Source organism: Sorex araneus, chromosome 2 (genome assembly GCF_027595985.1).
Source record: "Sorex araneus isolate mSorAra2 chromosome 2, mSorAra2.pri, whole genome shotgun sequence".
NCBI classification, from domain to species: Eukaryota; Metazoa; Chordata; class Mammalia; order Eulipotyphla; family Soricidae; genus Sorex; species Sorex araneus.
In genome coordinates this window covers 52,102,417-52,163,364 of record NC_073303.1, presented here as the reverse complement: position 1 = coordinate 52,163,364, position 60,948 = coordinate 52,102,417, and the positions used below count along the sequence as shown (strand labels likewise).

The 60,948-nt window shown below is 62.7% G+C and overlaps 2 protein-coding genes across 9 annotated transcripts; one reads left to right on the top strand and one right to left on the bottom strand.

Annotated features, from left to right (window-relative positions):
• The first annotated feature begins 402 nt into the window (after positions 1-402).
• MX1 (MX dynamin like GTPase 1) lies at positions 403-19,614 on the top strand. 8 transcript variants are annotated; one of them, XM_055127907.1, is made up of 16 exons: positions 403-781; positions 2,052-2,132; positions 2,415-2,530; positions 3,078-3,226; positions 4,259-4,451; positions 5,310-5,450; positions 7,182-7,336; positions 8,389-8,527; positions 10,558-10,756; positions 11,736-11,814; positions 12,274-12,396; positions 13,111-13,252; positions 15,123-15,281; positions 17,131-17,207; positions 17,930-18,184; positions 18,885-19,614. In XM_055127907.1, the coding sequence occupies exons 4-16, from the start codon at positions 3,116-3,118 to the stop codon at positions 19,113-19,115; spliced, it is 2,004 nt and encodes a 667-aa protein (XP_054983882.1). In that variant the 5' UTR covers positions 403-781; positions 2,052-2,132; positions 2,415-2,530; positions 3,078-3,115; the 3' UTR covers positions 19,116-19,614. The 8 variants fall into 8 exon arrangements, with proteins under 8 accessions (XP_054983882.1, XP_054983878.1, XP_054983880.1 ...); XM_055127903.1 differs by having other exon boundaries at positions 2,032-2,132; XM_055127905.1 differs by having other exon boundaries at positions 2,032-2,132; positions 2,412-2,468.
• Positions 19,615-21,871: 2,257 nt separating this feature from the next.
• Positions 21,872-51,555, bottom strand: TMPRSS2 (transmembrane serine protease 2). The gene is made up of 14 exons (XM_055128192.1): positions 51,497-51,555; positions 43,690-43,731; positions 42,257-42,488; positions 39,424-39,510; positions 38,977-39,096; positions 36,771-36,897; positions 35,941-36,051; positions 27,346-27,389; positions 26,240-26,414; positions 25,408-25,583; positions 23,900-23,995; positions 23,129-23,271; positions 22,662-22,814; positions 21,872-22,306 (listed from the first exon to the last, which is right to left on the bottom strand). The coding sequence occupies exons 2-14, from the start codon at positions 43,702-43,704 to the stop codon at positions 22,295-22,297; spliced, it is 1,491 nt and encodes a 496-aa protein (XP_054984167.1). The 5' UTR covers positions 43,705-43,731; positions 51,497-51,555; the 3' UTR covers positions 21,872-22,294.
• Between the last annotated feature and the right edge of the window lie 9,393 nt (positions 51,556-60,948).

Here is a 60,948-nt window from a genome sequence, read left to right as displayed (position 1 = left end):
CCCAGGACAAGAGCGCGGTCATTCACTGCAGGGGCGCTGTGCTGGGGGCTCCCCGTGTGCCATAGGGAGGGCGGCAGGCAGTGGCCCCGTGTGCAGTCAGCGGGTGGGTGGTCCCCTGGCGCAGGGAGGTTCTGGGAAGGCCCGCAGGTCCCCACAAAGTGCTGGTCTCGTGGAAAAGCAAAGGGACTGAGGGGAGTAGCCCACAGCCCACCCTACCCCCCCCCCCCCACCCCGCATCTACCAGCGCTTCCCAGGCCTCATCGCGCTGCAGACCCGGATCCGGTGGGAATCCTAGCAGCCGGGTCTTCCCCTCCACTCTCTCCCCAGAACCTTCTCCCCTCCTCCGTCCGGGAACCCCTCCTACAGCTGGGTCAGACACCCCGCCCCCACTCCTCCCGCACCCTCCCTTCCTCCGGGGCCGTCCCCTCCGCCCGGCCCCGCCCCTTGACTGCGCCCACCCCCTCGGGAGCCCCCGCGCGCCCCGGCGCCCCCTCCCGCGGGCGGCCGCCCACTCTCATTTCCGAGCCGGAGTCTGGGGAAAGGAAACCGAAACTGACCAGGCCTCCAGCGGGGCAGGAGCGGGGGAGGGCGAGACACTCCCTGGAGGCCCCCAGCCTAGGGACCGGCCACCCCTCACCTGCCCCCCGCCCTCTGTCCCTCGGATCCTTCTAGAAACGGGAGGGGGGTGAGGGTCCAGCTCCAGTGGTCCAGCCTTGGGGACCCGCGGACAGCAGAGACACCCTGGCAGAGGGCCCACACCGGGCGCGCACAGCAGAGTCTGGTGAGGCCCACCCCAGCACGTGTGCGCGGGGGAGAAAGGACCCCCGACCCTGAGGGAGCTGGTGCAGCAACGGGAGCTCCATCCCGAGCGGAGCCGCGACCCCACCTGCAGAGGGGCAGGGGAACGCGGGTCAGGAGCCAGGGTGGGCCCTGCACACAGCTCAGGGGGGCGGGTGGCTGCAGAGGAGGGTGGCCAGGCCGTGCCAGGCTGGGTGCCCCGGGGCCCCCAGGCCGGGATCCCCACTCGCTGTCCACTCAGCGCAGTGGACAGGGCAACTTCTGTAGGTCCGAGGGATGACCACCTGCCGTGACCACTGAGTGCAGAGTCAGGAGGGACCCCAGCACAGTGACTGTGGCCCCAAAGTAGAAAATAAACATTCCTGGGCGCTGGCCCAGCTCAGTGGACCCTCGCAGCGGGCACTCAGGGGAGACCAGTCGCGCCTCCCCCAGCCCCGCGAGGTCGCCCTAAATAACAGGGGGAGAATGGCCCCTGTGCAGGGGGACACGGGGGGGGGGCAGCTCTGCTCCCATGGGAGACGGGAGCCCTTTGGGCGTCAGCGTGCTGTCCTCTCCTGCTGGCCAGGGGTGCGCGCCCCTGTAAGTCCTGCTGCCCCAGAGCTCGGGCTGAGGCGCTCGGGAGAGCGCAGACAGGGCCACCTGACCGGGGCAGCGAGGGGGCTCTGGCTGGCAGACAGGAGAGGGCATGGCTCCCAGGGCCCCCGAAGGTGTTCTCTCTGAGCGAGAGTTCTTGGGGGGCTTCAGTAGACCCTAGAGGAGGCTGGGGGCGGGGCAGGGGTGGGGTCCCAGCGCCTTCCCAGCCTCTATTTATCTGCACCTTCCTAATAGAGGGGTGGCCCTTCTCTGGGTAACAAAGACCCCCAGTTGAGCTCGGCTCCTTCCAGGCTCTTCTGGAGGCTATTCCCAGTCTTTGGGGTGGGGAGGGGCCCTTTCCTCATGGCTGGGTCTGGTCCAGCTGGCACAGAGAAACCGAGGGAGGGCACAAGTCCACCAGCGGACACGCGTCCCAAGTCCCAGAGCAGCCTGTGCCGGGCACCCCCTCGACCTGAGCCTCTCACCTCCCCCTCCCGCCTCCCTGTGCTGAGGAAAGCAGCCCTGGGACCCCACGGAGGGACAGGTGGGGCCAGGGGGAGGGCTCACTGCTGGCCTGGCCTGGCTGGTAAGTCAGCGCCTTCCCCCTCCCCCTCCCTCCCTCCCCTGCACCCCCCCTCGCCTCTGCTTTCTGTTGGACAGTTTCGTTTCCCCGCGGCCAGGCAGGTGGGCGGACCCACAGCCGCCTGCCTCTATATAGGCGCAGCTGGCTGGACCCTTCAGTCACCCAGCTGGACCCACTGGTGAGTGCCGGGCCAGGAGCGGGTGGGAGCCGCGGGGGGGGGGGGGGGCGGGGTCAGGCACCAGCTGGGCTTGCAGGAACCAACTGCAAGTCCCCCAATCCGATCCAGAGTTGTTGGCGGGGGCGGGGGAGTGGGGGGCAGAGAGGATCCTAGGAAGTGGCTCCAAGGGGCCCTCAGGGGTCCTGCGGGATAAAGGGGGCGGGGCCAGCCCAAGGGGTCTCAGTTCCCGAGAGGGGATTCCGTGTCTGTGTGTGCTGTACCTGACCCCCCAACTTTCAGCAGGAGAGGAGAGGCGCCTGGACCCCTCAGGGCAGCCACCCAGAGACCCCAGGCCAGGTGTGAGGACCCCAGGCGAGACCGGGAAATTCCTGCACCCCTCCCCGCCCCCACCCACGCGGGTGAGCAGTGGGAAGCACGTGGGCCAATCAGACTAAAGTGTGTTTGGCTCCCACCCAGTGGGGGGGGGGGTCTCCCTGTGCGTGGTCGCTAGGGCCCCTGGAATGCCCCTTCTGTTGGTTCGCTTCTCTGCAGGGCAGCTGCCTGGTCCCCAGGAACCAGCTGCTGCCCCTCCCACCCGCTCACCTGCTGGACCTCAGAGCCCCCCAGGCCCAGGCACTGCCACCTCCAGGAACCTGGGGGGTGAGGGACCCCGCGAGGGTATTTCAGACCCTTGCAGCAGTCACAGTCTCTGGCGTCGGGTGGGAGGTGCTAGGTGGAGGGTCCTGAGCAGGGCTGAGTGGCGGAGAAGTTGGGATTCCACACCTTCTCCCCCCCCCTGCCTTTGGGGGCAGGGAGATTCCCCCAGGATAGAGCCGTGGGCGTGGGCGCCCTCCCGTCCCACCCACACCCTGAGGGGGGGGGCAAGAATGGGGAGGGGTCGGGGTGTATCTCCCAGATACCTGCTCTGGAAAAGGGGGCTTGGGCTGCTGGTTTTCTTTTTTATAGAAGCAAACAAAAGAAAAAAAAAAGAAAAAAAGAAAAAGATGCCTCAGGCTGAAGAGACAGATACAGAGACCCCTTCCAGCGCTGAGTGTGAAACTCAGGAGAGCGACCCAGAACTCATGGAGGCGAGACTGACTGAGGAGAAGTCACCAGTAAGTGGGGGCAAGCCCCGCCTGCCCGGGATCTTCGTCCCGTCCCCTGGGTGCCCAACGGTCTCTGGAGAGAGGGGTCTTTGGGGGCAGAACTGTAACAGAAGAAGCGGGTCCTCACGCCCAGCCTAGCTGCTCCCTCTCCCTCCTCTCCCTGCCCCAGGCTGCTTCTCTGTTCCACCATCAGACAGGGACATCCAAGCTAGTATTGACAGGAGTGGCCCTATGTCACCTGAGCCCCTGTGGGTGGCCCTGGGTTTCCCTGAGAATCCCAGGGTGGCTCTGATGGTCCACAGCACCGCCTCCTGGGTCCAGAACACTGAGTTCCAGGAGCACCCAGAGCCAGGCTGGACGTCACCAGGAGTGGACCCCGTGCCCCTCGAGCACTGCTTGGGAGAAGTTTTTAATAACGTGGTTTTGTGTATTTATTCTGGGCACTGGTGGTACCCAGGGCTACTCATGGCTCTGTGCTTGGGTTTGTCCTGGTGGTGCTGGGAACCGTCTGAAGGGAAGGCAGCGCCTGACTCTTGCACGGTCCCTCTCACCCTGAGTAGTGGTTCCAAGTAAGATGCATTTGCTGGGTGTGCAATTCTAGGTTGATGGGTTTCCCCTGGGACTTTCATATGCTTCTCCACTGTGTGCTCACGTATGTTGTTCCGGATGGGAAATCTGTGGATCCCACCTATTTCTCTGGCTCTCACTGCCCATTCTCTGCTGCTGAGAACATTCCTGTCCCCCCCACCCCACCCCGCCGCCCCCCACCTGCCTCTGAGCCATCCCACTGTGAGCTCCTTACTCTGTCTGGCTTCTTGCACATGAGGCTCACGGAAACCTTCAGATCTTTAGGTTGGCAGTTTCATGACACTTGGGGGGTGGGGGGAGGTTCTCTATTGTTTAAGTTCTTTCAGATTCCGTTCCTCTCATCTGTTGGCGTTCCGGGGACGCCCAGCACTGCGCATGAGCCCAGGTGTCGTCGTCTGTCTTTGATGGCCTGTGGCCTTCCAGCCTGACCCAACTCTGCTTCTTCCTCTCCAGAAACTCGAGAACAGCCTGAGCGCCCAGTATGAGGAGAAGGTGCGCCCGTGCATCGACCTCATCGACTCCCTGCGGGCGCTGGGCGTGGAGCAGGACCTGGCCCTGCCCGCCATCGCCGTCATCGGGGACCAGAGCTCGGGCAAGAGCTCCGTGCTGGAGGCCCTGTCGGGAGTGGCCCTCCCCAGGGGCAGTGGTGAGCCCTCGCCCCACCACGGGGGCCAATGCAACAGCAACGGTCTGCTGTGCCGAGGCTGTCATGCTCGTCCACGGGGGGTGTGGCGGGCTGAGTCCCTCAGGCCCTCTCCTGGGAGGGCGGAGGTGACCTCCCGTGTCCGCTGTGGCTTTGTGTGCACACGCTGGGCTCTCTGCCTTTGGATAGGCTGCCAGTTCTTGGCAGTTCTGGCTACAGCCCATTCTTACGGCCCGGCTGACACTCCCCTCTGGGTGCAGCCACAGCGGGGCCAGTGTGTGGGAGGATGCAGTTTGGGTGTCACACCCTCTTCTCCCTCATTCTCGGTGTGTGAAACCAAGTTCCCTCGGGCCCCAGGCCAGAGCGTGTGTGAGGGCCATCTTCCCTGAGTTCCCCACAAGACATGGCCCTCCACCTGGTCAGGGATGGCGCCGCTTCAGCCCCGAGCCCCTGGCTGTGGGGCACAGACAGCTTAGGAAGAGATGGGAGGAAAAGCAGGTGGAATGTGGCCGCGGGCCGGGGGGGGTCTCGTGGAGCAGTGGCCTGTGGTGGGGGCAGTATCTGGAGGTGGGGGTGCGAGACGGTGCACGTGTTTGGGACAGTCCTGTGGCAATTGGTCATTCGGCTGATGGCAAACCACTGGGAGGAAGCAAGAAGCCGCAAGCACAGAGGCCCGGGAGGAGTTAGCCACAAGCCACTTATTTCGTGAATTTGGGTGTTAAGTCGCCTGGACATCCTGCCTCAAAGCACCGGCAGGCAGAGGGGGCCTTCTCCCAGGTGGTCCACGACGGGGGTGGGGGGGGGGCTCGCTGGCCTTGGGTCCTGGGGAGCAGCGTGGAGAATGACACGATGTGTCCCTAGGGATCGTGACAAGATGTCCTCTGGTGCTGAGGCTCAAGAAGCTGGTGGGGAAAGATGCAAAGTGGACAGGGACCGTCAGCTACCTGGACAAGGAGATCGAGCTCCAGGATGCCTCCGAGGTGGAAGGGGAAATCCGCAAAGGTGAGTTGCCTGTGTTGGTAACGGACATCCCCGCCAAACCTTGAAAGGTGGTGCCCATCTGGCCTGCAGGCCTGTGCTGAGACCCCGTACCTCCCTCCCTCCCTCCCTCCAGTCAGGGCTCTGGAGTCGCTCTGTCCCTCATCCAATCAGGGCCTTGGGGATGCTCCCTCCCTCCCTTCTTCCCTCCTCCAATCAGGGCCATGGGAACTTTCCCTCCATCCTCCAATCAGGACCCCGGGGCCTGCCTCCTCTCTCCCTCCCACTCTCCCTCCCTCCCTCCTCCTCCAATCAGGGCCCTGGGAATGCTCCCTCCCTCGATCCCTCCCTCCCTCCTCCTCCAATCAGGGCCCTGGGGCCTGCTTCCTTTCTCCCTCCCTCCCTTCCTCCTCTTCCAATAAGGGCCATGGGCCACGTCTTCTCTTCCCTCCTCCTATCAGGGCCCTGGGAATGCTCCCTCCCTCGCTCCCTCCCTTCCTCCCTTCTCCTATCAGGGCAATCGGGACTCTCCCTCCTCCAATCAGGACCCTTGGGCCACGCTCTCTAGCCATCCTCCAATCAGGGCCCTGGGGATTCTCCCTCCCTCCCGTCCTTCCTCCCTCCTCCAGTCATGGCCTTGGGGACCCTCCCTTCCTTCTCCAATCAGGGTCTTGGGGCCGTCCTCTCTCTCCTCCAGTCAGGGCCCTGGGGATGCTTTCCCCCTCCTCCAATCAAGACCCGGAGCCACTCTCTCCCTCCTCCAATCAGGGCTCGGTTCCTCGCACGTTTCCCCCTTTCTCCCCTTCCATGGCTTGGTCGCTGTGTGGTATTCCGGCGGTGGGGCGGCGCACTGGCTGCCTCCTGCCTGGCATCTGTGAGTGCTGGGAACCACAGCAGCTGAACATGGTGACCAGGCACTGTCGGGTGGAACCCCGGCCTTTAGCCACAGCCCGGGTCCCCTCTGTTCAGTTCTCCTACCCCATCAAGACCAGTGCTGTGAGCAGAGTCTGGGCTCAGAAACGTGCTTGTCAGCGTCCAAGAGGGCTGCGAGAAATTGTCTCCCGGCTCGGAGTATCTCTCCTTCTTCCCGGCACCCTTGGGGGAGGACTTGGGTGTGGTGGGGGAGCCCCATGAGCCTTGGGTGTGGCTGGATGGCTTCCCAAAAGCTGCGCCCCCAGGCCTTCCTCCCCGAGGGGACGCGTTTGTGCTCCATTATAGCTTATGTCCATTATTCGTGGGGTGTAGGACATGCAACCCTCAGGGGCCCCTTCCTCCGTCGGAAATACCAGCTGGAAAGGGGCTCAGGGGCTAAGGTGCCTTGTGTGACGCCACCCGAGTCCATCCCCAGCAGCGCCCGGAGTAGCCCCTTGGCACAAAGCCAGGAGTCGTCCCTGAGCACTGCAGGGTGTGGCACAGTATGCCCCCAACAATGACCAGAGACGTCATGCTTCCTCCTCCTGTGATGCCATAAGAGACACCCTGTCTTACTCGACTCTTCATGGCCATTCCCTGAGTCAGCATGGGAGGGGTTGGGGCTGTCCATGTCCTGGCCACCCGAGCACAGTGGCCGTCGCTGGAGAGGGGACACGCAGAGTTATCTTTGGAGGTTCCTTCCAGCTCCTAGTCTAGCTCCCGAGGAGCAAGTTTGCTCTGTGCTTGCTCAGAAATCGCGGCCGGGAGAGGCTTCCAGAGGACTTGCTGTCACAGGGCGTTTCGGTCCTGAGTCTTGGTCCATTTTTCTTTTCCCTTCTTCAGCCCAGAACGTCATCGCCGGGGAAGGCGTGGGCATCAGTCAGGAGCTGATCAGTCTCAGGGTCAGCTCCCCCCATGTCCCGGACCTCACCCTCATAGACCTGCCCGGCATCACCAGGGTGGCCGTGGGCGGCCAGCCAGCCGACATTGGGTACCAGGTACAGCCTCGGGTTCCATGCTCACCCCTCCCTGCTTCTGCTGGCGGGGGGCGGGGGGTGGTGCTCGGGTGCCCCAGTGTCTCCAGGCGGTTAAAGGGTGGGGCTGTGGCTAGGAGGAGGAGTAGAGACTCTCCCCTGCCATGCCACACGCCGTGTGACCATGAAAAAATTGGTAATCTAGTTGGTTGGTTGGTTACTGGAGGGCGGGAGTTGTTGGGTACCACACCCAGCAAGGTCCAAGGCTTCCTCCTGGCTCTGCACTCGGGACTCATTCCTGGCAGTGCTCGGGGGTCCACACGGGATTGAACTCGGATTCTTAGCCCTACCCACTGTACTATCACCCCAACCTCTAGAAATGTATTTTCCATGTGTTTACACATGGCTCATTTTTGGTTAATAGTTATTTTTTTTGGTTAATAGTTATTTTTTTGTTTGGGGGCCACACCCAGCAGAGCTCAGGACTTACTACTGCCTGCTCGGGGCTTACGCCTAGCTCAAGGATCACTCTAGATGGGACTTGGGGGACGGTGGGGGGGGCATGTGGGATGCCAGGGATTGATCCTGTGTTGGCCATGTGCAAGGCAACTGCCCTCCCTGCTGGACTATGGCTCTGGTGCCAGTTAATAGTTATGTTCTGAGGCGTCTCTAACTGGTGTATATTAGGAAGGGTTTTCTGTGGGAAGAGAGGATCTTAGAAACAGGTGTGACGATATCTCCATGCCTGTGACCTCTAGAGACTCATTCAGGGACCAGATGAGCAGTAGTTGGGCCCGTGTTTCAGCACCCAATGCTTTCCTGGCAGCCCTCGCATCTGAGGTCCTGGGAGGAGCTGAGGTGCTAAACCCTCAGGGTTCAGTCCTGCCCCTAGGGCTGCGTCTCGCCTGCAGACTTCCTGTGCCCACGCTGGCTTGCATCTGTGGGTTCTGGTCTGGGCAGTTACTTCCTCGGAGGAACCCCCCCAGGGTTCTGAGCCGGCAGCGAGGTGGGCCCATGGCCTGGCCTGCTCCCCCCCATCCCGCAAGGCTCACCCCCTCGGGCCTGTTTCCTCACAGATCAAGCGTCTCATTGGAAAGTACATCTCCAAAGAGCAGACCATCAACCTGGTGGTGGTCCCCTGCAACGTGGACATCGCCACGACCGAGGCCCTGAGCATGGCCCGGGAGGTGGACCCCGAGGGAGACAGGACTATCGGTGAGAGAAACACCCACACAGCAGGAGGGGCGGGTGAAATGAGAGTGAAAGAGCACCCACCCCGAGAATCCCAGCCTCGGGTGGAGAGATGTGTGCAGGCTGGTCTCATGGGAAGGGGAGCTGGGCCCTTGGTCCTCAGTTTACCCACCTGCCCCAGAGGGCGTGGTCTGTGCCAGGCGTGGGACTAAACCAGAAGAAAACTATCACTTAATGCTGCTTTGGGGAGTGGAGGGGAATGGGTGGAAGCAACCCCAAGTGCTCCTCCCAGTGGACTCACGAGAGAGTGCTCCATCTGCACGTGGAAAGGAAGGAAGCCGACCCCAAGTGACGGCAGTGGGCTCTGAGGACATCAGGCCCAGTGGCAGAAGACCAGGGAGCATCACTGACATCACTAGTCGGAACTCTCCGGAGAGTCTATTAGCGAGGGCCTTCTGTCCCCTGTAGACCCCGCCATGTTCCAGGGGGGCCACAGGGGGAAATCTCATGGCCAGGGGCTCAGCTGGTAGGTGGTCGGGGGGCACAGGAAGGAGACGAGCGGGAGGAGTCTCAGCTGGACAAAGCGCCTGCAGCCGCACTGTAGGGACCTCATGTTCGCAGACCCAAGTGACACGGTGGGAGCGGGCCCTGGGCGAGGGGGGCGAGAGGCGGCGGGGGTGAGGGGGGCAGTGCAGAGCCTTGAATGAGAACAGAAAGTTCTGGAGTTGCGGGGCCGTTGCATGCTGCAGAGTCATGTCCTTTAAAATGGTAAATTTTATTTTTGTTTGCATTGGGGCCACACCTGGTGACCCTCAGGGTATTATGCTCAGGAATCACTCCTGGCGGGGCCACACGGGGTGCTGGGCATGAAACCCAGCTCAGCTGTGTGCAAGGCAAGTGCCCTCCCCGCTGCACTGTAGCTCCAGCCCTACTATACAAAATTTTAAATGAGAAACTGTTCCGGGCAATCAGCGTGAGACGTGATCTAAAGTGTCCTTAAGGTTCTGGAAAGCTACTTACTCGAGGGAATGATTTATTCTGGTATTTTCCTCTGGCTTCCCGTGAATACAGTTTGCATGAGACATAATGATTATCCGTATCAATAACTTTTTAAAATGCATTTCAGTGTAGGCAGTGTTTCACAAAACACAATTCCACAAAAGCTCTAATTCTACAACTGTTAAGATATAATCCACCTATCAGCCCTATGTTTATCAAGTTTAATCAGGAATAGATTCTACAGATCTATAAAAGTAGATGCAGTTGCAGGAACGTATAACTATAACAAACAAGTTATGACTAAAGTAGCCTGTGCAAGTATTTCTTTAAGCATATTCTTTTGTGAAGACTGAGACGTTTGATAAAAGTTTCCCATACGAATTTTGAGAAAGCTACGGCCCCAAACATCAAAACTCCAGGTGTGGACAGAGGCGGCCCGCCACGCTGCCCAGGGCGGTCGTACCTGGGCCCTGCTCCTTCCGTGGGCATCCGGCCGCAGCTGACCCCACAGCACTGCCCACGCCGCTGTCCTGGGGCCTCTAGCTCCGTCTCTGCAGGCGGGGCCTGCACTTCCTGTCTGGAACCAGAGCCGGTCCCGGCTGCACGCCTGCTCTGCGTATGGGCTGGTGCCCGCTGCCCAGCCTCACAGTGACTGGGCGTGGGTTAGACGCTCAAGTGCCCCCACAGCCGCGTGGGACAGCCTTGCGCTGGGTCTGCAGTTGGACTCCTCCTGCAGTGACACTTGGACTCTCAGCCAGGGACGGGCACGTCAGCAGACTGAGCTTTAGCCCGACTTCCTGCCCTGACACAGTGACCCCTGAGCACTGCTGGTGGGGGCTCCAAAAGTAAAAAGAAGAAACAAACTCTCCCATTTGCTGCATGTGGCACTGGAGCTAAAGGGCTGAGGCCCCTGGAAGGCAAAGCCCGCAGCTGTGGCTGTCCAGAGCCCTGCCCTTGGCAGGAAGAGGTGGGGGGGGGTGTCCGGGACCCCTGGTCGCACAGATGTGGTGTCTCTGCTCACCTCGCATCTCTTAGCGGAGCTCTTGGGCTTTCAGGCATCTTGACCAAGCCAGACCTGGTGGACAGAGGCACCGAGGACAAGGTGGTGGACGTGGTGGAAAACCTCGTGTACCACCTGAAGAAGGGCTACACGATCGTCAGGTGCCGGGGCCAGCAGGACATTCAGGCGCAGCTGGGCCTGGCCACGGCCCTGGAGAAGGAGAAGCTCTTCTTCCAGGAACACCCGCAGTTCAGGTACGGGGCCCGTCCAGGCCGCCCCAGGCGTGGGCCAGGACCGAAGGTCAGAGCCGGCCTTCACGGCGCCGGGTTTCAGGTACTTGGTCCTGGGTGATGGAAGGGAAATCCCCGAGTGTTAGCGTTAAACTTCAACCCATCAACACACATTTGTGACCGCGGCAGTGCTGGAGCCCACAGGGCCCGAGCAGGTCACACGGCTCTTGGGGTGTCAGGGACTCCCGGCTCTGGGCCCAGTCCCTTTGTGGCATGGAGAAAATCATGTATCAGTTGGAAAATTTGCGTTGTGTCCTCCTGTGACAGTGGGGGCGGGTGTCCACACCCATTGGTGCTCAGGGCCTACTCCACACACAGTGCGGGGTCACACATGTCTGGGGTCACACTCAATCCAGTCCCGGACTCCAGTCTCTGCGCCTGGACCCCCTGGACCAAACGAGGCCCCTCCTTGTACCAGAAGAGACCCACTGGGGTTCGAAATTAAACACAACTTATATACCTATGTTATAAGCATTACAAACGCAGAGATTTGTCATTTAAAATGAAACACAGGGGCTGGACAGACAGGAACAGCTTAAGGCTCATCCCTGTCACCCCTCTCCGCTGCCCCAAGCATCATGGGGTGGCCCTGTCGGCCCCCCACATTCAGGAGGATCTGAGCAATATCTCACCCTTGGCTCTTGCCCTGAATTGCCCAGAGTGACCCCCAGGGCCCCAAGCACTTCTTGGGAGCACCCCCTCCCCCTAAGGATAAAATACTGTTTTGGTTTCAGTTTGGTTTTGTCTTGAAATCATACCAGTGATGCTCAGGGTTATTCTGGTCTGCACTCAGGAATTTTTCCTGCTGGTGTCAGGGGACCCTATGGGACGCCGGGGATCAAACCTGGGTCGGCCACGCACAAGGCCAGGGCTGTCCCCACTGTGCCATCGCTCCGGCCCTGACCATTTTCTGACACCCTGTGTCTGCTGTCCCTGCTTGCAGGAGGCTGCTGGAGGAAGGACGGGCCACCATCCCCTGCCTGGCCGAGAAGCTGACCTCAGAGCTCATCATGCACATCTGTGTAAGCCCTGCAGTGCCGGCCCTGGGCAGGCCCCGGCAGACTCCCGGCTGCCCTGTCCGTGCCCACGCATGCCGCCGGCTGGGTGCAGATCTGGGGGGTCTGGGGCAGGTTCTGTGGCACGTTTCATGCCAGTTCCCATGCGGCATGGGGTTGCTTGTCAGGACCACACCTGGGCTGCGCCACTGTCCCTCCCCCTGGGGGCTGTGCCATCCCCCCCCCCCCGGGCTGGGCCATCTCTGGGTTCCTGGGCCATGAGTTTTATTGCTTGGGCGGGACCCAGGGCCGGCCAGGTGGGGTGCCCGGGCAGGGTGGCAGGGAAGCCCAAATCCCCATCGGTGCCCACCCACCGCCCCCGGCCCCTGGAGCATCTTCCCCGGGCCGAGGCGGAGCCAGGGAAGCCCCGTGGGGGAGGGGGAGCTGCCCTGGCCTCACCGCCCTGGGCGTCCCTCTCTCCCCCAGAAATCGCTGCCCACGCTGGAGAATCAGATCAAGGAGATGCACCAGAAGGCCAGCGACGAGCTGCAGATGTTAGGGACCGAAGTCCCGGACGATGAAAACGAGAAGACGTTCTTCCTGATCAGCGTGAGCGTCAGGGCGGGTGGCCCTGGGCAGCGCTGGCTCTGCTCTCCACACAGACATGGCCTGTCCATGCAGCACCCAAGGGGGCCGGGGCCCTAGGGTGGGGGGGCTGTGCCATTGGAGGGGCCGCATGCACCTCAGGGACGACCAGTGCTTGCTCAGAGGGCAGTCCCGTTCCCGGCATGGTGCCCGCAGTGTGCCCCACTGTCCCCACTAGGACACGATGGTAGGTAGTCCCTCGGGACACACACACACACACACACACACAACACCACAGACACACACAGTCAGACACAGACATGCACACACACACCAGGCACACACACAGAGACACCACATACACAGACACATATACTCGCACACACAGGTATACACACAGGCACACACACAGAGAGACCCCACATACACGGACACACATACACGCACACACAGGTATACACACAGGAACACACACACACACAGACGCCACATACACGGACACATATACACGCACACACAGGTACACACACACACCCCCCACACATACACAGACACACGCGTACACCGATACCACAGAGGCATATATATACAGATGGATGCACACACACACGTACAAAGACACACACATGCACACACAGAGACACAGATCTGTCCTCCAAGCCCAGGCCCCAGCCCGTGCATCAGGCTTGCTCTGGAAGCGTCTTGTCTGACGTGCTCCCGGCGTGGTTCTGTCGGCAGAAAATCAACGTGTTCAACCAGGCCATCCAGGCGCTGGTGCAGGGCGAGGAGGCGGTGGAGGCACATTGCACTCGGCTCTTCACGAAGGTCAGGTTCCTGTTCCAAGGCTGGAGCCTGCGGATCGAAGAGAACTTCAAGAACAGTGAGTGTGAGGTCTTGCCCCAGCCTGGCCAGCGGCGGTGGTGGCGGTCATCCAGAGGACAGGGTCAGTGGCAGGAGCCTAGGGAGACGGTCCCCTTCAGTCCGACTGCACCTGCCCAGCTGCTGGAACACTCTGGCCTGGGTCACACATGGGGACACTCCTGAAATAAACAGGGTCCTGGTGGCACGGCCGGAGGCTCTGAGCCTGACTGATGGGGCGGGCTGTGTGGCGACGTGACACAGCATGTAGGGACCAGCCTGGCCCTGCCAGATCCACGTGACCCTGAAACAGGTCTGAAATGTAGAAAACATGACCCTGAGTTAATGGCTGGGCATTCGGGAGCCTAAAGGAAGCCCCGTGCTGACCCAGGTGACGCCCCTGGCTCTTGGCGTCCTGAGCTGGGTCTCTCTCAGCCCAGTGGAAGTTCACGTCATGGCGGGCAGTAGTGGGCACACAGGGCGGCATGGGCCTGCGCGGGGGTCACCGCCGTGCCTCTGAGCACAGGGTGCGTGGCCTGCCCTCTCACCTGTGAATACGACACTGTCTGGCATGGGAGACTCGGACCACGGAACAAGAAGCCACGTGTCCTCACAGCCCGGCTGCCACGGCGTTTCTCCAGACATAGCATGCGAACAGTCATGGGGAATGGGTATACTGCACTCCGTCCAGAGTTAGAGCTCAGGTTATGCGTTCAAGAACACTGCTGAGAGGGTGGAGAGAGCCCACAGGTGGGTGAGGATGTTTCGAGATCACATCGATGCAATCGGGACCCTGGACGCTGCATCAACCTCCACTTGAGAACGTGGAGGTTTCTGATGGACAAGAGACTGGAGAAGACATCTCTTCAGAAGAGTCAGCAGAGATGACCAATGAGGACAGGGGACCTGCTGGCCCCGTCATTTCTCAGGGAGATGCAAACGCAGCTCACACTTGGGCAGCTGCCATCAGGAAGGATCGAGGGCCAGGAGTGTTGCCGGAAGGTGGGGGGGAGATCCAGGGAAATGCTCAGCAGTGGGGCTGCTTCGGCTGCTCTCTGGCCGGGCCTCAGGGAGGGAAGCCCCCTGGTCCCCGGGCGGCCAGCAGGTCCACAGCTGTCCACTTCCCAGAGCACCCGCTCACGTGCACGCAAACTCTCACCTTCGAATGTTCTTGCATCATCTTTCATGTCGACCCAAAACTGGGAGCAGCCCCAGGTCCATCGGCTGTTGGACGGAGCAGGTATCCCGCGGGGGGGCGGTGGGAGGTGGCCAGGGCAGCCGCAGGGCGCCCCACACTCGCCGTCCTGGGAAGCAACAGTAATTTCTCCTGCAGCGTGTGGGTCAGGTCCCCAAGGCCAGGGTGTCGGGGACAGCTCCTTCCTGACACTTCTCTCCCTGCCCCTCCCACGGGGTCCCTCGCCCACGACATCCGGCCGAGGGGTTCACGTGCAGCCGTCACTCTGGCCGCTACTCCGTGCTCAGCACTGGGGCCAATGGAGCCGGGGGCTGCGGGTCTTGTACCCCTGGATGACCCTGCTTGGCCCCCGGGCGTGCTTGCCGGGCCACACAGCAGCTCCCTGTTTTGCTCTTTGGGCCCCCTACCTGGCAGTGCTCCGGACTTACTCCTGGCTCTGTGCTCAGGGGTCTCTCCCGGCAGGCTCGGGACCCTGCAGGGGGCTGGGGACTGACCCTGGGCCGTGCACAGGCAAGGCAGGCGGCCTCCCCGCTGTCACTCCGGGCCTTTGTCTTCAGTCCTTGAGGAAGGTCCGTGGCCATCCCCAGAGCCGCTGCTCCCTGCACACCCGTCTCCACGGGGGCTGCTTCCGGCTCTGCTCTTGGAAGGGCCGGTGGTCATGCTCGGGAGGTGAGCTGAGCCGTCTCTGCTCCCGCAGGCCTGCTGTCCATCCAGAGGGAGATCTCGAGATTCGAGAGGCAGTACCGCGGCCGCGAGCTGCCTGGATTCGTCAACTACAAGACCTTCGAGATCATCGTGCGGGAGCAGATCAGCGCTCTGGAGGAGCCGGCCGTGGACATGCTGCAGAAGGCCACAGGTCAGCTCCTGCGGTCCGCAGGGCCGGGCCCGGCCAGCCAGAGAGCTGCCTTCAGGGGGCGGCTGGTTGGACAGAGCCGGGCAGTGAGAGCGGCTGCGCCCCTGCGCCCCCATGGCCACACCAGCAACCCTGCCACTGACCTTTCCGCTTCGCCACCCACTCTCGGCCCTGTTGGCTGGAATGGACGGGAGTGGACGGCCCCAGTGAGGGGTCCCTCCCCAGGGCGCCTTTCAGAGGGACCCTCGTTGGCCCGTAGTTCTTTTTTCTTTCTTTTTAGTTTTATTTTCGAAAGGTTGTTCACATTCATTGATGGCATTCAATATTTCACCACCAGTCCCATCACCATTACACCTTCCCACCACCATTATTTCGAATTTTCCCACCACCATTCAAGCCTACCTGTCAGGGGCAGATGCTAAGTAATTTATTTTCTATTGCTCATTATGAATATCATAAGAGGTTGTGCCGCTGTTTTGCGGCCGCGTGCTTCTGCAATTCTAAAATTGCAAATGGCTGGGGTCCAGAGACAGCTCTGTAGGGAGCTAGTCCGTTTTGAGATTCATTTGGGAGTCTCTGGACCGAGGCCTTTGATACTGAGATGGCGCCCAGAGGCAGATTGTGGGCGTGATAGCCAGGACCTGAGCGGGTGGGGAGACGAGAAGGGACGCCCCTCTCCGCCACCATGTGCCCTGGAGTCTTAGTCCCTGAGTCCGCGTACCTGGGTTTTGCTTCTGGAAGCTCATGTCCACCACTTCCATCTGGAGTGGGCAGGAAGGGGACACCCACTGAAACGGACTCAGTACCAGGTCTGGGGATATCCCCGGCGAGACCCTGTCCTCGGGGATTCACTGCTGTGTCTCTGGATCATGGCCGTCAGTGTGACCCCATATTCTATAGGGGGTCCCCAAGACCTGGTGGAGTTAGCCCGAGGGGTCACCAGTTACTCCTTACCCTCAGGTGCCTAAGAAGGAGTCATCCCTCACCCCCGGGCTCTGACGCAAGGGCTGCCCTGGGCTCCTGGGTCGGTGACAGTGGCCTGGGGTTCTTACGGAGAGAGCAGCAGTGCCCAAGGGGTCCCATCTGGGGGAAACAGGCCAGGTCACATGAGTCTTCATCTCCTGCCTCCTCCCCTCACACCCCACGCCACTTTGAGATGGAAGCACAAGTTCTAAAGGCAGAAGGAGAGCGTTCTAAATTCATGCTGTGGTCTGTCAAGATCTTAGTCGTGTGCCACTTCCCAAATGGGTGCAGTGGCCGTTCAGACACTACCCATGTGCTTTTTTTTTCTTTTTGGGTCACACCCGGTGTTGCACAGGGGTTACTCCTGGCTCATGCACTCAGGAATGACTCCTGGTAGTGCTCAGGGAACCCTATGGGATGCTGGGATTTGAACCCGGGTCAGCCGCGTGCAAGGCTAATGCCCTCCCTGCTGTGTTATCGCTCCAGCCCCACTACCCATGTACTTTCATCCAGTTATTTCAGTTTTTGTTTTTGGCCGCACCTGAGCCACACCCAGGGCCAGCTCCTGGCTCTGCTCTCAGGGCTCCCCCGGGGGACTCAGGGCCCTATGGGGTGTCGAGGATGCAACCTGGGTGGGCCGCGTGCAGGGTCAGCTCCCTCCCTGCCATTGCGCTTTGGAAAGTGCCGCGAGAGCTTGACCCTGAGCAGGGAAGAGTTTCCCACTCGTCAGCATTTTCGAGCCATGGCTGAGCAGCTCAGTGCTGGCCATGCCAGAGAAGCTCCCGGAGCCGTCGGGGACCCTGGCCCCCCTGCCCACCCGCTTGCTTTCCGGAGACTCTGAAGGAGATGGAGGAGCTCACCAACCCTGCCCGTTTCTCTCTCTCATCAGATATCATCCAACTTGCCTTCGCGGATGTCGCCAAAAAGAATTTTGAGGAATTTCTCTGCCTCTTCAAAGCCAGCAAGGTAAAAGGCCACTAAAAAAAAAAAAAAAATCAACCTGATGCTGGGAATGACGTCCAGCTGACGTCACCCGCTCGCCCGTGTGTCTGGAAGAGCCGGGACAGAAACAGGCGCGGTGTGGACTGAGGAATCATGAGGAATCAGACCTTCTGATGTCCAGAGGCCTGCGGGAGTGTGGGGGGTCTCAGCTCCACTCTGTGTGGACGGGTCCCCAGCCCCTTTCCCTCCACCCCACCTGGGTTGGGAGGCTGAGTCCGTCGCTCGCTCCTCACTCCCCCCACCCCGTCTGTGCCCTCACCCATCCCCGTATTGATGGGTTGCCCTGGATGGAGTTGGCTTAGCTGCAGCAGGGACAGCTCCTGGGAGGAATCCAGAAATAAATTATTGAAAAGGCGTCCTGAGAGCTGGGGGTGGGGGGCAGTGGAGCCACGGACCTGAACTCACAGTGGCCCCTGGGGGGACCCCAGGCAGATCCTCTGCTGGAGAGAGAGAGAGAGAGGGAGGGAGGGAGGGAGGGAGGGGGAGAGAGGGGAGAGGAGGGCAGGGGAGGGCAACCATGGGGAGGGGGAGGGAGGGGGAGAGAAAGGAGAGGAGGGGTGGGGAGAGGGAGAGGAGCCCGGGGCCCAGGCTGTGCGGAGCAGGGTCACGGAGCCTGCGTCCCCCTGCCCTGCGTCTCCTCCCCTGACTCGCGTCCCGACGCGCGTCCCCCATGTCTGCCGTCTCAGGCCAAGATGGAGGACCTCAAGCAGGAGCTCCTGGAGGAGGCCGAGAGGATGATCCGGCTGCACTTCCAGATGGAGCGCATGGTGCACTGCCACGACGGCTCGTACCGCGCCGCCCTGCAGAAGGTGCGCCAGGAGGAGGCCGAGGAGGAGGAGAGGAAGAAGAAAGGGGGCACGGTCCAGTCCCAGTCCCAGTCCCAGTCCCAGCCCTCGACCTCCATGGAGGAGATCGTCCAGCACCTGCAGGCCTACCACGAGGTGGGTCCAGGCTCAGGGGCGTCTGCAGCCCCCCGCCTCACCCCTGCCTGCTGGCACTCGCGCTCCTGCCCTCTCTCCTCCCCTCTCTTTCTCTCCTCTCTCCCTCCTTATCTCCTCTCGCTCTCTCGCTCACTCCCTCCCTCTCCCTGTCTCTCTCCCGCTCTCCCCCTCTCTCACACACTCTCCATCTGTCTCGTCTCTCCCTCACCTCCCCCCAACCCGCTGTCTCGCCAGTGGGGTAGGGCCCCGCCCCCTCCCCTTGCTTGCCCTGCCTTTGGCAGTCTGAGCCCCCTGTGGCACCAGAACCACAACTCAGGCCCTTCCTGCACCCACACACAACGCCTGTGTGGTCACAGCCCTCTGGCCGCACCTTCTGGCCCCTGCACCTCATGCACGAGCAGCACCCCCACATTTGCAGCCCGGGCCCCAGGGTGCACAGAGAGGGACGAACACAGCAGTGCTACAAAACCCCACACGGCCGGTCCCCGCACCGGCCCCGTCCCCATACCGCCCGCCGTCCCCACACAGACCCCAACCTCACACAGCCCCCACCCCCGCCCCCTCGGCCCCAGCCCCTCCCCTCAGCCCCAGCCCCTCCCCTCGGCCCCGCCCCCTCCTATTGGTCCCGCCCCTATTGGCCCGCCCCTCCTCTCGGCCCCGCCCCTTCTCTGCGGGCCACTTACTCCCGTGCCCCCCGCAGGAGACGAGCCGGCGCCTGTCCACGCACGTCCCGCTGCTGGTGCGGTACTTCATGCTGCACACGCTGGCGCAGCGGCTGCAGGAGGCCATGCTGCTGCTGCTGCAGGACCGGGAGGGCTTGGGGCAGCTGCTGCAGGAGCGCTGGGACACGAGCGCCAAGCGCAAGTTCCTCAAGGAGCGGCTGTCCCGGCTCTCGCAGGCGCGGCGACGCCTGGCGCAGTTCGCCGACTAGATCTGCGCGCGGGCCGGCCTCAGTGTTGGGGCGGCCCCAGGGACAGACGGACAGAAGGGCCCGCCCCTGGCCCCGCCCCGGGCCCGGCCCTGCCACGGTCCCGCCCCGGCCCCGCCTCGGGCCCCGCCCCCGACTGGCCCGCCCGCCCACCGCCTGGCCCCGCCTCCGGATCCAGGCCCCGCCCCCAGCTCCAGTCTCAGCTTCAAGGTCTCACTGGGGGACAATGCACACCTGACACACTGGGTTCCTGCAGGCATGTGTCCCCTCCAGAGGACAGGTGAGGGTCAGGGAGGACACCACAGAAGCCGGGTGACCCCACCCAGGGGCCCTCTCCACGCCCTTCCCGCCACTGCACCCTCTGACGGCCTCTGCAGCCCTGCCCAGGAACCCTAGGAGCTTTTGCGTGCACCAGCAAAACACGACTCCTGACCCCGACCCTGCAGTAAAGGGTCCCCTGCCCCGGCCCCTGCCGTAAAGGGTCCCCTGCCCCGACTCCTCATTAAAGGACTCCTGACCCCGACCCCTGCAGTCTTTGTGGGGAGCCTCCGGAACTCGGAGAGGTGAGGGCAAGGGCCTGGCAGGAGCACGGACAGATGGACGCAGGCTCAGAGGACAGTGCGGCCAGCAGGGGCATCAAGGAAATGGCGCGAACGGGAGCCGAAGTCACCCCCGGGCCAGACGTCGTGTTTCCAGGCTGCCCCATGGAAGGTGCAGGGACGGGCTGTCGCGGCCCTGCTCCAGAAGGTTCCGCCAGGCACTGGGCATGGAGGAGCCCAGAGGCGTGGCCCGCAGGGCCGGACCCTGCCCCCTGCCCTTCCAGGGACTGGGGCGTCCTCAGCAGGAGCCCTGGCGCTGAGGGCGCGCGTTTGGGGAGTGCAGTGCGGGCCCAGAGCCCCTTACCCGCCACCCCGAGGCCCGGAGACTTTCCTGCCACCTTCCAGGCCTTCCTGGAGCTGAACCCCTGCTCCGAGGACGCCCTCTCGGCTCTCTGATCCCCAGGCGCGGGGCTGCTGGTCGGAGCTTTCCCGCCCCAGGGCCCAGAGGGGCGGCTCTGCCTCTCCCTGCTGGCGGCCAGACACGGGGTGGGTGGCTGCGTCCCGGCAGGGCTGGGGGCGTCGGAACCACCGATGTATGGAAGGAGCACTTTGGGGGAGCACTGCAGTGGGTGCAGGCAAGGCCATGACAGGCTTGAAGCCACAGGCCCTCCGTCCACCAAGGGGCGCGTGGCCCGCCCAGGGTCCAGAACCATGGTCACTGCCCCGGGCCGAGGGACGGCGTGGGGACGCTGCCTGCTGACTGAGGCCTCCCCGAGCGGGGCTGTCCCGGTAGCTGATCACTCCCAGGCACTGCCCCCCATGTCCAGCGCCCTCTGACCCACGGGGGCAGGAGCATTTTGGGGGTGCCCATGCCGCCCCCACCCCCGCTCCTGTCCGGTCCTGCTGTGGCAGTTTCCCGGGGACTCCCGGAGGGAGAACGTTGTCCTCCCGCGCCCTCGAGAAAGAATTTACCCCAGGGAGGACGTCGGCTGAGGCCTGGGCGATGGGGAGACCCCCAAGGGCACTTGGCGTGAGTCCACCAGGAATGACCCCCGCTTGGCCTCCCGGTCCTCCCCACCCTAGGCTCAGCCTGAGGCTCCCTCGCCGTGTCTAACCTTCTAGAATGTCGGTGATGTCACCCCAGGCAAGTCTGGGGCCCACCGGGATGGACAGCCTCGGTTTCCCCCAAAGACCCAGCCTGGCCTCGTGCAGGTGCTCAGTGAGGGCCGGGCCGGGGCGGGCACGTGGGACAGCGGGGAGGGCGTCTGCCTTGCACGCAGCTGACCCGGGTTGCATTCCCCGCACCCCGCGTGGCCCCAGGAGTGACCCTGAGCATCTCTGGCCGGGCCCCAAGCCTTGAGAAACCCAACAGCTCAGTGAGCGCCGGGGAGGGGCGGGGCGGGAGGAATGGGACGCGCCCGTACCCCAGGGTCCAACAGCGAGGCAGCTTCTGCAGTGACACGACCCCCGCCTTGCTCTGTAGGAACCAAGGGCCCCTGGCGCCCGGGTGCGGGGGGGGGGGGGGGGCGCGGCACAATGGGGCGAGTCCCAGGGACGCCCGTCCTCCCACGCGAACCCGCGCAGTGCCATGGTGTCTGCGCTGCCTGTCGCATTCCTGGTGGCCTCTGCGGACCAGCAGGTGGGCTGTGGGCAGCGGGCAGCTGCGGCCAGGGGCTGCCCCAGGGCCGTGGGGGCGGGGCTGCCCGCAGCGTGCTTGGGTGGGGCTAGGCGGGGGTCTGGGCGTGGCCCAGAGCAAAGGCACCAGGGGTGGCGCTTGCCTTGCTCGCTGCTGACCCGACCAGAGGCCAGGGGGCTGCTGGGGGCTGCTGGGGGCTCTGTCTGGGGGGGTTGGGGGGGTCAGAACCACGCCCCCTCCCCAGCAGCCTGCTCTGCCCGTAAACTACTGGGGACCCAGGAGGGCGGGGGTGGGGGTCCCTCGGGGGCAGGGTGGGGGACAGCAGGACGTGGCTAGGAGCCCCCAGCCCCAGGCCCTCCCGCCCTCCCGCCCAGGTCAGGGACCCCAGGGCCTTAGGAAAAACAAGAGTGCATAATTTATTCATGGGATTTTCACAGACACGTTTCTAGAGACACACAGAAGACACGCGTGCGGCCCAGGCACAGAGAGGAAGGGGGTCCCAGGAGCCGTGTCCTGGGGCTGGGGAGTGGGCTCCTCCGGCAGCCAGGGCAGGGGGCTCCCTGCCCCTCCTTTCCCGCCAAGAGGCCACTGTCCGGGAGCCCGGCTCCCCTTGGCCCTCCGTGCTGCAGCCGCTCGCTTCCAGAACATTCCCGAGAAGCCGGTCTCTGTGGCTGGGCCGGGGCGCGTGGACGCCCCGCTCAGAGGCCCCCGGCCGCGAGGCCAGGCAGGCTGAGGTAGGTGTGGGCGCAGCAACGAGAACCTGATTCGAATCCCTGATTTCCCCCTGAGCGGCCGGGAGGGGCACAGGCCCTGCCCCGGCTCCAGCACTGTTGTCCAGCAGCTGAGAGGTCACCAGTGCCCGGGGCCTCGGGTAGAGGCCCCAGGCCGGGCAGCGTGGCGGAGAGGAGTGGGCACGGCCGGCGGGCAGAGCCCCTACAGGCTCCTCTGAGTGTCCGCGAGTCCCAGCTGGACGGGTCAGCTGCGGCTCCGGGTGCTGCCGAGTCCGCTTAGCCGTTGGCCTGAGGGGAGACGGAGGGTCAGTCAGTTCACGTCTGCGGACACCCGTGGGACATCCTGACCCTGGCCAGGCTGACCCCTGGCTCTCAGCTTTGCCAGCCTAGGCCCAGCCAGGGGCGCCCCTTCCCACGAGGGACCCCGCAGCCCCACCCCCACTGACCAGACCCTCCTCCGGCCCACTCGGGCCCCGCCTGGGGGTCTCGGCACGCCCCGGCCGTGGCCCGGGGTGGACAGGACACCCGCGGCTCCGCCCGACGCCCAGAGACCCAGACCCAGGAGCCGCAGCCCCCACACTCTCGTCCCCACGTGTCCCGGCCCTGGGGAGGGGCTGCCGGGACGGGGGTCCGAGGAGGGTACCCGCATCTGCCGGTAGATCCAGTCGGTGAACACGGACACGTTCCCGTACACGCCCGGCCGGTTCACGTTGGCGCAGCCCGAGCCCCAGCTCGTGTCCCCGACCAGCCACCAGACGCCGTTCTTCAGAGTGACCAAGGGGCCCCCGCTGTCCCCCTGCACGGAGGGGCGGGGTCAGAAGGGGGGCGGCGGGGGGAAGGAAGGGGGACGGCGGGGGACAGCAGGGGGACGGCGGGGGGAAGGCAGGGGGACGGCGGGGGACAGCAGGGGGACGGCGGGGTCAGGCAGGGGGACGGCGGGGGACAGCAGGGGGACGGCGGGATCAGGCAGGGGGACGGCGGGGGACAGCAGGGGGACGGCGGGGTCAGGCAGGGGGACGGCGGGGGGACGGCGGGGGGAAGGCAGGGGGCAGGCAGGGGGACGGCGGGGGATGGCGGGGTCAGGCGGGGGGCGGCGGGGCGCGGGCCGACCTGGCAGGAGTCCACCTGGCCCTGCAGGTAGCCGGCACAGAGCATGGCGGGCGTGACCAGGCCGTTGTAGACGTGGCGGCTGTTGCAGCGCCGGGCCTCGATGAGCCGCACCTCGGCAGCGTTGAGCAGGTCCGACGTCTTCCCTGCGCATGCGGGCGTCAGCGGCCAGCACCCCGCCCCTCCCCCGCCCCACCCCGCCCCGCCCCCTCCTCCTCCCCACCCCGCCCCACCCCCGCCCCTCCCCCTTCCCGCCCCGCCCCTCCTCTTCCCCACCCCCGGCCCCGGGGAACGGGTCAGGCGAGGTCGCCTCTGCTCAGAAACTCCCCCGCCCGGGGATAGTCAGTGCAGGTGGGCGTCCCGGGCACGTCAGCTCACAGACCCCCGCGGAACAGTCCCCCCCAGTGGACACTCCTGAGGCCTCCCAGCCCAGCCGTCACACAGCCCCCACACGCCGAACTCCGCCCACGCCGCCTCTCCCAAGAAGCCTGCCGTGGCTGCGCCTTCCTGGCAGCTGCCCTGTGCAAGTGCCCCGAGGTCCGGCCGCAGCAGGTCGACACTCAGCACTGTGGCTGCCGCTCTCCCCAGGACCCCCGGGACCCCCAGCCTTGGCCATGCACAAACGTTATAAAGAAGCGGAATGGAAATGAAGTAGGGCTGGTGGGTTTGGGGGGATCCCGGCCCTGTGCTGTGTGGTGCCCGCGGCTGCCCGGGCCCCTGTGCGAGGGGGAGGGGGGGCGGGAGCACCTGGTGCGGGAGCGCGGGCGGCCTCACCTTTCTCCGAGGTGGCGCCCCAGCCCGATATCCAGCAGACCTGCGCGGGCTGCAGCTCCAGGCCGGGGTTGGGCAGGCACACGGGCTTCACCCTGTCTGTTCCGGACACGCGTCAGCCCGCGCCCGTCAGCGCCGCGCCTACAGCCAGGGCCCGCTACCCCAGCTGCCCCAGCTGCCCCAGGCTGCCCCAGGCTACCCCAGGCTGCCCCAGGCTATCCCAGGCAGCCCCAGGCTGCCCCAGGACGCCCCGGGCTATCCCAGGCCGCCCCAGGCTACCCCAGTCTGCCCCAGGCTATCCCAGGCAGCCCCAGGCTACCCCAGCTGCCCCGGCTGCCCCAGGCTACCCCAGGCCACCCAGCCTACCCCAGGCTACCCCAGGCTATCCCAGGCTATCCCAGGCTACCCCAGGCTGCCCCAGGCTACCCCAGGCTGCCCCAGGCTATCCCAGGCAGCCCCAGGCTGCCCCAGGCCGCCCCAGGCTACCCCAGCTGCCCCAGGCTACCCCAGGCTACCCCAGGCTATCCCAGGCAGCCCCAGGCTACCCCAAGCTGCCCCAGGCCACCCCGGCTGCCCGAGGCCGCCCCGGGCTATCCCAGGCTGCCCCAGGCTACCCCAAGCTGCCCCAGGCCACCCCGGCTGCCCGAGGCTATCCCAGGCCACCCCAGGCCGCCCCAGGCTATCCCAGGCCACCCCAGCTACCCCAGGCTTTCCCAGGCTATCCCAGGCTATCCCAGGCTGCCCCAGGCTGCCCCTGGCCACCCTCCTAGCAGCAGAGCCCCGGAGCCAGCAGGAAGTCAGTTCAGGGGCTTCACACTGTTGTGCATCCAGCAGGTCCAGGCCCGCAGGGAGGGACCCCGAGCACAGCCAGGGGAGCCCCGAGACCTGCTGGGTGTGGCCCCCAGTCAGAAAGCAAAGGGGGAGCAATGGCTCCAGCCCCGTGTAGGGACCTGCTGGCCTGCTGCTGAGGGGCCCAGAGACACAAGGTGTCCTGCGTGGGTGCCACAGCGGGGGGGGGGGGGGCGGTCAGCATCCAGCACTCTCCCCTTCCCCTCCCCCTCCCCCTCTCCTCCTTTCTCACTCACACACACACACACACACACACACACACGACACACATCGTCACCCCCACACACTCGCCCCGCCATCAGCTGCCCTGCTCTGCACTGGGTGCTCACTTGGACACAAACACAAGGGCTTGCCCCTGTGTTCGCAGGAGCAGAGGGAACCTTCTGGAACCCTGGGGGCCGTGCGGAGCTCCTGCCTTTCCCGCTGTGACCTCCCCCAGCCTCTGAGATCCCGGTGGCGCCCAGGCGGGATTCCTTGTGCTGCCCCCTGCAGGCCGAGCTGGGAATCGCAGGGCACAGAGGCAGCGCTGGAGCCCAGGGCAGCGTCCCCCTCTGCCTGTCCCCCCCCCCCCGCCTGTCCCTCATCCCCCCACCTGTCCCCCCCCCGCCTGTCCCTCACCCCCCCCCCGCCTGTCCCACAGCCCCGGGAGCCGCCAGCAGTACCGCTGAGGGCCAGGGGCGTCTGCAGCTTCATGAGCGCGATGTCGTTGTTCTTGGTGGTGGCGTCGTAGCTGGGGTGCGGGATGACCTTGGCCACGCGGTGGCCGCTCCCGTACAGCATGCGGGACTGGCTCTGGATGCCCGCGAAGGCCGTCCAGTACCGCGGGTTGTTCAGAGGCCTGCAGACAGTGGGGTGGGGGCAACGCTGGGCGGTCCTGCCCCGCTCCCGCCCGCACCCCACCTCCCCAGACGGCCTGGCTTTCCTCTGTGCTGGGTCTTTGCTCTGGCCACACCCAGCAGTGCTCAGGGCTGACTCCTGGCTCCGTGCTCAGGGCTGACTCCCAGCTCTGTGCTCAGGGCTGAGTCCCGGCTCTGTGCTCAGGGTTTACTCCCAGCTTCGTGCTCAGGGATAACTCCTGACTCTGTGCTCAGGGCTGACTCCCGGCTCTGTGCTCAGGGCTGACTCCCAGCTCCATGCTCAGGGCTGACTCCTGGCTCTGTGCTCAGGGATAACTCCCAGATCCGTGCTCAGGGCTGACTCCCAGCTCCGTGCTCAGGGCTGACTCCTGGCTCTGTGCTCAGGGATCGCTCCCAGAGGGGGTCAGGGGGCCAGGCCAGTGCCTTCGGGCCACCATTGCTCACCCCAGACCCTTTTCCTTTGGGAAGTCCTCAGCAGGTCCTGGCAGTGCTAAAGGCCCTGGACGGGCGGCACAGACGTCACTCGGGGACAGGAGGGCACAGATGGCCTCTCTAGGAACATGGCCGGAGCCCAAGGGAACGTCTGAGGGTGTGGGGGTGGGGGTGCCCGCGCCCCCGCCCCCGGCTCCCGACATACTTCTCCAGGCAGTGGGCGGCCGTGACGATCCACTCGGGGGTGATGACGGAGCCGCCGCAGACGTGGGTGCCCTGCACCTGCAGGCTCACCTGCCACGGCCAGTCCTCCATGCGCGCCACGCTGCCGCCCACGATGCGCGCCTGCCGGCCGGGCGCGGGGCCCGGGACCCCGCACTCTGCGGGGACAAGGCAGGTCTGAAGCCGGACCCAGCGCAGACGCCCCCGCCCCCCACGGAGCCCCCACCCCCCACAGAGCCCCCGCCCCCCGCCACAGGGCCCCCCACCCCCCACGGAGCCTCCACCCCGCCACAGAGCCCCCCACCCCCCACGGAGCCCCCCACCCTCCACGGTGGCCCTGCCCATGCCCATCCCCAGGGTCCCGAAGGGCAGCCCCCACCGCCTCTGCCACCCCTCCCTGCGGACTCTGGCGGGGAGAGAGCCTGTGCGCTCCCTGTGGGGACCGTGTCTGGGGCCCTCTGGGTGGGGGTGGGCAGGGTGCCCCCCTGCCAGCACCCGGGAAGCCGCATTCCCGCTGCCACTGGGCCCCCATTGTGGCCAGGAGCCTGGACAGGGGCTGTCGTGAGGCCGAGCAGCCCGGCCACGTCCTTCAGGGAAACAGAGGCAGCTTCCTCTGGGGACGCTCGGCCCGTGAGCAGAGGCTCGGGGCAGGGCAGGGAGGGGCGCCTGTGGTCAGCGGCAAGTGAGATGGAGGGGCTGGCATCCAGGAGCCGACTGGACCCCTGCACTCGGGCTCTGCCCCCAACACCGTGGGCTTGGTGGTGGGTTAGCCAAGAGCACTGTCAGCCCGAGTCTGACGGCGCCCCCTCCCTTCTGTCCTTGTTCTTTTTTAGGGGGCACACCCAGCAGTGCTCAGGGCTGACTCCTGGCTCTGCACCCAGGTCACCCGCCGGAGGGGCCCAGCTCCCGGAGCTCCGGGACAAGGTGGGGGCTGGGGCTGGCCGTCCTGACCCTCCCAGTGGGACCCACGGCTCCGTCACAGATGCCCGCGCTGCTGCTCCAGGGGGGAGCTGAGTGCTCATCCCGCCATGCCCCGGGCTCACAGACCCGGGGCGCTCCTGGGGGGGGCGGGACGCAGCCGTCACTCACCGATGCAGCGCAGGGAGACCACCATCTTCAGCACGCAGGCATCGCTGCGGGAGGAGACCCCGTCAGACACGCGGTGAGCCTCTCCCGCCCGCCCGGTCGAGAGGCCCACCCCCAGGTACCTCTCAGCACCACCACCTGCTGGCCAACACAAGCACTGCACCTCCCACACCACCACCTGCTGGTCAACATGGGTACTGTGCCTCCCAACACTACCACCTGCAGGCCAACACGGGGACTATATTTTTCCGTACCATCACCTGCTGGCCAATACAAACTGTGGCTCCCAACACCACCACCTGCTGGCCAACATGGGGACTGCACCTCCCAGCACCACCACCAGCTGGCCAACATGGGGACTGCACTTCCAAGCACAACCACCTGTGGGCTAACAGGGGGACTGTGCCTCCCAGCACTACCACCTGCTGGCCAACAGGGACTGCTTCCCCCAGCACCATCACCTGCTGGCCAACACAGAGACTATGCCTCCCAGCACTACCACCTGCTGGCCAACACAGGGACTACGCCCCCCCAGCACCAATGCCTGCTGGCTAACAAGAGAACTACATTTCTCAGCACTACCACCTGCTGGTCAACACAGGGACTGCACCTCTCAGCAACACTACCTGGGGGCCAAAACAAGGACTGCTCCTCCCACAGCTTTACCTGCTGGTCAACATGGGGACTGTGCCTCCCAACACTACACCTGCTGGCCAACACGGGGACTGCACTTCTCAGTACCATCACCTGCTGGCCAATACAGACTGTGGCTCCCAACACCACCACCTGCTGGTGAACACAGGGACTGCACTTCCCAGCACAACCACCTGTGGGCTAACAGGGGGGACTGTGCCTCTCAGCACCACCAACTGCTGGCCAGCACAGGGGCTGCGTCCTCCAGCATCGCCACCTGCTAACCAACGCAGGGACTTCATCTCCCAGTACCACCACCTGCTGACCAGCACAGGGACTGCGCCTCCCAGCACCACCACCTGCTGGCCAACACAGGGAATGCACTTCCCAGCACTACCACCTGCTTTCTAACATGAGGACTGCCCTTCTCAGTACCATCACCTGATGGCCAATACAGAGACTGTGCCTCCCAACACCACCACCTTCTGGCCAACACAGGAACTGCACCTCCTAGCACTACAACTGCCCAATACAGGGTCAGCACCTTCTAGCAGCCCCCTAAGGTGACCCATCTGTGTGCCCCTACCTTTAGAACTCAGACCTAACCCACCTAATACAGAAGCACCTTGGTTTCTCCTAGGCATCATCCACCAGTCTGCTTCTGTCACCCACCCACAGGGCCCCTATATACAGTGCACATATATGCCCTAGACTAGCTTTCCGACCCCTGCTCCTGGGAGGTCCAGGGCTCCTGGCTCCTGGTGGCCTCTGGCTTTGGGGCATTGGTAGTGCCAGGGACAGATATGAGGGCAGGGAAGGTTCTTGTCAAGAATGACAACATCCATAGTCCTCTCTGCGGGTCACTGTACAGCCACCACCAGTGCTCCATGGCTTTCCCAGAGGAGCCTTGCTAGGCACAGGGACGGTGCTGTCAGGCTGTGACACCTGCAAGGGATGAGGGAACTGGTCCCCTACTGCCCACTCTCTTCTCTCTTCGAACCCCTGCAGCCACGCCAGCAGTTCCCAAGGGAAGGGGCAGCCTGCCCAGCCATCCCCTCACCCTAAGCCCCAAGCTGGGACACTGAGGAAGATACAGCCACCAGTACCCCTGGCATCCAGGCTTCCGTGGCACCCTGCCTTTGAGCACCAGCCCAGCTGCTTTAACAGGGCACACCTGCCCATCACCACACCCCACCTCACTCGCTCTGCCACATTCCTGAGGACAGCCAGGAAGTCAGCTCCAGGTGCCTTGACCAGCCACCCCCAGGAACACCATTCGCGTCTAGCCTCCCCTCATCTGGCCCTGGAGGCAGAGAGTGAGGGCCGAAGGCCACCTGAGTAGGAGTGACAGGGGCAGGGGTCCGGAGACGCTCAGACATTATGTCCCCTACACTGAAGCATGCTCAGCCCGCAAGGACACCACAACCCTCCTAGACACGTGAGATGAACACGGAGTTTCACCTCAGCCGTGAGGCACGTGGGCCTGTCCTGGGCTCCAGTGCCGTCATTCACTACCCCATGATGACCTGCCCAGTGCGCTGGCTGGCATGGACGGGACAGGGCATGTCGGCTGAGCTTTGCCAGCCACTCTCGCCCAGGCCCAGAGCACTGCCACCGCTGTGGCACATGTCCTCTGCATGATGGCTCAGGGCTGGGGACTGGCTTCCCCCCTGCTGGGAAGGGTGCCTGCGGGCTGGAGACAGCGTGGGGAGGATCAAGCTTGTCTCGCATGCCACTGGTTTGATCCCTGGCACCAAGAAAGATCCCTGAACACCACCAGGAGTAAGATCTGAGCATAGCCAAGTGTTCACACACACACACACACACACACACACACACGCACGCACACACACACACACACACACACACACATACACACATGTTCCTAGGGAGCAGAATATTGGGAGCTAGAGACAGTCAATCCCGGACCTGGACGAGCTGGTCCCCTGGCCAGGGGGGCCGAGCTGTCTCCTGGGTCCCTGGAGGCTCGCAGAGGGCACGGTGCTCTCTGGAGTGTGGAGAGAACCTATCCTGCAGGTTCTAATGTTACCCCAGACCATCGCGGGCAAAGGGCAGAGACTGAACAGCAGGAGGGGAGGAGGCTGCTTTGTGGGCAGGAGTTGCCCCTGACAGCTGCGGGTGCCGTGCCAGGTGCTGCGTCTGACATGGCACCTCAGGGCTGCATTTCCGCCAGCCAGCGGGAGCAGACCCTGCTGCAGTGAGTGATGTCAGGGCAGGGGACTCTGGAAAGCCCCCGGGCCCAGAGGTCTCCTTACTCTGGGGACTGCCCCTCTCCTCCTGCCTCTGAGAGGGCAGTGATGCTTCGGGGTGCCGCCCCGACGCTCCCTCCCTCTGTCCGGACCCTCTTCCTGAGTCCGTGACTCCACACGTGTCTGCCGTGTGCGGCCACGTGCACCTGTGATTTTCCCACGCACAGGAAGGGAAACTGGACTTGAAGCCCTCTGCCCCTCCTCAGGATTCTGAGGTCAGGCCGCTCCGGTGACCTGGTCCATCTGCCTGACAAACAGCTCGGGCTAGTCCTGGCTGGACGCAGGCACAGCAGCCAGCACGCCGGGGGGCCGGGGGGTCACAGAGCTGGAAGAGTCTAGAGGGTTCTGCTGCCTCCCCCGTGGCCCTACACGTTTGAGGAGTCCCCTGCCTGCGTGTGGCGCGCTCTTGTCCTGCAGCGTGGACGCCCTCCCGTGCCCTGCCTCGTGTGCTCACTCACGCGCTGTGAGTCCGGGCCAGCCGGAGCCTCCGGCCTCCGTGCTCTGCCTCCTGACTGCAGTCAAACCGCCCTTCCTCCCGAGAGCCTCCGCCCGCGCCCTCCCGCCACGTCCCCGAGCAAGTACAGTAAGCTCCGTCAGCAAAAGGTAAGAGTCTGGGGCCAGAGCCATAGCACAGTGGGTAGCGCATTTGCCTTGCACGCGGCCGACCCGGGTTCGATCCCCAACATCCCATATGGTCCCCCAAGCACTGCCAGGAGTAAATCCTGAGTGCAAAGCCAAGATTAACCCCTGAGCATCTCCGGGTGTGACCCAAAGTGCAAAAAAAAAAAAAAAAAAAAAAGGTAAGAGTCTGGTCCAAAACAAAGGTTCCTGTGAGCAGTGCAGGAGCCCCGGGGACAGTCCGAGCAGCGGGTCGTGACCGCCTTCCTCGCCTTTTCCCGGCTCTCCTCGCCAGCTCTTTAAAGCCCTGGGCCTTCCCGAGGACCCCTCGTCGATGTTAGCTTGCAGATTTAGACCATCAGTGTTCACCATATTAAACTCGAAACTGGACTTAAGACTTAGTCGTTGGTTCAGTTGAAGGGGGAGATGCTGGACTCACTGCGCCGGAGCGACAATACAGTGGGCGGGTGTTTGCCTCACGTGAGGCCACCCAGGCTTAGCCCCGCTCCCCAGGTGGTCTCCTGAACCCACCAGGGCTGATTTTATTTTATTTTTTTGCTTTTTGGCTTTTTGGGTCACACCCAGCGATGCACAGGGGTTCCTCCTGGCTCTGCACTCAGGAATTACTCCTGGCGGGGCTCAGGGGACCCTATGGGATGCTGGGAATAGAACCCCGGTCGGCCGCATGCAAGGCAAACGCCCTCCCTGCTGTGCTATCGCTCCAGCCCCCCAGGGGTGATTCTTGAGCACAGAGCCAGAAGTAAGCTCTGAGTACAGTGGGAGTGGCCCAAAAGTCAAAAAGAAAAAGAATGGGTTTATTGTATGTTCACACGGGGTCTAACTGTTCTATCGGGATGGATCAAAGTCTTTTGGATGTGCCAGAGTCTGCTTGGCTCGATCACGATCTAACCAGCATCTGCCAACTTCCTTATGAACCCACTAATTCTGCCAGGATCACCCGGGATTTGCTTGCTGGTGAGACCCCCACAGAGTGTTGGATTCTGAGAAATGTGAGCGAGTGCCAGGCCCTGGGGCTCTGCACGACCACCCAGGATCCGAAATCCCTTAGCGAAGAAACTCAAAGGAAGCCAGTCAAGATCATCCCCACAGTCACATCTGCCCTTGCTCTGCGGCTGCAGAGTAACTGTCTGCCTTGGGCCCATCGCTGAACCTGTGTCTGTAATTACTGGGGTTAGCGGTAAGGACGGAGAGGGGGAAAAAACAAAAGTTCCCGGGTCATGCCCCGTGGTGGAGCTCAGGTTCTTCTCCTTTAATCATCTTTCAGAAGCCTCCACTTTGGGATGACCAGAACGACCCTCAGACACAGCTCTGGGAGTAGCTGAGCACTGGGACAGACGCCCTCCCCTACACCCACCCCCTCCCACAACAGACAAACCCAGAACTGTTCACTCTTGACGGAACAGGAGTGAGGCCCGACTCCTCCTCCTGTGTGCGGCCGACTTTCCAAACCGGACTTTCTAGCTTTCCTAGTTGGCTCCAGGCACGTGAGCCTCCTCTTTAGCCCCTAGGAGCAGGTGCTGGGAGCTTGATACAGCGGCCTGACACACCGGGTGATACCAGGAGCCGGCAGCTCTCGGGACTCTGAACTGGATGCTCAAGTTTTAACGGAAAGATTTCAAAATCACTTTTGTCTCTCTAACTCTGCACCAGGGCCGGAGCGATAGCACAGCGGGGAGGGCCTTTGCCTTGCACGTGGCCGACCTGGGTTCGATTCCTCTGTCCCTCTTAGAGAACCCGGCAAGCTACCGAGAGTCTCCCACCCGCACTTTTTGTTTTTGGCTTGGTTTGGAGGGGGTTCACCTGCTGTTCCCAGGGCTGAGTCCTGGCTGTGCTCAGGGGTCACTCCTGGCTGTGCTCAGGGGTCACTCCTGGCTGTGCTCAGGGATCACTCTTGGCTGTGCTCAGGGGTCACTCCTGGCTGTGCTCAGGGGTCACTCCTGGCTGGCTCAGGGGTCACTCCTGCTGTGCTCAGGGGTCACCCCTGCTGTGCTCAGGGGTCACTCCTGGCTGTGCTCAGGGATCACTCCTGGCTGTGCTCAGGGGTCACTCCTGGCTGTGCTCAGGGGTCACTCCTGGCTGGCTCAGGGGTCACTCCTGCTGTGCTCAGGGGTCACTCCTGGCTGTGCTCAGGGGTCACTCCTGGCTGGCTCAGGGGTCACTCCTGCTGTGCTCAGGGGTCACTCCTGTTTGTGCTCAGGGGTCACTCCTGGCTGGCTCAGGGGTCACTCTTGGCTGGCTCAGGGGTCACTCCTGGCTGGCTCAGGGGTCACTCCTGGCTGTGCTCAGGAATCACTCCTGACTGGCTCAGGGGTCACTCCTGCTGGTGCCTGGGGAACCCCGTGCGGTGCCAGGGACCCAAGCCAGGCCAGCTGTGTCCCAGACAAGGGCCCCACCTGCTGTGCTCTCTCCCAGCCCCCTGGACCAGGAATTTAAATGTCAATCAGTAAATGGACCGATTAAGACTCTGAAGTAATTCTGTGAAGCAACTTCTGAGATACGGAACTTCTCGAGAAGTTCCAAAACGGGGCTGTACAGAAGCAAAACTGCCAGCCCCTAACAGCGTCGGGTGAAGGTGGCTTCAGGGGGGCTGAGGCAGAGTGCAGTGCTCCCCGCTGGGCCTGTTGACTCTGTCCCACGGGTCCCCCATAATGATCCACTCTGCGAGAAGTGGCCAGACCCACTTGGCTACCAGCATTTCTCATTTCAGAAACAGCTCCAATGACCAGTGCTCCTCGCACTAGCCCCCAGGGGGAGGGAGGGAAGCTTATTTCTCCCACGCATGGATCTGTTTCTTCCGCCCAAATCCCACCGCGCCCTGCTCACAGCCCAACTTCCATACACTCCGAAGGGAAAACTGACACCGGGGACTGACCGGAGATCTCTGCGGACCCCGTACCGAGCCAACTCCCCGGGGCCTCTCAGATGGAGCAGGTGTCCCCTCTCTGCCCACTCCAGATGAAACCCGGGTAGCTGCGAGCTTCCAGAAGCAAAACCCAGGTACACGGGTTCAGGGACTGAGACTCCAGGCCACATGGCGGCAGAGTTAGGCCATCCCTTCCCGTCTCCCCACCCGCTCAGGGTCCTGGCTGTCACGCCCACGTCTGCCTCCGGGCTCCATCTCCACACACCAATGACCTTGATCCCGAGACTCCCAGTGAAACTCAAAGTGTACTAGCTCCCCACAGAGATATCTCTGGACCCCAGCCAACTACAATTTTAGAATTCCAGAAGCACACGGCTGCTTTCGTGACTGCGTGACCTTTCATGATATGATAATCACTGTATCACCATCATCCCATTGATATCAACATGCTCGAGTGGGCCCAGTAACGTCTCCATTCACCCTAGCCCTGAGATTTTAGCAGCCTCTCTCTACTCGTCCTTCCCAATGGTGCTGCATTAGAGGCTCTTGAGGGTCAGGGGAATGAGACCCATCATTGCTACTGTATTTGGCAAATGAATACGCCATGGGGAGCTTGCCAGGCTCTCCCCTGTGCGGGCAGGAAACTCTCGGTAGCTTGCCAGGTTCTCCAAGAGGGAGAACCAGGCTATCAGATGTCGTGCACTTCTGGGAGCTTGGTTTTATAGTCTCTGTATGTTGGCTGCTGATGGGATTACACGGCACCAGGGGGCAGTTTCTGGGTGTGACCGCCTAGCTACTGGAAAATGGGGAATCTGGGTGGAAGAGGCCCAGTCCTGATCCAAGCAGCCTTGGAGATCTTGGCCCTGGATCCCACACACCTGGGTTCCTCTGCCGGTTCCTTCATGTGTGGAGCCTGTCTGAACAATATCCATAATAACCAATAGAAAATAAATTATCTAGCATCTGCCCCTGGCAGGCAGGCTTGAAATAGTGGTGGGAAAATTCAAAATAATGGTGGTGGGAAGGTGCAATGCTGGTGGGATTGGTGTTGAAATATTGAATGTAATTAATTAATGTGGACAACTTATGAAAATAAAAATTTTAAAATATATTTATATATTATATATTTTCTATAGTATTTTATATTTTATATATGTATATATACACACACATATATATATAAACACTAGGGATTGAAACTGGCCCCAGAGAAATTCAGGCCTGAATTACTAGCACCTTGGCTGGGCGGGGACAGTGGTTCTTATCTTGACCTTCTAAGCACCTTAGATAAGAATAATTGAACTTTACTTAGAAACCTTGGAATGTGCCTGAGGCCACCAGCCACAAGAGAATTTATTGATCATTCTGGCGCTGACCAGTGGACCACCTGCCCTTCCTAAAAATGTGCCTTCCTGTTTTCATCCTCTCTGATGTGGGGGGGTGAAGGGCGGGTGGGAGGGGACCCTAAGACAATGGCGGAGGCAAGCAACACTGGAGGAGGAATGTCGTGTGTTTGCCTCGTCTCTGACAGTATTGCAAGTCCTGGTGCTTTAAATAGAAAAATAGAACAATAAGAAGGAATGGGTAGTGCAAGCAAAAGTTACGTACAGGGATGTTGACAGCTCAAAATAGCAGGAGGTGAGGCAACAGAGGCCCGGCAGGCGCAGATTGCTCAAGGGAAAGTGCTCTCTGTGCAGAATCCAGTGTCGGCAGAAACATTTATAAGGCGCTTTCACTGACGAAAGCTGGCTACGGGTCAGCAGAGCGCGTGATGCCACGGGCACGAAGGGGGAATGTGGAAGAAGAAGCAGGGACAGTGTTTCGGGGGAACGTTTGTGGGGACAGTCACATCTGAGACCAGACAGATGAGACGGCTGCGTGGGGACAGGACCCCACGAGCCCCCGCCTGCGGACTGGCGCCTGAGAAAGCTCTTTCTCGGCCCATGCCAGTATTTCCTATTAATCCAGAGCAGATGACCTCAGCCACCCCGGGAGGCATAAGGCGGAGCTGCTGGGAAGGACCTTCGCTTGCTTCCCCGTCCCCCCCCCACACGCCCTGAGCACACCAGCGCGCCCCTAGCGGCCGCTGGGAGGAACAGACCCAGAGGGGTTCCCGCGCGCCCCTAGCGGCCGCTGGGAGGAACAGACCCAGAGGGGTTCCCACGCGCCCGCGGCCGTCCCCCAAGCACCCACCTGGGGTAGAGCTTCTTGTAGAGGTCCACATTGCCGGCGCTCTTGTTCAGTTTCAAGAACCTGGTGGCCCCGCTGTCATCCACGACTCCTCGGCTGGAGTAAAAGCTGCCCCTGCGCAGACGGAGGCACGAGCCCCGTGAAGACCCGCCGGGCGGCACGGCCGGGCAGGGCGTCTCCCGGACCGCGCTTGCTCCGGGAACGCCCGCCCCACGCGCTCAGCTCCGGACGTCCATCAGCAGCCTCCGGCCCACCCAGGGCCAAATCCACGCCCCCCGCTGCAAAATTCCAGCAGGTCCTGCTGGACCCGGCTGTGTCCACCCCTGCAGTTCAGGGCAGCCTTGGGTCACTCGTCCGGGGTGCCAGCGCCAGCCTCCTTCCTCGGAGAGGGACATGGGGGCACCCCGGAAGCAGGCACGAGGGGAAGCCCCCCAGGGAAGGGGTGAACTTGTACACCCCCCAGTGGTGCCCGGTGGCTGTCTACCCCCCGCTGGGAGCCCTGAAGGGGACACTCCCTGCCCAGTCTCCTCTCTCACACGGACAGTGGATGACCACTCCCCCCGTTCAAAGTCTCCTGCACACAGGCTCAGGGGGTGCTGGCACCTGTGTCCCCCCAGAACGCCCAGCCCTCCCCGCTCACCCCAGGACTCTGACCAGCGCCCTGGGCCCCGGCAGTGGGCACCGAGCAGTCCTGACGGGCGGGAGTTTGGGACACGGGGAGGAGGCAGCACTGTCCCAGAGAGCGGCAGGGGTGCAGCGGGAAGGCCCGGGGCTGGCCAGCACCGGCAGGAGGAGCAGAGGAAGCGCTGGCCTGCCCCCGAGGCCGCACTCACCGGTAGCCCATGTCTTGGCACGCGGCCCGCCCGTAGCTGTCGGTCCAGTCCTCCTGGCACACGGGGGACCAGGACCCGCTCTGCGCCGAGTACACCTGGAGGATGAAGTTGGGTCCATAGAGGCGGGCTGCGGGGGGAGAGTGGCCGTGAGCGTCATGTGTCCAGGGGGCACTCAGGGGCCGGGGGACACCCTCCTGCCCACGATGGCCCAGCTCAGAAGAAGCCCCCACGGCCACCACAGAAGCGCCAGCAGACGCAGCCTGGCCCACAAGGTGGAGCCCCAAAGCGCTGCCCACTGGGCCATACTGCAGCCCTCTTTCAACAGGGAAGGAAGGCCCACTCAGCAGACGCCCAAGCCGGAAGGGGCTGGGCCAGGACCCACTGGACAGGAAGTGTGGTGCTTGCGTAGGGCTCAGGTAAGGAGGGGGTCAGACAGAGGACCGGGCAGGGGCAACCCAGAACCCGTGGGTCATGGACTGTCCGGCTGGCTGGGGCTGGCTGCCGGGCAGGAGGTGGTCAGGAGGAACAGCGCCGCTACTGGGCTCCTCTTAGAAAGAAAATGAGCATGGCGGTGTTTCCCGAAACCAGCTCTCCGGACATCCCCCGGCCCAGCCCTGGGCCCTGCAGTGCCTGATGAGCCAGGCCCAGGGAGGGCCCTGCCCCTCCACCGAGTCAGTCCTAGACCTGTGTCTAAAGGAACAGAATGTGCAGGCTTGCCTCGCAGGCAGCGGGGTCCACCCCGGCACCCCATAGTGTCCCCTGAGCCCCGCCAGGAGTCAGCCCTGAGCACTGCCAGCGAAGGCCTCAGAACAAAAAGAAAGAAAATAAAGAAGCAACATGACAAGCACAGCTCCTCCCGACCCAGGTCCTCCCTCTCCCAAGAGGAAGGCGCAGGGCACCGTGGGAGGGCGGGGAACAGAGAGGGGTCTCCACGAGGCAGAACGCCCTGAGAATTAAGGAGGGATCTGTGGCACATAAGCAAGAACCTTCTGGAAGCAGCATCCCACAACAGCACGTCGTCAGCCTGCTCTGTAGGCCTGCTGCAGTGCCCCTCTGGGGACCATGAGCTCTGGCCTCACTCTCTCTTGGTGCCCCTCCCCTTTCTCCAGGGTCACCCCCACTGGACCTCCGCACTTTCTAGTGCTCAGACTCCTAGCAGATAACACACACCTGGGGCGCTTCTACATGTATCTAGTGAGAACATGTCAATCCAGACGAGGGAATACTACATAGCCCTGAACAGGGGATCCTGCGTCTGTTCACTCTCACATATCTAATGACACCTAGCGTGGGGAGCTCGGACACAGCACTCACATATGTGCTCACGGAGGAAACAGGAGCAACCCTTGCTGTCATCTCAGCCTCACCCTCCCAACCCCAGGTGACCCCTCTGCAGAGAAACGGGGCGGAGACTCCCACCGAGCTGCAGGTGGGCGCAGTGCAGGGCACCAAGGAGCACGTGGACTGCCCGAGGGAAGAGGCACCAGGACCCAGGCAAGGGGTGGGCAGTCGGAGACAGACCCAGTGTCCCTGCAGTAGCTCCAGGGGCCTTGAGAACCTGACAGACCCAACACACACACACACACACACACACACACACACACACACACACACACACACACACTTGCACGCAGGGTCATGTCCTGTCCTACACTGCACACCACTGCCACAGACCCTGCTCACCTCGCTCAGCCCCACCCATCTCCATTCCGACCCCGCCCACCCCGCCCAGTCCCTGCCCTGGCCTCACCTAACCTTGTTCTCACCTCACTCAGGCCCCACCCACACCTGCCATGGCACCGCCCAAACCCCACCCATTTCTCATCTGGCTCTGCCCATTTCCCTCCCTTTCACACAGGCCCCGCCTTCTCCTGCCCTTGTCCTGTTCAAGCTCCACCCATCCCTGCCCTGGCTCCGCCCATCTCCGCTCCGGTCCTGCCCACCCCTGCCCTTGTTCCACACAGGCCCCGCCTACTCCTGACCTTGCCCTGCCCAAGCCCCACCCATTCCCTCCCTGGCCCCACCTGTTGCCCCACCCATCCCTGCTCTGGTCCCGCCCATCCCGGCTATGGCCCCGCCTACTCCTGCTCTAGCCACTCCCACACCCGCTCTGGTCCCGCCCATCTCTGCCCCGCCCTAGTTCCGCCCATCTCTGCCCCGCCCCGCCCATTCCCCCACCCACCTCGCCCGGCCCCGCCCCACTCACCGCAGCGGTTCTCGTCCTCCCCTTGCGGACAGTGCAGGACCCCGTCGCACCAGTGCGAGGGGCTGACACAGATCTTGGAGGAGCCGCACTCCATGCCCGCCACTGCGCAGTCGTCCTCCACTGCGGACAGAGAGGCCCTCGGGCTGAGACGAGGAAGCCCCACCGCACCCAGGATGGGGGAGACCCCCGTCCTCTCCTCCCGCTGGGGCCGGGCCCTGCCGCCAGCACCGCCCAGTGGGCAGAGCCGGAGAGGGGCAGGACCCCGCTCCCGCTTCCACACGCGGGCCCCACTGGCCGTGCAGTGACCCAGGGGCCTGGGCACCCCCTAATGTGCTCCCACTGTGGGACGCTGCGGGCGTGGGGTTCAGAGGCACCTGACGAGCCCTCCACAGCCCCCGCCAGCCCCCAGTCCCTTATCCAACCCCCCAATCTTCCCTCTGCACTTACAGAACTTCCACAGCAGGACAGCAGCCAGTGCGACTCCGGCCAGCACCACCCCCAGGCCCAGCACCCCACACAGCACCTTCTTGGTCTCTGCAGGAGAGGGGGAGTACATCAGACGGGGCCTTCCCACTGACGGAGCCCCACCGCGCACAGGTGACACGGGGTGCACAGCACAAGGGACGCTCGGACTCTGACTCTGCAGCTTTTAGGTTTCAGAGGACAAGAGCAGGAATGAGGCAGAGCAGGAAGGAGCAGGTCCACGCTCGAGAAACCAAGTCGCAGCCGAGAGACAGCACAGCACGCAGGGCGCTGGATTTGCTCACGGCAACCCCGAGTTTGATCCCTGGTGCCCCATAGGGTCTCCCGATCACCAGGAGTGACCCCTGAGTGCAGAACCAGGAATAAGCCCTGAGCATCGCTGGGTGTGGCCCGTAACCGGAGGAATAAGACGAGGAGGAGGAGGAGGAATAGGAGGAGGAGGAGGAGGGGGAGGAAGATAAAGAGGAAGAGGGGGAGGGGAGGGGGAGGAAGAGGTGGAGGGTGAGGAAGAGGAAGAGGTGGAGGGGGAGGGAGAGGAAGAGGAAGAGGGGGAGGGGGAGGGAGAGGAGGAGGAGGGGGAGAAAGAGGAAGAGGTAGAGGGGGAGGGGGACGAAGAGGAAGAGGTGGAGGGGGAGAGAGAGGAGGAGGGGGAGGGGGAGGAAGAGGAAGAGGTGGAGGGGGAGGGAGAGGAGGAGGGGGATGAAGAGGTGGAGGGGGAGGGAGAGGAGGAGGAGGGGGAGAAAGAGGAAGAGGTAGAGGGGGAGGGTGAGGAAGAGGAAGAGGTGGAGGGGGAGGGAGAGGGGGAGGGGGAGGAAGAGGAAGAGGTGGAGGGGGAGGGAGAGGGGGAGGGGGAGGAAGAGGAAGAGGTGGAGGAGGAGGGAGAGGGGGAGGGGGAGGGGGACGAAGAGGAAGAGGAGGAGAGGGAGAAAGAGGAAGAGGGGAGGGGGAGGGGGAGGAAGAGGAAGAGGTGGAGGGGGAGGGAGAGGAGGAGGAGGGGGGTTTGGGTCAGTGCCATCTGATCCCAGGCAGCACGTGTGGTTCCCCCTTTGAATCCCACAAGCCCAGGTGTCCGCTGGCCAGGCCAGCAGGGGGAGCCAGGGACCAGCGTCCTGGCCTCGGAACAGACAGGCCTTGCTCCCCAGGGTGGGCGGAGCATGACTCCCTCAAAGGTGCCACATGCTGCCCCAGCGGGTGGTCAGCTGGGTAGCCCGAGGCAAGGGCCAAGGGCTGGAGGATTCTTAGTGGACACACCGCATATGCACCAGCCGCATAACCAGCACATGGTCCGCTGGCTGTCCCCGGGGAGACAAGGGGGTGACTGACCTTCGTGTTGGACCCCCGTGGTGGACAGCGGCCTAGTTCTTGGGCTGGGACCTGACCCCCCTTTCCTTCCACTGAGCGGGCGTCTGGTGATGAGGGTCTGGGTGGCCCAGACAGGACCCGGTGCTGATGTGCCCAGGCACCTCCCGCTGGGCGGAGCTGGCCAGGAACCGGCTACCTCCTGGTCAGGGGAGCGCCCACTGCTTCCTCCTGCAGCCTCTGGCCTTTGCTGGCCTGTGGCCCCCTGAGCCCCTGATCCATGGCCCTCCCACGAGCTCAGCGTGACTGTTACTGGGTGCACGAGACTCAAGGGCCAGCAGAGAATGTGGGGAGGGGAGGGAGATGGGGGCAGAGAGGGGAGGACGAGTGAGCTTGGGGGCGGGAGTCCTGAGTGCCCGACCAGAGTACAGCCCCTCCTAGGTTCACACCCCGGACCCCCATACAGCCCAGCGGGCCATTCCGAGTGAGCACAGAGCCAGGAGTAAGCCCTGAGCACTGTGTGACCCAAACCCAAAAAGCCTATCTTTTCAGAATAAGGGGCCCGGGAAACAGTACAGAGGGTGGGAAGCTTGCCTCGCCAGGCTGAGCTGGGGGTTTGACCCCTGGCACCACCTATATGGTCCTCCAAGCCCCCCCCCCAGAAGTGACCCCTGAGTGCAAAGTCAGAGGTAAGCCCCAAGCAGCGCCAGGTGTGGCTCAAAAACAAACACCAAAACCAGGAAAAAAAAAAAAAGAACGATGAGTTGATGACGTCAGTAAGAGCTGGGGGCCGGGGGGGCCGGGGGCCTGGGGACCTGGGAGGGCTGGGGGAGTGAGCTCCTGGAGGAACAGATATTGCTCACTGTGATTTTTTTCTGAGTGGCGATTCTGGGAAACTCACTGGATCATTCATCCTGAACTGTTCAAGTGGCACATGCCTGTGTGCCCAGCTCCCCAAATTAACTTAAATGCCACGAGTGCCACCGGGCCTGTTTGTTCTGCCTGGGAGTTACCCTTTTCCCAGCCTGAACATTTCCCTGCTTGTGTAAGAGGAAGGAATCAGGGAGAAGAGCACAGCAAAGAGAGGCGCAGTCGAAGGGGCGTAGAGAGAGGGGAGGGGTGCACCCGCCCCCCACCCCCAGGGCCAGCTCTGAGATCCCGAATGCCCAGAAACAAGATACTCGAGCGTCTGGCCCTCAGGACCCAAGGAACGTGGTTCCGCACAGCCGGGAGAGGCCCCGGCAGAGCCGGCACTCGGGACACAGGGACACGGGCCGCCCTGCCCCTCTGGCTGGCCGGGGCGACTGCCGGCCGGTGGCTGCCCCTGGTCCTCGGGGCTGGACCCAGAGCCAAGCCCGTGCTCTCTCCCGTGGAGCCGTGCTGGCAGCTTGGGTGCGGCAGAGGGGCGGGGGCCGCCCTGTGCGGGCAGGACGGCCCACTCGGAGAGATGCCGTGGCCGGAGCCCGAGTGCGGGGACCCCCGCCCGCCGTGGCCTTACTTGTGAAGCACGGGGTCTCCGGGGAGGCCTTGGGCCGAGCGTGGACGACAGGTGCTGAGGCTTGGGCTGCACCCCGGGGCACGTACTGGGGCACCTCGGGTGGGTAGTACTGAGCCGGGTACACGGTGTAGACCTGGGGGGCCATGGGGACGACCAGGGGCGAGGGCGGGTACAGGCCTTCATGCTGGTAGCCGCGGTTCTCGTAGTAAGGCCCTGCGTCGGGGGCCGAGCCCTGAGCAAGGAAACGGAAGTGAGGGGGCGCTATTCTCTCGGGGGGCCTGAGAGGCCGCAGACCCCCGGGGGCCGGTCCACCCCCAGGGATGGGCACTGGCCTGCCCACGGACGCCTGCCGAGTGCCTGTGCTCTGCTGCCCTTTGGAGCACTTGAGATGGGCAGGGCTGACGCAGACGGTCAAAAGGCTCCAGAGAGCCACGTTGGGGGTCCGGGCAGAGTCGCTCTCTGCCCCGGAGATGGGGGCACAGCCAGGTGCCCGTGAGTGCCCACCGCCACCCAGTGGGCATCTAGAGGCTCGGGTGGGTTGTGGGGAGCAGGTCCTGGCTCCACCCAGGCGTGGTTGGGGCGGGCACTTCTGGACCCCGACCTCGGGAGGGGGTTTCTGGGGCAAAGTGGGCAGTTTTAAGTATTTCGTTTGCTTTGGGCTCAGCAGGCCCTGCAGTGCTCAGGGAATCCTGTGATGGGGAGAATGATCGGGGCTCCCGCCCCCCACCTCAGGCCCCTCCTGGCCTCTCAGTTGTCACTGGGATCCCCTGGAGGCTGCAGGTGCTCCCGGCGCCCCCCGCCCTCGGCAGGACCCTGTCTTTCCCTGGGTGCTGATGCGGGGGGTCCCCACGGGAAGCAGCTTCCCACTGCCCAGTGCTCACTGGCCGTGAGCCCAGCCAGAGAAGGCGGGTTTGGGCAGAGATACCTGAATGCTTCAAGTTTAGTTTTCATGAAATAAATTTCTCTGCGGGGCCAGGCGAGTGCTCTGCTGCCCGGCCACGGCCTGGACTGCGGCTCTCTGGGAGCGGGGGGGGGGGGGGGGGTTCTCGTGAAACCCTGTCGGCCAACAGCACTTCAACCCACAGGGTCAAAATTGACTGAAGAGGGCCTGCCAGGGTGGGCGTGACAGTACAGTGGGGAGGGTGTTTGCCTTGCATGCCTCCAACCCAGGTTCGATTCCTGGCATCCCATATGGACTCCTGAGCACCACCAGGAGTGAGTCCTGAGTGCAGAGCCGGGAGGAAGCCCTGAGCATCGCCGGTGTGGCTCGAAAACAAGACAAACCGAGAATAAGAAAAAGAAGAGAAAGGCATGTGAGAGGAAATCATTCACCCAGATGGGGGTGGGGGGCCCAGGTCTCTGCCCAAACAGCTGGGGGTGGGCTCAGCGGGGTGTGTGGGGGGAGACAGCCAGGCCGCCCCGCACTCACTCACCGGGTTCAGCGCCATCCTGCGGGGGTCGGAGTGTCAGCAGGGCTGCAGCGGGGAGAGACAGCTGTCACTCAGGGAAGCAGCTGGGCGGGGGGAGCTCTAAGCCCCAGGGCCTGGGTGTGCGATTTTAGGGTGCACTTCCCTTAGGCGCCCTCCTGGGGCTCCTCTCCCTGTGCCCTGCCCTCAGGGGCATCCCGGGAGTAAAGGTCGCCCCCAGTTTAGCGAGGGAGGCCGAGGCCAGCAGGCAGGTACGGAGCCCCCGAGAGCCCGGACAGAACCCCCGAGAGCCCGGACCGAGGAGGCGGCGATGGAGCCCCCTGGCCAGTACCGGGGTGCCTGGCCCTGCTCTTCCCCTTCTCCGGGAGGGGGACCAGCCAGAGGGGGACCAGCCGGGGCTGGTGCTGGTGCGAGCCTCTCCTTGGCCCCCTGCAGAGGTCACACCTGACAGGCCTTTGACTTTATCTTTTTCCTGTGTGTGTGTGTGTGTTGGCTTTGGCCCGCACCCAGAATGCCAGCGAGCTATTCTCAGCGTGTGCCGGAGTGACCAGGGGGGAGGGGGGTGGAGCCGAGCCAGCCGCACACAGGCCAATGTGCTAGCCTTGAGCCACGTCCTCCCAAAGAGTGTCTGCCAGCCCCAGCCGGGAGTTTGGGCCACACCCAGCGGGACTGGGAGGGGGGACTGGGCACCAAGCCCCCCCGTCCCATCTCTCAGGCACCCTCCTGCCTGTGTAGAGGAGCTGTGGGGTCCCACCCTCTCTCCTGGGTGCTTGGCTTTGTGGCCACACCCCGCAGTGCTCGAGAACCATCTGGGGTGTGGGGCTGAGCCGGGCGAGCCTTTGCCGCTGACCGCTCTCCCGCCCAGCCCCCAGGAGAGAACTCTGCCAGGTGGCCAGACGGCCACGCACCACCACACACGGGTCCCACCGCCGCCCGGGCACGCTGGGAAGGTTCAAAGGGCAGAGGCGGGGAGACAGTGCAGCGGGGAGGGCGCTGCACCCCCAGAGGCATGCCTCAGCACAGAGCCAGGGGACCTGAGCACTGCAGGAGGAGGCTCCCACACCACAGAAGCAGGGGGGAGCGGAAGGCGCGGGCAGCCTTCGGGCACTTGGGGCAGCCGGGAGCCACAGAGCTGCCTCTGGAAAGTGCTCCCGGGCCAGCACGGGCCGCCAGGAGCCCCTCGGGCCTTCCAGGCGAACCTAAGGTAAAGGACAGGCCAGACAGAGCAGACCCGCTCTGACGGACACGAGCGACTTCGAACCCTGGGGCCTGCTCTGGGCGCGAGAACAACACACCGGGACCTTACTGACTCCCAAAGCAAAGAAAAATCCAAGAACCAGATCAAGGGCACGCAGCTGACCCCCATCTCATTCCTGCAGAAGCGACCCTGAGCACAGAGCCGGGAGTAGCCTCTGAGCACAGATGGGCTGGCCCAAAGCCCACCCCTACAAACACACACGTGCACACACACACACACATGCACACACTCGCATGCACACACATGCACTTGCACACACATACACATGCATATGCACACACACATACACCAGACACACATGTGCACACATGCGTACATACATGTGCATACATGCGCACACAAGCATGCACATGCGTGCACACACATGCACAAACACACACACATACACACACACACACACACACTTCCCTGAAGAACCAGTTCCCATGGAGAGCTTTGACTTTCTTGGTGGAGCCGGGAGGATCAAATAGGGGGTCTCCGAGCTTGTCTACATCCTCAGCCTCCCGAAAACAATTGGGGCACTCGAGTCAGGCCCAGCCTTGCTCCAGGCCCCCCTCGCTCTCACGCAAGGAGTGAACCCTGGCAATACGCCAGCCCCCCACGCCATGCTGATGGGGTGCTGCATGCAAGGCACATGCCTAAGCCCTGTCTCTCTGGGCCTCTGGAAGATTCTCCGGAGGCCAAGCCAGGGCCCGAGTTTCGAGCAAATGCCCGGGTTCCACCTGTGGCACCACAGGCCTCTTCCCTGCCCCTAGGCCCTGGGGTCCCTCCACCTGCTGGGGGTATGAACCCCCCCAAATAAGGAGTCGGAAGCTCCGGCTCTTCTGTGTCTGACAGGCGCTGACTCGCAGATGGGCAGCGAGGGTCTGTCCAGAGGGGCCGGAAGCCACCCGCAGGGGCGCCAGGCTGGACGCTGCCCCCGCCCGCCCCCCCCTGCAGGAGCAGGAGAATGCCCGTCTAGGGATCATGTTCCAAAGCGCCGTGCATGGCTCAGGCCGGCTTCCAGGGTGGGGGGCGGGGCTCGCCCAGCTCCCCACTGCAGGTTTGGTTGAAGTTTCAGGAAATGAACATTTGATCGTGCTGGCGGCCTGCCCTGCGCAGGAGCTGTCTGGAGGGAGGCCGGGCCCAGCCCGGAGGCAATCCGTGCTTCCCAGTCATCCGAGAACCTCCTGGCCAGCCCCGGGCAGCCGGGCAAGGCGGGCGCACCGGGCCCCACGGAAATCCACACGGCCGGTCCCACGTGGCCATCCCGGCCACATCAGGCCTGGGCACAGAAGACAGGGAGGGCCAGCCGTCCCCCTGGAAGAGATGTGCTGGCCGCCCGGGGCCACGGGGACCAGAAGGCCGTGTCGATGGCACCCCCGGGCAGACGTGTCGGTCCCCACGGGCTCCCAGCGCTCTCCCCGACCAGCGTCTGACGGGCTCGGCGTGCCTCCAAGGAGGTGCTTGGTGACATTCTTCCCGGCACCCAAGGGACCTGGACGGAGGCTCAGTCTTGGTTCTGGAAAGTCTCGTGCAACCAAGCAATGGTCCTGGGAGGTTTGGAAGCGCTCAGGTGCCACCTAGCTCCCCCGACGGCGACAGCACCTCCACGGAGAGACAGGGCCCAGCTGTCCGTCCACCAGGGCCGTCCACTACGGCGCTAACCTGCTGGCCGGGTGCTCTCAGGCCATCCTGAGCCAGGACGTGCCAGCGATACAGCAGCTGGGGTCTGGAAAGGCCAAAGCAAAGCTCCCGGGATCTGGGTCCCTCACGGAGGGTCCCCTCGGCGCCGGGCGCTGGTCCCCTGCCGCCACCACATGGGCCTTTGCTCCTCACAGACACCCAAGGTGAGAGCGGGGCGGGCAAGTGATGTCCGCCGCCTTGGCCTCGGCGTCTGTGCCGGCTTCCTGCTGCCCGGCAGCAGGGCCTGTCCAGGGGCGAGTGTCCAGAGGGCCCACCAGACTGCCCGTGCGTGCTCCGGGCCGGCCAGTGGAATGTTTATGGCAGACAGCGGGTGTCGGTGACAGTTGAAGTCAGACGGTGGACGGGACTAAAACAGGGGCTTTCCCAGGGACTGGCCCCGTGAGGCAGAGGCACAGAGAGCGAGGGAGAGCCACATCACGGCCAGCCGGGGCCTCGAGTTTCCCCTAGGAATGCTTCTGGCTCCGGAAGATTCCACTGGGGACCAGAGCTGAACCATGCTGGGCTCTGGCCTTGTTCCACGTGAAGATGAGGCCGCTGTGCTCTGACTCCCAGGGCCGGGGGAGCAAACCTGCAACCTGAGAGAGAGACGCACAGCCGGGAGGAGAGCAGACTCCGTCAGGGCGAGGGCTGGGCACCCCTGCGCTCAGCTGCCCTCTCCCTCCTGGGGCCCCGGTCCCAGTGGGAAGGAGGCGACCAGGAGACAGGCTCTGGGCGGGGAGGAGGTGACCAGGAGACAGGCCACGGGCGGGAAGGAGGCGACCAGGAGACAGGCCACGGGCGGGGAGGAGGTGACCAGGAGACAGGCCACGGGCGGGAAGGAGGTGACCAGGAGACAGGCCCCGGGCGAGGAAGCAGGGCTTGCCCCGGGCGAGGAAGCAGGGCTTGCCCCAGAGGCATGTGAGAGAGGAAACCAAGTGGACGGCTTCCAGGCCTGTGGCGGGCCCCGGTCACTCTGCGGGGAGTCTGTGGCAGACAGACGGCAGCCTGCCCGGGACTGTCTGCGGGGAGGGTCACTCCATCCACGCATCCTGAGCACTAGAGCAGGAGGATTCTCGGGCGCTGCTCAGGGCACCAGGATTCCTTCCGGGGGCTCTGCGGGTGCCCAGGAAAGGCCGGTCCTGGCACGGTTCTCAGCGCCCCTGGGCGCCCTTTCTCACCCGCTCCCGAGCACGTGGGGGCTGGGGGGGGGGGTGACACGTAGCTCTTGTCTGTGCAGGGGCCGGAAGTTAAGGCCGTGCCAAGAGAACCCGACTCAGGCGCCCGAGTCCCATCACCTGGGTGAGGTCAGAGGGCACGTGGCAGGGAGAGGCTGGGAGTCCCAGCCCGGGCACTGCCACACACACCACCACCGGCCTTCATCACCCTCTGCCCTCCCAGCCGCATCTCGGGTCCAGTGCCCGGAGCCAAGGTCCCAGCCCACGCCTGCACGTATGGCGTCTGTGCCGTGCCGCATGCCCCAACTCCACCACATCCCCCGGTGCTGTCACGGCCCCCAGGGCCACCACACACCTCTGATGCCACCCCCCACTCCCATGCCACCCCCCACCCCAAGCCACCACCCCCGCCACCACACACTCTGCACCCTCATGTTTCTGCACCTCCCCCCCGCCCACACACACACACACACACACACACACACACGTGCACATGACATCTGTACAGCTGTGCATGCATACACACACACACACACACACACACATACACACACACCTGTTGGCCGGCCCAGACACAGCCCAACACCTGGGGCACTTTCCTCCCCCCACCCCAGCACCAAAAGAAGTTCCCCGTTTGCGACCTCTGCTCCGTGGGGTCCCTGCCCCTCCCAGCCTCCCCCTGCGATGTCATCTTGACCGAGACACGCCACACACTCTCCTCCTGATGCTTCCTGTGCTCAGACATGGGGGGGACACAACCTCCTCTTCCTTCCTGAGCCCCCACTTGCTGCGAGACCCCCTACCCCCGCTCTTGTTCTTCCTCAGGTGCAGTGGGAGTCAAGGGTCCCCAGCCCACTGCCCCTGGGGGGCCAGCCAAGGCTCCTGCCCCCGTGCCAGGAAGGAGCTCACAACGGCCAGCCGCACGCACACCTCAGGGCTCAGATCTGCGACATTGCACCCCACTTCCCGAGCCCGTCTGCCTTCCCACAGGGGAGACTGCTGGGGGTATACCCCAGGTTGGGGGTCTGGCAGGTGCCCTGGAAAGAAGGGCCAGGAAGAGCAGCCAGCTGTGGCCACCCGGGGCCCTGGCAGACAGCAGGGTGGGCAAACGGGGGTCGGAAGCCCCCCGCACCCCCCGGCCCCACCCAATCTTCCAGATCCTTCTCTACAGCGGGGTCAGTTTCCCCAACTGGCCATGACTCTCAGGCGTCCTGGGTCTGTGGCCCTGGGCAGCTTCCCAAACCCAGAAAGTTCCAGAAGCTACAGACCAGCTGACTCCTGAGCCCCATGCTGGGGTCTGAGCTGCTGCCTTCCCCGGGCCTCGGAACCGCAGCTGGACCGAGACAGAACCACATGTGTGCGGAGGCGCCGGGACATGTCCAATGCCGGCCCTCGCCCACGGGGCCAGCACTAGAGGGAGCCTCTGCGGGGCCAGAGAGGCGGGGCCTTGCTCAGCCCCACGGTCAGCACCAGCAGGGACCCTGAGCACCGAGCTGGGAGTAAGGCCTGAGCAGGCCGGGTTTGGCCCAGAAACAAAAGGGGGGAAAGTGGGAACAGGGGCTCCCAGGAGACGCTGGCAGAAGTCTCGGCCTCTTGGCTTCCTTCTCCCCCTGTCTCCCCCAGAAATGCCAGGCCCCCCTCGGCCTGGGAAGGAAGGGGCCCACACTCAGGGGAGGAGTGGTCCTCGCCCCACTTCCTGCAGTGGGGTCCCTGGGCAGGTCACCCTCCCCCCCACTCTTGATTCCCCCCCAGCTGTGTCCCCCAGGCTCCAGGGAGCTGTGGGGGGCCGCCTCACGCCACCACCTCCCCAGCTAAGCTCCCGGGGTCCCGGGAGCCATCCCCGGACCTGTTTCCTCCGCCACAACGTCTGGAGAAACAAGGAGGCCTTGGGAGGTCCCTGAAAGGGAGGTGGCTGAGAATGACAGCCATGGCCAAGCCGCACCACACACCAGCAGAGAGAGCAGGTGCTGGGAGACAGAGAGAGAGAGAGACAGAGACAGAGACAGAGAGACACAAAGAGACAGAGAGAGAGAAAGCAAGACAGAGAGAGACAGAGACACAGAGAGAGAGGGAGAGGGGAGAGAGGGAGAGAGGGAGGAAGAGGGAGAGAGGGAGAGGGAGAGAGGGAGAGAAGGAGGAGAGAGGGAGAGAGAGGGAAAGGGGAGAGAGGGAGAGAGAAAGGAGGAGAGAGGGAGAGAGAGGAGGGGGGGGAGAGGGGAGGAGAGAGAGGGAGAGAGCCAGAGGGAGGGAGAGTGCCCTGGGGCCACTCCCAGTGGTGCTCAGACATCCCTCCTAGCGGTGCTGGGGTCATTCCAGGATGGGCCTCAAGCAAGGCTGTGGCCTACCCCCTGGACGATCTCTCTGGCCCTGGCTGGTACCGTCAGCCCCTCAGGAGGTGGGCAGAGCAAAGGCCACGGGGCTGTCTGGGCTGTGTTGCCGTTCATTCCGACTCCAGTCAGAGCAGCTGCGAGGGGGCACGCCGGCCATGCTAAGGCCATGGGAGCCCAGGGTGACCCACGACTTCCTGGGGGCCCCTCACTGCAGCGCTGGTGGCCTCAGAGCTTGGGGGTGCCTCTCAGTTCCTGCACCCCCGTTTCCTGGAGGGCCCCCATCTCCTGGGTTAGGCTGCCCCTTCCACACGGCTGGGCTGGCTTTCCCCACACCCCAGGAACAGCTGTCCCGCCTTTTCTCTGCCTTTGGAACTTTCCGGAAGGCCTGGTCGCCTGTGGCGGGGGGCGCCCAGGACTCTGTTGAAGCAAGGCGTGTGCCACCCCCAGCCCCCAGGAGGCTGTACCCAAGGCCCCACCACTCTCTGAAACCCTGCGCTTTCCGAACCCCAAGTGCCCTGCTCTGTTCTGTGGAGACAGCCCCCCCCCCCCCATCGCCCCTAGGTCCCAGAGTGAAAATGCCGCAGAACCAGGGCTGGAAGCCCCAGTTCCCGGAGTCTGGGGTGTGAAGCGGCTCCTCCGCCCAGCCCGGAGGCTGCCGACAGGGCGCCCGCGACTCTGGTCTCGGGGACAGCATGCCCGCTCCGGAATGCAGGGTGCCCGGCCCCATTCCAGGGGAGCCGGTGAGCAGAGCGCAGCGGCCAGGTGTGCTGGCCTTGGCCCCGAGGGGCTGCACCACCCTGCCCGCCCCAGGCCGCGCGCCTCCAGTTTCCCCGCCCCCACGGCAGAAGGGAGCCGAGAGTTCAGGTGACTGTCGAGATTTGCGACCCAGATGCGTCGCCAGTCCCCGCCCTCCGGGCCCTCAAAGGGGAAGGGCGCAGCCCAGATCTCCGCGGGCCGAGACCCCCCCCCACCCAAGTCTCCTTCCCCGGCCCTGGCTGGGCTCTGGCGAGGCAGCGCGGGGCAGCGCGGGGCAGGCGCGTAACTCCGCGCGCCCGGCCCCGCCGCACCTGGAGCTGCCCTGGCCCGCGCGCCCCGCACCCGCGTCCCTGCGCGCCCTCGCGGCTGCCCGTCCCGTCCCGCCCGCACCTGCCGCGCGCACCTGGCGCTGCCCCTGGCCCGCGCGCCCCGCACCCGCGTCCCGGCGCTCCCCCGCGGCTGCCCGTCCCGTCCCGCCCGCACCTGCCGCGCGCACCTGGCGCTGCCCCTGGCCCGCGCGCCCCGCACCCGCGTCCCGGCGCTCCCCCGCGGCTGCCCGTCCCGTCCCGCCCGCACCTGCCGCGCTCACCTGGCGCTGCCCCTGGCCCGCGCGCCCCGCACCCGCGTACCTGCGCGGCCCCCGCGGCTGCCCGTCCCGTCCAGTCCCGCCGGCCTCTGCCTCCTCGCCCGGCGCGGGACTCTGGCCGGGCCGGCCCGGACCGAGCTTTAATCCCGGGGGCGGGACCCGCTGCCCGCGGCGACACCTCCAAGCGCGCGGGAGGGAGGAGGAGTTTCCCCCCCAGGAAAGCCCCGGCTGGAGTTTTTTTCGGGAGAATTCCAGGGAGCCGCCGGCGCCTGCCCTGCCCCCACGCACCCACCCAGGAGGCGCCCAGAGGGGCAGGCAGCCCCGACCGGCCACGGGTCCCCCAGCGCCAGCACCCCCGACCTGGCGGCCCCGCTTAAACCCAGAACGGAACAGGAATAAATGAACCTCTTTTCAGGGGCCAGGGGCTGTCCCCGAAGGCTCCCCCTTGGCCCCGCGAGTGTGTGGGTGCCTTGGGGCCGGGAGAGGAGCGGCTCGTTAACTGGCCTGAGACCCGAGGCCTGGGTCACGTGCTGGCCCGTCCCCGGCCCTCCCGGGCAGCATTCCCCTGGAACTGGACTTTCCTGGTACGTTCTGGCCACCTCGAACCAGTCCAGGCTCTGCTGCCCTCCTGGGGTGATGGTCCCCCTGGGACCACGTGGCCCCAGCCCTCCGGGGCACCTTCGTGCTCTCTCCTGGTGCAGGATGGCACCATAGGCCCAAGCCCCTGGGGGTCACCGGCCCTCTGCAGGTGTGTGCTCTGCATTCAGCCCTCTCCACACCCAGCCCCCTCTTCCCAATGACCTCCTGGAATTTTTACTGGGGACCACATACTTCCTTGCTCACTGGGCAGGTGGGGGAGGGGCGGGATGGAGGGGACGAAGACGAGCCCACTTCTGGCCAGTGGGACCTGGAAGTGAGGGGCAGGGGGGGCTGCAGGGAGCCCATTCCCGTCTCTCCAGGGGGTTCCAGGAGGAGGAAGCCGAGCTCAGAACCAGCGAGCCCCCCACCGCAAGTTCCTGGAGCCGTGGAACCACGGAATCAAGCAGCCGCGGCCACTCCTAGCCCTAAGACAGGGGACACGGGAGCTGTTGACACAGGGAGTCCCAGCAACACTGCAGGAAACAACCGGGCTGAGAGACGGCACAGCTGGGAGGGTGCTGACCACGCACGGCCAACCCGGGTCCCGTCCCCAGACCCCGTATGGCCCCCTGGCCCCACCAGGAGTGATCCCTGAGTGCAGAGCCAAGAGTAAGCCCCGAGCACCGCCGGGTGTGGCCCCCAAACACACACACACACACACACACACACACACACACACACACACACAGAGAGCAACAACTTCCACTGCCCCAAGCAGAGGCCTGCAGGATCCCGTGAGTGAGGATCTCACAACAGGACGTTCCAAGCCGACCACAAGTGACAATCCCACAAACAGGGCAACAGTGCGAGGCCAGGGTGGGGGCACGCCGGAAGGAAGCTCCTTTGGAAACCGCTCTAACTAATCCCCGTTCCGCAAGCAGCGGCCGTGGCTGGGGCACGTGTCCTTTCGAGTCACAGCTAACACTGCACGACGCTCTGGGACACCCTCAGACTTGCAGTGGGAAGCGCGCAGTCAGGCCGCGGCACCCCGAGTCCCCCCCCCCCCTGCCACCTGCCGTGGGGCAGCAGTGCTGGAAGTGACAGAGTCAGGGGCTTCTACGGGGACGCTGGCCAGAACACACCCCACCCCATCCACACCCCAAAGTTCTACGCTGGGGAAAGGGTGAATTGTTGGGGTGCTCAGGGCTTACTCCTGGCTCTGCACTCAGGGGTCACTCCTGGTGGGGTCAGGGGGCCTATGGGATGCCCAGAAGGAACCCAGGTTGGTCGCGTGCAAGGTGAGTACCCTCTCCACTGTGCTCGCCCAGCCCCCGAGGGGGAGGTTTTTAAAGCCCAGAGTGATAGCACAGTGGATAGGGGATTTGCCTTGCACGTGGGTGACCCGGGTTTGATTCCCAGCATCCTATATGGTCCCCTGAGCACCGCCAGGAGTGATTCTTGAGTGCATGAGCCAGGAGTAACCCCTGTGCATCGCCGGGTGTGACCCAAAAAGCAAAAAACAACAACAAAAAAGCAAACTAAAACCCCAGAGCTGGTCTGACCCAGCCCTGGGCAAGGCGGCTACCGGGCCGGTACCTGCCTCCACTCTCCCGGGAGCGGCCTCCCACCAACCCAGCACAGGCAAGTGCCCTTAGGATTCGGCTCTGACCACCAGGACCCTATTCTCGTGACCACAAAAATGGCTAAGACTGTCTCCTAGAGGGATCCAGGTTGGTGATGTCCCAGGGGCATGGCAAAAGGACTAGGAGCCTCTCCTTCCTTCCTTCCTTCCTTCCTTCCTTCCTTCCTTCCTTCCTTCCTTCCTTCCTTCCTTCCTTCCTTCCTTCCTTCCTTCCTTCCTTCCTTCCTTCCTTCCTGCCTCCCTCCTTCCTGCCTGCCTTCCTGCCTTCTTTCTTTTCTTCACTTTGTCTCTCCTTTCTTTCTATCTCCTTCCTTCCTTTCTTCTTTCTTTTTTCTTCCTCTCCTTGATTCCTTTCCTTTTTCTTTTTTCCTTCTCACCTTTCTTTTTTCTTTCTTCTTCCTCTCTTTCTTCTTCCTTCCTTAATTTCTCTTTTTCTTTTTCTTTCTCTTCCCTTCATTTCTTTTTTCTTTTTTCTCCTTCCTTATTTTCTTTCTTCTTTATTTTTCTCTCCTTTCTTTTCTTTCTTTTTCTTTTCTCTTTCTTGCTCACTCTTCCTTCTTTATTAATCTTTCTTCCCTCCTTCCTTACTCTTTCTTCTTTCCTTAATCTTTCTTCCTTCCTTCCTTCCTTCCTTCCTTCCTTCCTTCCTTCCTTCCTTCCTTCCTTCCTTCCTTCCTTCCTTCCTCCCTCCCTCCCTCCCTCTCTCTCTCTCTCTCTCTCTCTCTCTCTCTCTCTCTCTCTCTCTCTCTGTCAGTCATGTGCAAGAACACCTTTTGTTCTAACCCCTGGACTCCCCTTTCACCTGCCCTGTCCTTGTGATACCTGAAAGGGTGTCACCACTGAGGAAGGCTTGAGCAGCTAGTTGGTGGTGCCTGGTCCCTCCAGAAGCAGCTAGTGTCTGTCTGTGTGTGCTGAGTTGGACAGAAAGACGGACGAGAAGCGGCACTGCTCTCCCCTGTGGCTCGGCTCCCGGCACTGACACGGGGACTTTCCTCGTTCCCCAGCCTTTGGTGGCGGTAATGGCTCGTGGCCTCCAGCACGGTCTGAGCCGATCTCTGTCGTATGTACACACGAATAGCTGCGTCCGTGTCTCCACAGGATGCCTGCGTAGACCCCTCGCCCCCCCTTGCCCTACCTCTGTCAGTCACCCATCGCTACAAGCCATGTCTCATCTTTCTACTTCTGGTTCTGTTTCCGTTGGGGAACTCTAACATGTCCCTTAACCCAGGGAGACGCCCCGCACACAGCAATGAAAACTTGAATTTAATTAAAATGATAAGAGATCGTTTAAAAAAAATCAACAGAACTTACAAGCAGCAGAACAAGACCTTGAACACACAGAGGGCAAAATAAGTGTGTTTACTCGGAAATCATACGCGAGCACAGAAAATAAACCAGAAGCAAGCTTGGATCATCTCCCTGGCAGGCTGGAGTGATACCAGAGACACAACACACAGATCCACATGTGCGTGCACGTTTTCAGTCGCCAGAGGTGGAATGGGTGACATAGAATATAGGCCAGAAGAAGTGACCCCAAACTCATGCGGGGGGACAACGTTTACAACTGTGAAAAAGAATGACTGAGTAGAAATATCCCAGCATGTCTAACAACCTCCAAACTATGGTCGTGGAGAATCAGAGAGCGTTTTGAGAAAGGAAATAGGCCCATCACATGGTCTATTCTTGAAAATGTTCATGTAAAACCTCAATCTCAAACTACAACACAAAAGGAGAGAGAGCAAAAGGGAATGCCCTGCCGCAGAGGCGGGATGGGGTGGGGGTGGTGGGAGGGATACTGGGATCATTGGTGGAGAAGAATGGGCACTGGTGGAGGGATGGGTAAATGATCACTGTATGACTGAAATGCAAACACGAAAGTTCACCAGTTTGTGACTGTACCTCACAGTGATTCACTCATAAAATTTTTTTTAAATAAAGAGAAAGGAAATGGGGCTGAGCGACAGGACAGCGAGGAGGGGTCTTGCCTTGTGCATGGCCCAGCTGGGTTCCATCCCTGGCACCCCGTGTGGCCCCCTGGGCCCCCGCAGGAGTGATTCCTGAGTTCAGAGTCAGCAGTAAGCCCTGAGTATTGCTGGGTTTGTCTCAAAATCCAAAAATAAAATAAAATAAAATACAAAGAAAATAGCTCCAGCCTGCTTCGACAGCACAGCAGGAAGGGCATTTTCTTCCGACATGGGTTTAGTTCCTCCATCCCTCTCGGAGAGCCCAGCAAGCTACCAAGAGTATCCTGCCCACATGACAGAGCCTGGCAAGCTACCAATGGCATATTTGATATGCCAAAAACAGTAACAAGTCTCACAATGGAGACCTTACTGGTGCTGCTCAAGCAAATCAATGAACAACGGGATGACAGTGCTACAGTAATACAGTGATACAAAGGAAATAGTTGCATGAAGAACTAGTACTATCCCTAGTGGTATAGAAACATTATAATAATTATGTTCATCTAGGAAAGCAGAAACAGAGTAGAAAGATCCCAGCATGTTAACTTTAAGCTTTGTTGAGACTGCTTGCTAGGAGGGATACTTGCAAAATAAGTAAAATGATTAATTAAGATAAAAATGCTTAAATTGGGGAGATAAGACCCCGAGTGGCCACAGACAAACGGCTCCTCCATTCCTGAGCAACCATGATCCCAGAGGCCTGCTAAGTACTTTCGGCACCAGCGGCTTCCTGCAGAAATGCCTCTAGACTGTGAACTAAGCTACGGCCACATGCCGCCCTGGGAGGGGAAAGGTTTTTCTCTCTCAGCCTTTCCTTTCCCCGGCAACGTGGCGACCACCTTCTTTTAGAGTCCACTAAAAAGAAGTATGAGCTTGCAGTGATGCAACTTCTGGCAGAAATTTCTCTGGACTTAATTATTAAATACCAGAAATCCAAAACCTCACATGCTCTTCATTCTCAGCAATGGAAAACTTATTATCAAATGATGCTTTTTCAGCAGGTCTGATTGTTGGGGGAAAATTCCAAATAATGAGGGGCTGGAGCGATAGCACAGCGGGGAGGGCGTTTGCCTTGCACGCAGCCGACCCGGGTTTGAATCCCAGCATCCCATATGGTCCCCTGAGCACCACCAGGAGTAATTCCTGAGTGAAGAGCCAGGAGTAACCCCTGTGCATCGCCAGGTGTGACCCAAAAAGCAAAAAAAAAATAAAATAAATTTAAAAAAATTCCAAATAATGATAGTGAGTTTTCTGTTGAAATATTGAATGTAATCAAAGTAAAGAGAGATTAAAGTGAAAATCATCAGCCACACAGGCAGGGAGAGGGGTGGGATGGGAGGTATACTGGGGTTCTTGGTGGTGGAACACGTGCACTGGTGAAGGGATGGGTGTTTGATCATGGTATGACTCAGACTTAAACCTGAAAGTTTTGTAGCTTTTCTCATGATGATTCAATTAAAAAATTAATCAATTAATTAAAATTTTAAAAATGCTTAAATTGGGGTTATAGAGAGATAGTACAGCAGGTAGAGCACTTGCCTTACACATGGATGGCCTGGGTTTGATCCCCAGAACCATATATGGTCCCCTGAGCTCCACCAGGAGTGACCCCTGAGCACAGAGGCAGGAGTCAGCCCTGAGCACTGCCAGGTGTGGCCAAGGAACAAAACAAAACACTTAACTAAGATTCTTTAAATAGAGTATATGTTGGTAGCACCAAAGCCCAGGGAGGAAAAGGTGGCGCCCACATTGGGGACAGTCTGTGAAAGCGAAAAACAAGGCAGAGAAGGGTAAGGACGGGCAGAAGAGCAAACACAGCCAGGTCGGGAAATGCACGTGTAGAAACAGCACAAACACACCCGGAGCCACGGGCTGAGTAGCCCCTCACCCCGTCAGCGGGGTCGATGCTCCAGGCGCAGACGACCAGCCTAGGCCGGCGACGGCCGTATGTTACTCAGGAGCGTCCCTGCAAAGCCCAGTAGACCCGGCTGCTGTCCAGAGCGGACGAAGGAGCCCCGAGCCCTGCTGAGAGGGAGGCTGGGACGGGAGCGAGGACGCAGCTCTGACCCTGCGCGTCGGGACGCCACCTCCGACGCCGTGACGAGGGAGACTGCCGTCCCCCGACCTTACTCCCCAGGAGGGAACTGGCACAGACGGCACGAAGGCACAGACAACATGAATGCACAGAGCCAGCCGCCTGGCCCTGGGGTGACTCTGAGAGATGCAGTTCCCGCTGTCACTGCGCGGGCCGGGCCGGGCCCGGCACACCGCACCGGCCTCACCGGCGAGGGGCCCCAACCCAGCACGTCCACCGGCTCCACTGGACCTCGCGCTTGGCGTCGTGTCCGAGCGTTCCCGGCAGCGCCTGCACTGCCCCCACAGGTCTGATTTCCGTCTTCCGGAACTTTCTCCATGGCTCAGGAAAGTCTCGGAGAGCCTGAAGGTCAGAGTGAGGCCCAGCAGAGGCTGGGGAGGAGGTTCGAGGGCCAGTCCCGGCCCTGAACACACGGTGAGGAAATCCCCTAAGGAGCACTCTGGAAAGAGCCTCCCGAGTCCCTGCCCGCCTCCTGCACACACACTGCTGGTCTCCGAGGGCGGCCCGAGCCTGCCCAGGCCTCCCCTCCGCTGTGTGGACTAGCACCACAGGGACCCACAGAGCTGCCCCGGGCACCACCCCACCCCTGTGGGGGCCGTGCGCTCCCCCTACTGGGTGGGTCCCTGGGGAGCTTGGGGGGGCGTCACTGCCCCCACACGTGGAGATGCCTGGATAAGCTCTGACAGAGAGGGCAGGGGGCTGGGGGCAAGGGGAGAGGTCTGCGGGGGGAGTTAGTGCCTTGGCGACATTCGGGGTCACCCTGACACTCACTGACAGCAGCAGAGTCAGAGCAGGTGGTGCGGTGGGGAGGGGTCTCCCCTGCAGCAGGAGAGGGACAGAGACCAGAGAAGGCGGGCAGAGGGAGAGAAAAGCAGGAAGAGGGAGAGAAGAAAGGGGGAGAGAAGCAGGAGGGGGGGGCAGCCTGTCCGCCCCACGCCCCCCGGGATGCAGAGGGCTTTGGGGCCTCAGGGGCGGCCCCGGGGAGCTGGGGGACCCCGGGTACCCAGTGAGTCCCTTCCAGACTGCCGGGGACGTTCAGACAAGGAAACGGTGTTGCTTGTCAGGGCTGCGGCCGCTCTGAGCTGGCACCCACTGGCTGAGGGCTGTTCCCCGGCCCCCCTCTGCTCAGACCCCAGCTCCCTGCAGAGGGGCCTGGGACCCTCCACAGCCCCTCCTCCACAGCCGGGACCCCCTCAGGAGGGGCCTGTGACCCCCCCACGGCCAGGACCCATGGGCTTGAGGGTGTCCAGGCCTGCTTGTCCGCAGGTGTGCAGGGGTGGGGCTGAATGGGGCTCAGGACCTGGCACTGGAAACTGTCCTGCTTCTGTCTGTCTCTGGGGACCCTGTCCCACGGGCCTATGGCTGTGGGGTCCAGAGGTAATTTGGGGTTCGAAAGGCCCCTGGGGGAGTTGGGGATACCCCCTGCTCTCTCTATGACCCTCAGCCACTCTCACACTCGGCCCCCAAACTGGGAAGCCCCCACGGGGGAGCCAGGAGAGCACTGGGGGGCTGCTGGAAGGGGGACCCCTCCACAGGAAGCGGGAAAGAAGGGAAGGCCTCGCACTCAGCTCAGTGATGCACGTGTGTACACCCCGTGTGCAAGTGTGCAGAGCAGGTGTGTCCTCTCATACGTTTATATGCCTACACTTACCTGCCAGGGCTTACATACGTGTGTGTGCTCCTGGCTAGGCACACGGCTGTATTGTGTGTGCACACGTGTGTTACGTGTGCACTGTGCATGTGTGTGGCCACAGGCACATGTGTGTGCATCTGTGTTCCTTCTCCTAACTGGTCTTCAGTCCCCAGGGGAATGTCTCCTTCAGCGAGCAGGACCGGAAGCGGCCTGGCCCCCGCTGACCGCCTTGCGGGCTGGACTCGCCTGCAGCTGGGGCCAGGGCTGCTCCCTTGGGACAGGAGCTCTGGAGGACCCCCCTCAGGGGAGCCCCCAACACTCTCCCCGAGGGCCCACGTTCTGGGGTGAGCCTGGGCCCAGCTTGCTCTTGGCGCTGACGCCGGCGGTGGCCTGACCCGCACTCGGAGCCCAAACCCGCCGGTCCGGCCTGTCCCTCATCTCACTGACTCACAGGGCAGCTTTGTCCTTTGCCCCGTCGGCCGGAAGGCGCCTGACCGGGAGGGGGTTGCTCAACACACCGCGGCTGGCTGTGGCCGCCGTCAGCCCTGCTCGGGTGCCGACCCCCTCCGGGCCCGTCTCAGGTGAGAGAGAGTGACGGCCCAGGCCCAGAGACCCCCGGGCCCCCGGCCTCCAACCACTGAGCGGGGGTCATTCTTGGGCCTTGACCCTGGGGGGTCAACACCCATGCCTGGGGGCTTCTCCAGGGACAGGACCCCTCAGGTGAGGGCACGGTGAGACGCTCTGGGCCAGTCAGAGTGGGGGCGGCATGGAGCATGTGTGTGCGTGTGTGTGTGTGTGTGTGTGCGCACATATGTGACTGTCAGAGTAATGGTGAGCGCGCAAGTGTGTGTGCATGTGACTGTCAGCGAGGGTGAGCGTGCAAGCATGTGTGTGCATGTATGTGACTGTCAGAGAGGGTGAGCATGCAAGCATGTATGTGCATATATGTGACAGTATCAGAGAGGGTGAGCATGCAAGCATGTGGTGCATGTATGTGACAGTATCAGAGAGGGTGAGCATGCAAGCATGTGGTGCATGTATGTGACAGTATCAGAGAGGGTGAGTGTGCAAGCATGTGTGTGTATGTGATTGTATTGGAGAGAATAAGTGTGCAAGCAAGAGGGTGATCATGGGTGTGACTGTGTCTATGTGAGAGTGAGGTGGAAGCATCTGTGTGCATGTATGCGACTCTATCTGTGTGTAGGGCTGTGTGTCAGTACATGTATGTGCATGTGAAATGTGAACATGTGAGTGTGCCTACATGTGTGCATGTGTGTATGTGTGTCATGTGATTGTGTTTGTGCTAGCATCTACAGGGCCATGTCAGTGTATGTGCATGTGCCTGCCTTTTGATATCATGTGTGTCAGTGTATGACTGTGTATGTGTGGTATATGTGTCAGTGTGGGTGTATATATGTATGTGTCTAAGTGTGCAGGTGTGATAGTGTGTGTTAGTGTGTGTCTAAGTGTGCAGGTGTGATTGCTGTGTCAGCATGAGTGAGTGTGTGTCTAAGTGTGCAGGCATGATGGTGTGTGTCAGTGTGAGTGTGTGTGCGTGTGTGCATGGTGTGAGTGTATGGGC

Bases quoted from the DNA above. Each gene is read 5' to 3' on its own strand.
- MX1 (XM_055127907.1), top strand. From the start codon at position 3,116: ATGCCTCAGGCTGAAGAGACAGATACAGAGACCCCTTCCAGCGCTGAG. The intron at 8,528-10,557 runs GTGAGAGAAACA...TTGGGCTTTCAG, and splicing joins CGAGGGAGACAGGACTATCG to GCATCTTGACCAAGCCAGAC. The intron at 11,815-12,273 runs GTAAGCCCTGCA...TCTCTCCCCCAG, and splicing joins AGCTCATCATGCACATCTGT to AAATCGCTGCCCACGCTGGA.
- TMPRSS2 (XM_055128192.1), bottom strand. The intron at 39,097-39,423 runs GTAAGTGCAGAG...CTCTGTCCGCAG, and splicing joins TGTCCTGCTGTGGAAGTTCT to TGGAGGACGACTGCGCAGTG. The intron at 36,898-38,976 runs GTGAGTGGGGCG...CTCCCCCCGCAG, and splicing joins GGAGGACGAGAACCGCTGCG to CCCGCCTCTATGGACCCAAC.